The sequence below is a fragment of the Acomys russatus genome, chromosome 17 (assembly GCF_903995435.1).
Source record: "Acomys russatus chromosome 17, mAcoRus1.1, whole genome shotgun sequence".
Lineage (NCBI taxonomy): Eukaryota > Metazoa > Chordata > Mammalia > Rodentia > Muridae > Acomys > Acomys russatus.
This window is the reverse complement of record NC_067153.1, coordinates 28928303-29000391: the sequence shown is the minus strand read 5'-3', so window position 1 is coordinate 29000391 and position 72089 is coordinate 28928303. Positions and strand designations below refer to the sequence as shown.

Below are 72089 nucleotides of genomic sequence, written 5' to 3'. Positions count from 1 at the left end.
CCCCCTCGGGGTGGGGGGGTATCTATCAACCCTTAAATCATATTACATTGCTTTTTGCTATACAAATGATTATATGTCAATTATACAAACCTGATATATTTGTAAGTAGCTATATACCTCTGAAACATGTACCAGAAACCCAACACCTGTGACTTACTTTTTTTCCCTTTTTGTAAGTAATTTACTGTAAAAATTTAAGTGTGATTCAGTGAATCTACCAGGTGTTTTGTCTTTACCAGTTTCTTATAGTTCTGTCAGGTAAATGTCGTGGCTCCCACTTTGTCTGGGTTCACATATGTGTCTAATCAAACATGTTCAGACAAAGAGAAATGTAGTAAGCTAGGACTAGAACAGTATATCTCAGAACTCAAATGCCTTTATGACGTAAATTCCTTCCCTACTCTCTATCCCTGAATAGACTTTGCTTTCTGGCACAGCTAACTCCATCAGCTGACCTTGGGCATACCCAGATTTAAGGATGTCTTTGGCTGGGAAGATGGATAAGCAGGCCATACTAGCCTGATGTCCAATCCCTATAATTCATGTAGAAGGCAATATGCAATGATACATGTCCATGATCTCAGCTCTCTTACGGCAAGATAGGAGGAGGCAGAGATTTAGCCAGCTAGCCTGCAGTAAACAGTACAGCCACAAAGACGGTAAGAGAGACCATGTCTGAACAAGATGGAAGGTGAGAATTCAAAATCAAAGTTGTCGTCTGAGGTCCAAACAAGCTGTGATACATGCATGTGCAAATACACACACTAAATTAAAAAGAAAATGGTAAGGACTGGAGAGACAGCTTATTGATTAAGTTGTTCTTGCAGAGGCCCTGTAGTTTGGTTCCTAGCACCCACATGGCAGCTCACCCCATCCAGAGAATCCAACCTCCTTAATCTGGCCTCTGAGGGCACAGGCACACAAATATACACGTGTTACATGTACACATGGGGGCATGTAGCCAAACACTCACACATAGTAAGTAAAACAATAAATTTGAAAAAGAAAAATAAAGAATACCCTAGCATAGCAGTTTTGTGGGAGCAATGGACCCATGAGATTTCCTCTCACAGACTCATTCTGGATTATGAATGGATGTGAAGACTGGTAGGTTCCTCTGTGTTCCCAGTGTGCAGGCAGAAACACGCTTTTAACCCACTGCAGCTGCGTAGCCTAAACCTAGGGAATTATGGCTCATCGAAAGATGTAAAGTCCTGTTTCCAAAATGATGAAATAGTCTGTAAACAAGCAAACCACTGGTGTCCACCTTAAGATAACCCTGAAGCTGATAGCACATCACACCATTTACAGGTGCAGTTACAGGGAAGATATTGTAGTGAACTTTACCAGAATGAAATGTGTGTGGTAAGAGAAAGGTGAGGGCAGACAGAGCAAAGAGTGGGGAGGCTGGAGAAACGGAAGGCACCGTCTTTGTGGGACTTCCCAGTATCTGCTAGAATTGGCGTTGCTGGCAGAAGTTAAGGCACCACCTACCCTGTGATATATATGAGCCTATTCTGACATAGTTAGTCAGCTACATGCCTGAGAAATCAAAAATAAAATGGATCATCCAGGCAAATATTAGCAAGGAATACCTTATCTGGCAAGAAATCTGATCTATTCTTGATTTTCCCTGTTCTGTGCTTAGTTCTTTGTTCCCGCTACCGGCCGTGCTGACCAAAACTGACCACAGAATAGGGCTGCCAGATTCAGCAAATACAAATATAAGAATGTTGAGTTAAAGGTGAACTTCAATTATGCAGAAATTACCTTCAAAGAATCAATGTTTGGAGTATGTTTGCACCAAATAGCTGTGTTTTATCTAAACTCCAGATTGACTCTGATTTGAGTTCTTCCACAGTTTACCTGGTTATACAACTCCCTCACACATAGCACAAAGTGCCCCACAGCAAACTCACAGAGCCAGCAGCCATAGCTACCCATCCCCTCCCATACATTTCTACAGTAGCTAAGCCTTGCCTAGTTGCCTCCCCCCAGGCAGGGTTGCATAACAGCTTTTTATAATCTTTTTCATAGCTCTGCTTCTGCATGTTCCTCCCATGGCTGTATTAATTTGAATGCCTAAGAGCATTTTCTTAAACAAGAACTGGTTCTGTTGTAGTTTGTTTGTTCTCTTAATTTTTACTTTTTCCCCTCCCTCCTTCATCCATTTACAGTGGTTATGTTCAAACCTATTATATCCTCTCATATCTCCCTCCTACCCCCACTTTTATCGTTTACTCTGTAATAGCCATGAAGTTCCTCCTTTCTTGATTAAATACTAATACTCATTAATTAAGGTTTTTATAGACATTGTTGGTTCTATCCCAAACTCTATGGCACTGTACAGTAAACATATTTGCCTTCAGTCACATACATGATAGAACTTGGGAATTCTAACATAATAGCTGACTTAACTGTCACAATCTATTGCCAAGCAATTACCCCTTCTCTCTCTGTCTCTCTCTGTCTCTCTCTCTCTCTGTCTCTCTCTCTCTGTCTCTCTCTCTCTCTCTCTCTCTCTTCATATATGTGTGTTTGTATGTGCGCATGCACGTGCATGTGTGCATACATATATATGCGTACAGCATTTATAGATGCATGTACATTTATTTATATCTTTATATATAATATATGCTTTGCATTTCATAAATAAAATTATCATATATAGCTGATTAGTTAAATTGATGTAAATGCTCATTCAATATATAAAATTTAGTATCATGATTTCACCAAAACTCTTTTTTTTTTTCCAACACTTTTCACTGGTAGATATAAAAATAACAATTGTGTGGAATTGAGAATATAAAAACACTCTCATCTCAATCCCATGTAACTGGTATTTTGATCTCCACTAGTGATAACAGTCGACAAACCAGTTCGTAATCAAATACCAAAACTCAACTGTCACGTGGACATGAAGAATAGGTAGAAGTGCATCTGGATAATATTGGCTCCATTGTGAAAGACAGAGAAGGAGAGGAAGCCCATTGATGTCCAAGTGGGGATGCACTTAAAGAGAAGGTTAGTGAATACTCAGCATGGGAGGAGCCTTGAGACGCTGTAAGTCTGTGAAACAGATGCAATGTTAGGGAAAATGATGGATAATTCCACTTAATGAGTACATAGCAGACTAGTTACTGTAATGGAATATGCTTAATTAAAAAGAAGTCTGCTTTCTAACAATTATGCACACTGTAAAGCAGATTGTAACACCCCAAAGATAGTTAAAAACAATGAACGTAAAGGTTGCAGAGAAGTTGGAAGAAGATCAACATATTTGCTTATTATTATCATTCAAAGTTAGCATCCTAACAATATTACCCAGTTTGTGTGAGATCATTCTTAGCCAAGTTTATACTTACTTCTCCATTACACATAGCCAGAGTTCTTCAAAACAATAATAACCCACCCAGGTTAACCCTTCTCCATTCTAGAACTTTCTTCTTACTCTCTCTGTCACATAGGTCTTCTGATATCTTTTCTTCCTGCCACCTCAATCCACTTCCAAAATAACAATTTTTGATAACATAAAACCTGATGTTGACCTACGCTTGTGAGATATGAATATTAACGACCCTCCCCTCAAGCACCATGTGCTTCAAGAAAGATTGGGTTAAAAGAGAACAGTGTGATGCTCTGGATAAATAATTCGGTCACTGAATGTGCTGGATGTTCTTCCAATGGAGATGCCTCATAACCATTTATGACTCCAGTTCCAGGGAGCACAATACCCTCTTGACTCCTCCAGCACCAGGCATGTTCCAGGCATGCACCAGGAACACGCACATTAATGCAGCAAAACATTCATATACATATAATTTTTAAAAAGTAGTATGACGCATGCTATGTATTTTTATCCTTTTACCATACTTTTCAGTAAATCATCCTTCTCCTTTCCAAACAGTATTTTAAGCAAGTTCTTTTTTATAACCTGTAAGCTAGACAATAAAATATTACTCAGCACCCGAACTAAAGATTATTAAACTATGAAAAGATGTAAAGAAAAAAAACTTAAACGTACATTATTTGTAGAAGGAAGCCAATCTGGAAGGCTTCTGTATTATGTGATATTCTAGAAAAGGCAAAATTTTAGCAATAGAATAAGATCAGTAGTTGGCCAAGCACTTGGAGGAAAGAAGGATGCCCAGGTAGCACATAGACCATTTTCAAGGCAGCAAATCTCCTCAGTGTGATGCTACAGTGGAGAGCATTAATCCTCACACAATTTGCCCAAATCTGCCGGATGTACAGCTGGGATGCTGAGTTCTGAAGCTAACCACAAGCTGAGGGTGATAATGAAGTGTGGAAGCCGGAGGGTATGTGAGAAATCTTCCGTACCTTCCATTCGGTTCTGCTGTGAACCTAAAATGGCTCTAATGGAGGCACAATGTTACATCGTCAGAAGCTTCTCGAATCTGCTATGATCTGCCTAGAGGCTACACTTACAAATGTAATATAAATAGAAGGGAATTGGCTTAATAGGCCATATCTATCACAGTATAGTTTTCTAAGAAGATAGAATCTGGTTATGCCTAAGTCTTTAGAACACTGGTAGTAAAAGTCCCTATGGAAACATTTCTTTCTCTCTTTTGGTGTGACAAAGTGCTCAGTAAAAGGATGGCCATTTGAAGTGACTTTCCTTCAGTAAAACTCCCAGCAACAATCATTCTCCCTTGTATAAATGTTTTTATATTAACATTAATCTGTTTCTTTATTTCATGTATACTACAACAATTGTCTACTGGATAAAATCAGGTAAGTGCCAAGATATAAAACTAATGTTATATTTTTCAGGTATGACTTTTATAATTATGGTGTTTAGCACACAGCAGATGCTCACTGCGTGTACGGAACCTTCTTGCACACATCTACCAGACACTTTGTAAAATAATGCTGCCTCTACCCTTCTAATTAGCTTCTGTTCATCTTTGGGTCTAATTCATTTACTGATTAAAGGTTTCCCCAGCATCCCACATTGGATGAAGATACCCAGCTAAACATCTGCATACTGTCCACGTGAAGAACATCTGCCGTTGTCTTCTTGGCAGCTCAGCACACAGACCAAGTGTTTATCTGGCCAACTTTTCAAAGTTGAAGCTACACAGAGCCATGAAGCCATTTCTCATTATGTAGGACTAAAACAGAGACCCGTGTGCCTCATTGTCCTTTCAGCCGGACTACAGGTGCATAAAGCAGCTTTAGCAGATCAGGTAAATTGGCTTCTGGCTTTGAGTAAGAACTCATCACTCATAAGTATAGTTGGGGGAGGATATATTTTCCAGGAGGTGGCAGGATTTCCACCAACATCCAATTTTATGGAGACATGGCTGGCGATGGGGCTGTGCAGTGGTGGCATCAAGACTCCAGTTATGACAAGAGTGGAAGTCGCAGACTCTGGTCATTAGTGGAGTAGAAAGTAGTGTCCTGGGTGGGTGTGGTGGGTTCACACTCACAACTTCAGCTCTAAGCAGGCTGAGGCAGGAGGAAGAGATTGAGTTTGAGGCCAGCCTGGTCTATACAGTGAGTTCTAGGCCAACTTAGGCTGCAAAGGCTTTGAGTAATAAAAAAAAAAAAGAAACAAAAGAGAAGGAAATGTCATCAGCGATAGAATACTCCTGTAGTTGAATTTTCTTATGACTTTGTGACTTTGGCTATGTAGTTATCTGTTATTTTGTCTACCATTTTCTGAGTTTGGTTTTCTACCCTGCATGATAAGTCTGTGATTTTCTATAAGTCTCAGTAAAATTTATTTCTTTTTAAATATATTCTACATTCAAGTTCTGTTGCATGTGGTTTAGAACCCTGACTAATATGCTTCATGATGCTTAACGTAACTTAAAATAAATATTTGTATCACTGATGTCTGGTCCCCTGCTAAACTAGAAGGTTGATAAACAGGAAAGGCTTCCAAAATGAAAAAAAAAAAAAAAATGACAGTTTGCTGCCTGAACAGTGACCCAAAAATCTCTATAACATTGGAGCATCATCTTCAGCCTTCTGGCCCAATATATGTGACAGACATATTTGTGAAGCAGGAACTATTGAGGACTTGCTTGCCCAGTCTTGGCAGAGTCTGGCCATCAACTCTGCCTGCATCCAAGCTTGTCCATTTTAGGCAGAATTTGTATATAGCAGATAATTTGCCCAGTGACTTGTTTGCTGCACACAAAGCCATCTCTGCAAGAAGTTTCTTCAGTGCTCATCATCTTCTTTGAGGTAGGCTGGGTATTGTCAGGAGTTAATCTGTCTTATCAAAGAATCCTTAAAATAATAAAAAAAATTTAATGCCATATTCTGTAGGTCTCTGATGTTTTTGAAGACCATATCTAACTATTTTTTACGATATCTATCTGTAGAATCATACCTATCTATTAAACCTAGAATGTATATTCCTGTGACAAAATTATAGTAGTGGTTGACATGATCATGAGTTGATCAACTAACAATTGACTTGTTGACAATCCTAAACAGCCTGTAATAGCACTATCAGAGTATTGGAAGTAAGCCATGTATTAATTAAGTTGTATGTGTACAATACCTCATATTAGTTAGAAATATAATGTGTTAAGAACAATATTAAATTATAATTCTATTTCAATGTATCAAAATTAAACTTATTTTGCATCAATATACAAAATTGTATATCAATGAATTAAAATTAACCTTATTTGTGAGTAACAATTAAGGCCTTAAGTTGAGGAGTAGATTCAATAATCTACTTTTTATCCTACCATCCCTATATATTTCTATATTCCCCTTTCTTTCTTTTGAACCCCGATCTCCATACCTATCAATGACAATATACATCTATTGCCCAAGAAAGCAACCAAAGCCTACCCAGCCCCTCTTAAGGGAAATAGGGCATCTTTCTCTTTAGGTTTCTTTAGGCTGATTTGAGCAAATAATACCTATGTGGGGGCCCCAAATAAAATGGGGAAAAATGGTTAAATAAGCTAGGAATTGTATTTGTGGTCCAGTCTCTAAATGTTGAGAAATTCCAGGCTCAATATAAGCCTTGTGTGGGACAGTCTGAAATGTTGGACCAATTGGGATCAGGAGCTTTCTTTGAAGCTGTCCTTTTCTGATGAGGAACAGCAACCGAAGCATTTGGGGCTGGAACATGAAGGATGCAAGATGTCAGCATCTCAGCATGCTGGAGGAATGAATCCTGTCAGGTCTGATCTGGCATCAGTGTCCAGTTCTTTTGTTCTGAAGATATATAATTTCTGACAAGCATTATACAGTCCTGAAACTATGAATGTATTAGGTGTGCAGGGTGCACAGAACAATTAAGGGTGGTTCTCTGCTCTTTGTATGAGCAGAAGAAAGACATTTGTAAATCTTCATTTATGCCACACAAAGAATGGCATCTGATAATAAATTGTGGGGATTCTATAACCAACAGAATAGACATTCGTGTCTCAGCCAGTCTCAGGGCTATTCCCATGTAGTGGGATTAGCAACATAAGTTAAGTGCTCGTTCTGCAGGTTGAACTCATGTAAACATAGATGGACTTAAGTTAACAGTCTCTCTTTTATCCAGGTCTGTTTTATTTTGATCTCTTCCAAAGAGGAAATATAACATCACTATTAACAATGAACATACAATTAGTATAATATTGAAATCAAAACAAGATTGTATAGTTCTAAATGTCCTTTTCTAGGCTCTATTGCACCTGATGAATAGTCCAGGTTGCTACCTGTTTCCTGAGAGAATGCTTCTTATTTTAGAGACAAGTCGGTTGCCCTGAGCAAAGGAAAAGGCATTAAGCTTTAAATAAACATTATATAAACTCCCATTTTATTTTAGGGTTTATGTATACTATAGGCATCTTGTATCTGACTTTTCACATGTGATGAGGGTGTTTTTGTCTCACCCGATGGGAGGCATGCAGCTTGCATGTCTGTCTCCCCACCCAAACTTGGTCCTTACATTGACCAACAGAACATATCTCTTAGGCCAATTTACCCTTTGGCACCATATCTCCTTTGGATTCCACTTTCAAGGAGATTGGCTGGCCTTTTTTAGAGCAGTTACATCATTTTTCTTTACCTAAACCTAAAACTGATATGTATCCATCCTTTAGGTCAGTAAGGACATATAATCCATTATGAAGAAAAAGGAACATACTTAGTAAGTTTAAGGAAAAATTTGTCAGTTTAAATCCTAGGCTGCCTCTACAAGTAACTTATCTTATCAGTAAGGGGTCACACCCTGTGGAGACCAGGTTGATCTGCACTCAAGAGTTCTGCCTATCTTTGTCTCCATTGTGTTGGGATTAAAGGCATGTGCCACCACTGCGCTGCTCAACTATTTCATCTCAACTCCAGTCAAAATCTTTAGAAATCTCAAGCAAAAATGAAGCAAGGGAACAAGAAAATTCTAAGCCTTGGGCCACTTGAGCCAATTTAGGCTTCAGTTGGTGAAACCCTGTCCACCATTCCTTGCAATTTAGTTATTGCTATCTCGTTTTGGTGGACCCTTTCCGGAAAGTGCTGACAAACACCTTGCAGCTAAGGAGCTTTGAATTCCAGCTACTATCAACTCTATGGAGAAGAATTTGGTTCCTTTTTCCCTTTTTTTTTTGTCAGTAACTTAGTCTTACATCTCTAGGCTCTGTGCCTTTCTCCCTGAACTGTTTTTGAGAGGCTGTAAAGAAGTGTGAGTATGACTAAGCCCATTGTAAACAAACTCATAACCATCAGAACAAAGCCAAAAAAGATCCAGAAGCCTTCTGCCATGGCACCTTGGAAAGGGACCAGAGCAGTTTTTTTTTTTTATGTTTTATTTATTTTTTTTATTAATTTATTCTTGTTACATCTCAATGGTTATCCCATCCCTTGTATCCTCCCATTCTTCCCTCCCTCCCATTTTCCCCTTATTCCCCTCGCCTATGACTGTTCCTGAGGGGGATTACCTCCCCCTGTATATGCTCATAGGGTATCAAGTCTCTTCTTGGTAACCTGCTGTTCTTCCTCTGAGTGCCACCAGGCCTCCCCCTCCAGGGGACATGGTCAAATGTGAGGCACCAGAGTACAAGAGAACAAAGCGACAGCCTACAGACAGAGCAGTTTTTATTTTATTATTTTTCTAGACAGTTAACTCCATTCCCTGGCCTAGTTTAGAAAACCACCATCTCTCCAACCTGCCAAGTGTCTGTCGCCATTTTTTCTCTGTGAGCACTGAGCCTGCAGGCAGCTGGGAGCAGTGCCTGTGAAATGCTCTGGCCCATGGACACTCTCTGGGAGCTATCCAGCAACTCCCCCCCACAACCTTGCCACACTATGTCAAAATATGATTTTTAAGGGTATGGATACCTGAATTTAGTTGGGTACCAACTTGTTGTGGTTAAATTGTCAGTATTGCCTAATAATTGTCCCACTTGTTGTTGTTAATTTACCAGTATGACCTAATAATTTTTATTATCAGGCCTATAATAATTTTTACAGCAGTATAAGCCCCTAGAAATCAATGAAGACACAGACACACCTGTCATATTTTAAAATAACCTTAGTTGACCTGGGGCAGGGCAGATATTAATCCTCTATACTATTTCCCATAGTGGGGCAAGTATGGGATCCCTGCCCCAATCCCATGCCATCCAATTCTAATAATTTCTATCAAGCTACCTCCCATTCATAATCCCAAATACTTGCTAATGTTCTTCATCTGGGCCAAATCTCCATCCATACCAGCCATGTGCTTCTCTTCCCTCTAATGCATAGTGGCCTCCTTCTCCTCCCTTCTCCTCCTGTCTCTCTCCTTCCCAAAATTCTCTCCCTCTCCCCATGCCCGGGAATCTTAGCCACACCTATCTCATTTGCCCTGCCCAGGTGTGAAGGCCTTTTATTAATTAGCATCAAAATATATCTGACAACATATCATAAATAGTAATAGAAAGGAAGCAATTTGTAAACCTAAATTCTTGTTTTACTTGACTTTGTAATGCACTGTATTACTTTTCATTAAATATTCTTAGAAAGCAAACAAACAAGCAAAAATGAGTTACATTAAGCCTGATGGCACAGGCCTATAATCTCATCTACTAGAGAGGGTATGCCAGGAGGACTTCAAATTCAAATATGGACAACACAGCAAGTTCAAGGCCAATCTTGATAGTTAATGAAATCCTGTCTCAAAACAAGAAGAAAAAGAAGTCCTTGCCATCATCTCTGGTAATTACCTCAACTGTAGAATGCTTCCTAGCATAAGCATAGCCTTATGTTTAATACTCAAACACTACCAATCAATAATTAAATATGCAAAAGAAACAAATAGCATGCAAAACACTGACACACAAAGGGCAATAATAATCGTGATTTACCATCAGAAAAGAAAGTATATAATGAAATCCTATGTCATTCTGCATAAAAACGTATACATGCATAAAACATATATACGTATGTGTGTGAGTTTGTATGTTCATAAATATTTGGATGTACATATATACATATGTGTATAAACTAGCGGGTGGCTTCGTCTAAGACAGACTGTGGAAATTGTTGGCAAGATGAAAAGTTCAAATGAAGGCATTGTGGTTGTCAAGCAGAAAGCTAAAGAACAGATCAAATTTGCATATGCAAAAGCTGAAGGAGGGATTACACAAGGGAGAGAACAAATGGGGAAACTAACACAGAAGTTGGAGTGTGGAGGGGGAATGAGACAGAGCAGTGTCTGTATGCAGGCATCAGAAGCTCGTGGGTGGGGGGAGAATGTGGCATTATGGCTGCTTTTGATGAAGCCGGTGTGAGAGAAATATTTCAAATTTACCAGAGAAGATGACAAATGGTGATATTTGCAACTTTTGGTGTATGTAATTCAAAGGAGAGGCAACTGGGCTTTGTTCTAAGTAATGAAAAGGAATGAATAGTATATATATATTCAAAGAAGAAGGGTTGGGGTGACTTGAAAACTGCTTAGAAATAGAAGTTTAATAGAAAAGGTGGTTTGGTTTTGTTTAAATGAAATTTAAAACCAGAAGTATAGTAAAAGCAAGAGCAGTGGAAGAAACCAAAGGAGAGGTGAAGAATTAGAATGGCGTCCGTTGTAGATCATGCTGTGCTTCCAGTGTAAGGTCATTTCAAAGTACATAGGCCTGAAATTTGAGAGAGAGAGAGATTGGAGTTTGAGTTGTAATGAGGAAATGAGGGAACTGCTGTCATCACACTCTAACACTTTTCCATTGCTGTGAAGAGATGCCATGACCACAGCAACTCGTATAAAGGAAAACAATTCGTTGAGGCTGGCTTACAGTTTACAGAGGTTTAGTCCATTATCATCATGACAGGAAACATGGCAGCGTGAAGGCAGACATGGTGAAGGAGAAGGAGCTGAGAGATCTACACCTTGAGCCACAGGCAGCAAAAGGAGACTGGATGTCACACTGAGTGTAGCTTTAGCACATATGAGCCTGCCCTAACAGTGACACACTTCGTTCAAAAAGGCTACACCTTCTAATAGCACCATTCCTTATGGGCCAAGCATTTAAACACATGAGTCTATGGGGGCCATTCCTGTTCAAACCACCACATACTTCCAGTTCAGTCCCTTTCTACATCACTTCCATGTACCTTCTGCAGCAGTACCCTAGGCAAGTGCCCGGAAGAGAGGCAACAGATTCATGTGCAGAGGACCTGGAGAGCTGGCAGCTCACCTTTTGCAGTGACTGCCAGGTACAGAAGTGTTAATTTGGGAGTTTGTCATTTGCGCCCTAATTCAAGTCAAGCCATCTTTCCTCAATAAACCAAGAAAAAAAAAGAGTCAAATTGATAGTGAAATGTAGAAAAGGGAGATTTATCCAGTTTGATTACATTAGAAAGAGGGGGAAAGATCCAGTGAATGTTCCCAAGTTCTTTATTGGGGTCCTGAAGTGAAATTAAAGTTTTAAATGGAGAGCCAAGGTGGGGTTTGGACAACCATTGACCCATCTTTGTCTGAACTTCAGACTCATCTATGTAGTTGGAACCCTGTGAAATGTCTCCCTGAGCTACAAGCTCCCCCTCTGACTGGTACCCTTTCTGTCTCCCAGCATGCAATTCATGTGTGAAATTCTAATTTGGGGTGGGGGTTATTGTTTCAGTAGTTGGATAGTGAGATCAAAAGACTCAAGGGTCTCTTTAGAATATCTTCAGATTTCTACTCAACCTTTTCAGCAGCATCAGCCTGACTTTGGCCAATGTCACACAACCCTTTCCTGGCCTCCTCTTTTCCTTGTCTGCTTTTTATTTATTTCTATTCCAGGCTTCCCCGATGACAGTAATGCATCAATTATTTGCACAAAAATAGACTTCCAGAGAGTCAGGCGTGTTTTTTGGATGGTAGCTATAGGTTTTCCACACTGTTGTTGATCTTTTTTATTTACCAATTATTGAGGGGCAGTGATGGAAGGCTCACCCCCGTTGTGGATTTCTATATATCTTTCCACATTTGTAGATACTATTTCTACATCTCACATTTTGTAAATTATTTTAAAACAAAGAAGAATTTGTAAATGTTAAGCCCTCTTGATAAATTGACACTTTTTTATCATTATTCGCTGACCCATTTGATTCTTAATAGCTCTCATGGCATTCAAAAATATTTAGTCCAATAAAGGCAGCCCCTGAGCTTGTGAAAATTACTCTTCCTATGATATACCACTTTATACTCTCAAGTTCAGACACCTGCCTGCATCTACCTACTGAGTGCTTAAATTAAAAGCATATACCACCACAGCCTAACTTTTAATGTGTTGTTATCTTTTTATTTAAAGTTAGATTTCTGTAAACAATGAGTTTGATTGTTGGCCTCCTTTTTGACTTTCCATGGTTTCTTTGGGGCTAATTGTGAATCTTCTTTTGTGAATACTGTATGGCTCTTTTGTTTGCTTATCACCTATAACTTCTTTCTTCTTGTTATCTCTTCACAGTTCACAAAGGACCTCTCTAAATTTCCATAGTCTAACTTCATGCACTAGCCACACAGTCTAAATGAAGCAGAGGGACTTTAGGGCACTATTGGTGGGATGTCCATCTCAAGACCTTTGTGATGTTGTAGAGATACAGTATATTTCTTACATCTATTATAAATCTTATAAATTGTTATGCTTTCATTTAAATGACTATAATATAGGATACTTTTTAAATTTAAGGTATCCTAAGGGAATGGTTCAGATATTTTTATAAACTGATATGGGAAAATATTTCCCATATTAGCATAAAAACCAGAGCTTAGCACACAAACCTTGTGTAGTGGCATATACCTTTAGTCCCAGCACGCAGAAGTCAGAGGTAGGCAGAGCTCTGTGAGTGTGAAATGACACTGGTCTTCATTGTGAGCTTTAGACCAGACAGGGTTTCTCTGTGTAGCCCTGGCTATCTTAGAACTCGCTCTTTAGACCAGGCTGGCCTTGAACTCAGAGATCTGCTTTCTTCTGCCTCCTGAATGCTGGGATTAAAAGCATGCACCACCACTGCCTGGTACTTTTGATATTTTTTTTTTTAAAGATTTGTGCCAGATATGTTGGTTCATATTTCTAATCCTTGTACTTGGGAAACTGAGGCAGGAAGACCACATCATGAGTTTAAAGCTAGTCAAAGCTAGAAGACCCTATCTCAAAACAGAAAGAACAATTAATAAAAGACTTGTGACGTTGAACTAGAGAAGACATTTATCCAGCTTGGACTTTGCCCTAGTACTGAGGCAAAACACTGAGTACTGTACCCAATACTCCATTCGTTGGGTGTTTCCCCTCTGTGGATGATGGAAAATGAATTATTCTTGGCCCCAAGTGAACTTCCACTGCTTTGAGGTGTTACTACCCTGGATTTGGGAAGATATCTCACCCTCATGTGAAGCAATTGGCCCTGGAAACTCTAACATGTATTAATCTGTACCCTGTTGGAGATTTCAGAGACCCTTTTGGTGACTCTTCACTTTGGGCTGGTATACAGTTTTTTCTTTTTAGAACCCCATGAACTCTGGCCCTATTAATTTCCTACAGTTCAAGCTTCCATCACCTAACCTCTAGAAAACTGCAAGCCTCTACCAAGGAGGTCTCCCTCCTGTGCTTTTCAGTCTCAAAAAAACCATAAAGCTATCAGCATTACTTTCCTATCCAATCACAGATCTGCATTGTGTGATATGCAAAGCCTAAAAACAAACAAACAAACAAAACCAGACATGATTTTACATATTTTCCTCTTGGACTCTAGTTGTTCCCTGTTATTCAGTATAACAAGTATTGGTCCTCCTGTTTAGAATAGAAATCAGACATTGCTGGTAATACGGGAAATTTGAAGATGTTTATACAGGAGGAAAGATTGAATAGAAAGTAGAAACTGGAAAGCCAAACAAGAGAAAGGGAAGGTGAAGGATTAATCCCCAGGAGAAAATCTAAAGAGAGATGTAAAAGCTGAGGTGGACTTCAAATTCTCATAGGAAAAGAAGCAGGAGGTAAGAAAGCAGTGAGAGTGAAACAGAGAGATTTAAATGCAGAGTTCACTAGGTTGGCTGACTATACTTGAACTTCTGTTATGCAATGGGACTAAAGGTTAACAACTTCCTGTAATTAGGCAGGGAGGGTGAGGAGAAAGAATGGAGAAAGTGTGATTATTCCACTTCTCCCCAAGACAAACCTCTTTTCAAACCCCCTCATTCCCGAGATTTAAACACTCTTAGCAGAAGTCAGTAGCTCACAGGTTGGCTAATGAGCTTGCAATCAACCCCACTTTAAACTTCCAATGGTCTGATCCCCAGCTCACTTTGATACCTGACACCATTCCCTGGTGCTCCCGCTGAACTTTTGAAATTAATATCCTGCTACACAACCCTAGCTAAGAGATAGGAGACAGGTGAATACCACGTCAATTCAGCTCTACGAGAATGTACTGGCTCTAAGAGAAGTAAGCCCATCAAGTTATGGGAAACACACATGAAGGAACAGGTCCTATGAAACCTTGGACAGGGGAAAGGTGCCAGAAAGTGTTGCCCCTTGACCCAAAGGAATCTTCTAGGGAAGAGTGTTTAGGGTTTGCAAGGAGTAGGAAAGAAATGATGTTCTATTAGAGGGAGGAATGTGTGGGGAGGCTGAGGACAGGGCTGTTACTGGAATGTTAAGTGGGTCAATAGAGCTGGGGGTGGAGGAAGGATGTCATCAGAAGCCCTGTCACAGAAATGCTTGCATACCATGGTACTCAGAATTGACCCAAAGAAAAGCGTGAGATTCTGCGTGGTCATTGGTAGAGGATTTACTTTAGTCAGTTTTGTGTTTAGAAATCATTTTAATGTTAGACTATAGTACACAAGTGAGGAAGTTAAGACAGACAGGGTGTTCGCTGTGAGAAGGAATCCTGCCCCATAAGACAGTGAGCACAAGAAGTGAATGTATCCTAAGGAGTAAAACGCAGATCTTGCAGCTGACTAAAGCTGTAGCAATAGAAAAGGCAATAAACAGAAACGCCCATGTGTTTGTCCTGGATAATTGGATTGACCACAGTGTTTTCAATGAAACAAATCACTACTGGTTAGATGTTCTAAAAACTCATTGTAAAGTAAGGAAAGTTAGATACAGTTGACTAGTCTAGGTTTGCCTTCATCCACACAACATCTTGTTTACTTGTTCCAAGCACAAAAGCCGGAATGGGAAAGAAGCCAGGATCCATGAAATAATAACCATATGGAGAATGGGAATCCAGGCTAGCTCCCACGAGTGGTGCTGAAGCCAACAGTCATCGCTCTGATGCCCTCTTTGTAACCCTGGGAAACGGGATAACACTAGAGAGGGAAGATGGAGCACAAGCTGAAAAACAAGCAACAGTGGAGGCGAAAGAAAAAGACAAGGTAGGCAGCATTGTGTGAGACTAAGGCAAGTGCTGTTTAACTCCTTCTTAAAGGCATTGGGTGGGTAAAAAAGCCCAAAATGCCAGAATGGGCCAAAAGGGGGATAAAGACAGGATGAACTGCTGGAAACCAAGGAATTGGCTATGAAGGGGAAATAAATGAGTGGGAGAGTCCAGCAGAAGGGATGGCACTCACCAATTTCCCAGTGGTAAAGTGACTGCAGATGTGGTTGATCTTTACAAAGATAACAGAGAGCTATGAAGCAGGACTGGGGGAAATGCAAGCAGTGTGAACACTAGGTTACAAAGGGCAACTCTGTAACTCAGGCAGCAGAGGATGCTTTGAGGCCAGCCTGGGCAATTGAAGTAAGACTTGGCCACAAAATATTAAAAGTGACCTGGTGGTTTTTAACTCAGTGGAGATGAACTTTGCCTAGCACAGGCAACATCCCAGATCCAATATCTATTACATACAGAAAATAACTTAAAAACAAAACAAAAAAAAAGAACAGTTCAACATGCAAAGTAAGGCATGCTGGGTGTCACAGAAATGGTTAAGGGGGACGCCATTAAGAACTCTGGGGTCAATTTTGTAGAGAAAGAAGTAAGCATGGAGGGAAAGGATGCTTAGAGGTATTGCCGCCATGAGAAGGAAACTGGTGTCATCAAGACAAAAACAAAAACAAAACAAAACTGCTATAGATAGTGATCCTGAGAAGGGAGCTCGATCCAAAAACCATTCATTTCCAAGCAGACACGCTGCAGTACAGGAGATATATGAAGCAGGCTCTTTCATTCTCCTGACCTTACTGAAAACCGAAGTAGGCGTGGGCAGGGAAAAGCGGTATAGCAAAGTAGGTGCTGGAAAGATGTAGTCACAAGCTTTCTCTTTGGTAATGTATTTGAGGCTGTAAGCCATTAATGGGTCTGGAAACTCCAAGGTCCTTTCAAGTCCACTCAGCACAAAACTTTGGATACGTTGTATGTCGTCACTGGGCGTCTCCACCACACATTGTCTGACGTGGCCTCACCTTTGAGCACTGTTTAACTGCTTCCCAAGGAGAAGATAAAGCATAAAGATTTCTTGCCAATCAGGGCCTGGGCACAGGAAAGTTCATTGATTTTTTAAAAAATGCAGAAAACTTGAACTTTCCTATTAGATAAACAACACACCCGAGGTGCCGCCAGAAACTGGTGACAAACAGGGGTGGGGGTGAGAGAGGTACATACAAAGGTTTCGTCCACACCCTCCTTTTGTGGCTTTGACACTGGTGCTGCCACCACACCTATGAACTTCACTCATTAAAACAATAAAGGATAAAATCTGCTGACGATCCCATGCAGGAAGCAACTCATGCTTAAGAGCTAAACTTGATACACCAGAACAAGACTCAATTGGGGGAACGTCTGATATTGGCGTGTGTGTGTGTGTGTGTGTGTGTGTGTGTGTGTGTGTGTGTGCATGCAGCATGTATGCAGACGCGTACCTATGTGTATTTGTGTGTGTGTGTTTTGTACATATGTATAATAGACACACATCTGTGTATGTATAGATTCAGTTGTTGTTCATTTTTATTGCTGGACAGGGGCCTAAGTATCCCTAGCCTAGGCTGACTTCAAACTCAGGGCAATCCTCTGACCTCGGCCTGTGAAGTGCTGTGATTCCACGCATGTGCCCTATGCTGGGGTTAACTTTTTTTTTTTTTAACCTTGATCTACATGTGTGGTGATTTGTGTAACTTATCTTCAGATGATCTTTGAGGCTTGCCCCTTCCTTTATTCCACTTACAGAACGATGACGCTGAAACCAAGAATAAAATGAATGGGGATGCAGGGGACTCCTATATAGTAGCATCATGTTTTGTTTTGTTTTTAAATATCTCTTTAAGTGTTTAAAAGCAGTGGCAAAGGGTACATTTCTGAGGACGAAATAGAACGGGTGTGTGTGGAAACGGGATGCAGGTAACATCGCATGTATGCTATAGATCTCAAAACTTAAAGAAGAAGAAAAGCTGCTGTCATATAAGCTACGGTTTAAAGAGTGCTTCCAGTGCACCGAACTCATCTGTCTTTGACCGACATCCTTATACAGGTTTCATACAGAGCAGGACCAACTCAAAGCAGCCCTCAGGGGACCCACTGCCATCGACTTCCACTTGCCACAGGACCCTGGTGTTGTGTTCAAAATCCTACTAGAATCCTCTTTAAAACAGGCACCGCATTTTCCAGGTGTGCCTGTCAACTTGGGAGTTTTCCTTCTGAGTCACAGTCTCAGTCTTCCTACCCAGCTGGGGAAAGTGGGGGAGGACCAGCCTTGAGAGTTTGGAGGGATGGGCAGGTGGGAACCGGTGCACATGGCAGGGGCAGCAGGCGATCTGAAGAGCCTGGGTGGGCTGCGGAGCTGATGCTGAGACTGGGGCACAGTGCACCTGTGCCGGTGACCCTTAAGGGCGCCAGGGCGGAGGCGCGCTCACCTGCGCCCACGTGACTGGGCGGGACTCTGTCCACCGAGGCCCGTAACCACACCCTCGCCGCGCGTAGCACGCCCGGACCCCGCGGACCCGATCGGCGGCTGCGGCGGCGGCCAAGCCCGGGAGGCGGAGGCGGGACGCGGGAAGCAGTGGCGGCGGTGCGCGGAGACGTAGCAGCGGCAGCATGTCGGCCGGTGGAGCGGCAGTCCCGCCGCCCCCGAACCCCGCCGTGTCCTTCCCGGCGCCCCGGGTCACCCTGCCCGCTGGCCCGGACATCCTGCGGACCTACTCTGGAGCTTTCGTCTGCCTGGAGATTGTAAGTGGGGCAGCGTAGGCGACAATCGAGCCTCGGGAGCAAGGACAGGCAGCATCCTTGCCCCCCAGCCCGGGCTGGTCCCTCTGCGCCCTCCCTCAGCCTTCTACCTCTAGAAGTGGTCTTTTCCTGCACTGGGTCTCCGGGTCCTCTCCACGCCTTACCGGGGCCTTTTGCCTGGCACCTGTTACGCGGACACCTGCTCGCTGGCCTGGAATGGAAATATGCCCTAGAGAGCGAACCTGGCAAGGAGCCCATGATCCAAGGGGACTTAGGGAGGAGCCTTCTCCTGTTTGCGCTTGGAGGAGACTTGGGGACTCGGAGCTTTGGACAGAGGCTGGCTTGGCTAGAGGATCCAGCGCCCTGGGCCTCCCCTGTTACCAACCTGCCATTTTGTTGGGTGGTGCAAAGGTGTATTGATGACTAGGTGGCCAGGAAGCTGCTAGGATGTGGAAAGTCTGGGCGGGAGTCGCCAGGGAAAGGAGGAGGAGGCTTGGGTATGATTTTCACCAGACTCACCCTTGGCATTGTCAGTGCCCTTTGGATTGGGGAAGAACGGGGCGGGGCGGCGGGGTGGCGGGGAGGAGGGTGGGGGGGGGAGGAAGGTGAGGTTGTAGGTGCAGCTGGCAGTGAGTAATCGAGAGAGTGTGAGAACGGTGGGGCAAAGTGGAAATGGGGCTGTCAGTTCCAACTCCTGCCTTTTCACCTTGTCCTTTTTTCAGCTTACCTGAGAATTCCAAACCTCCTCAGAACACTGCTTAGCCCAAAGTCAAGTTGATGTCACAGGCCTGCCTAGCGACCTTGTTGAACTAGACACTTGCACTTATGAAAGGAATGCTCTGGAGTTGGGAGCTTTTGAAGGTCCTTGTGGACAAGGGGTAAATGTGCAAATAGAAATTGGGCAACTGGGGTTGCATCACGCCCGGAGAATGTCAAATAGAAAGAAATGTCAGCAAGGCAGCGTCTTTGCTGCAGGCTCGTTTTGTTTGCTCTGCTTAGGGTTTTCATGTCAACCTTCATCCTGCGAGTTTGCATAACCTGGATCTGGGTCGCTCGGGTTTCCCTTTTGTGCTTCGGCGCTGAAACCCTTGTGACCATTGCTTTTCTTCCCCATTCTGCTTAGGTAGCCAAGCCACCTTAGCTTTACCTCAGATTTGAATCTGAAAGAAGAGATCCAAGTGAGTGGCGGGCTGTGGCAGCTGTGATCAGATGGTGTATGTGAGACAAAAAGACCCTGGTGTGGGTTCATGCCCAGTTCAGCAGCATAGGAGTGACTGAAATGGTCGCAGGCAGCCCTGTGAGAAGAACAGGGAGGAGATGGTGTTGGGCCAGCCTTTTATCTGTGGTGGAACATAGCGTTTAAAACAGGAAGCATTGCGGAGGAAGAGTTCCCAGGTTCTCGGCTCCTTTCCTGGCCATGTTCCTCAAGTTCTACAAGCTTGCTTTCTCTTTCATGAGTTCTTCCCACGTCTTCGCTTACTTCCTGCGTATCGTGAAGTCTAGGGGAGATCCATATACATATACTCACTGCCTAACCTTTAATAGAAGTGAGCCCCAACCTCAGCAGTGGTATGCATTTGATCTCAAATTTGATATATTGGTTTCTAGTATTTCTTCACATATATGTGAAGACATATATATGTAATATATAAACATTTCATATATATATTTCTGTATTTCATATATACATAAAATTTCATATATACATACATATGAAAATGTATGCATGGAAATCTTACCCACGAGATACCAAAACAAATGGTACTCAGGACCCACCTGTGGATGTGCCACACTTCATGGACCACTGTTTAGTTCTGAAGGTAAACAAACCAAAGAGGTGACTTACTGAGCTCCTCCCGGCGTCATATCTCTTTTTTGTATCTACTACACTAGTTAGTTCCCAACTCTTGCTGTACTTAATAACTTGTCAGCTTTTAAAAGTGCTATTGCCACCAGCCCAGACTAATTAAATCAAAATCTCTAGGGGAGCACCCCGAGTCAGCTAATTTTTCTAAAGGTTCCCCGGGGAATTCTAATACACAGTAGAGCTACAACGCACTGTTAGAGCCTTTGAACTGGTCTGTGTACGAAAGAGAATTAAAGAGAGTCTTGTCACAACTGTATTTCTGCTGCTTCGAACAGACAGGATGAGTAGTACATCGTGGAAGTGTGGGGAGATGTGGGGAGGTAGCCCACGCATTCAAAATTTAAAGGATGGCTTACTTCTTCTTACTTCTTAAACTTGCAGTCCTCTGGCAACTTACCTAACCCTGGCATGTGCTTAGGCTCTCATAAGGACAAGAGTGTCTCTTTCCAAACCATTTGAATTTCCACTGGTGTGTGTGTGTGTGTGTGTGTGTGTGTGTGTGTGTGTGTGTGTGTGTGTGTGTGTACACATGCATGTTCAGATTATGTGAGTGTATGTGTGTGAGGGCTCATGCTTGCATGTTCAGGTACATGTGGAAGCCACTGGACAACCTTGGGTGTCCTTCCTTGGGAACTGTCCACCATTTCCTTTTTACATGTTGCTCATGTATGGAAGTAAGAGGACAATTTCCATGAGTGGGTTCTCCACTTCCACCATGTGGGTTCCAGAGGTCAAACTCAAACTCGCAGGTCTGAGGTCAGGCCCTTTTCTCTGCTGAGCCATCTCACCAGAGTGTCAACTCTTTTGGGAGGAGTAATGGGTATCAGGGTGAGCCAAATCTCTCATTGGCCTGTAACTTGTCAAATAGAATAGGCTGGTTGGTGAGGAGTCACCTTGTCTAGAGATCACACATCAACATACCCAGATTTGGTGGTGGTGGTCGTGGTGGTGGTGGTTTTTTGAGACAGGGTCTCTCTGTGTTAGCCTGGGCTGTCCTGGACTCACTTTGTAGACCAGGCTGGCCTCAAACCCACGTAGATCCCCCTGCTTCTGCCTCCCAAGTGCTGGGATTAAAAACATGAGCCACCAGGCCCAGGATACCCAGATTTTCTTAAGTGAGCCCTGGGGGTTGAAGGCAGGCACTTCAGGGTTAAAGTGTAAGCTCTTTAGTGAGTGAGCTACCTTTCCACCCATACATTTTTGGTTTTTATGTCCAAACATCCTCCCGAGTTTAAGATGAGAGTATCTTTTGCCCTTTCCCTGAATCTCCTGGTACCTCTTCCCATGGGGAGGATCAAAATGTACCAATGAAACCAGTGACCTCTGGGAAATGAAAAGCCACACTAAGTCAAAGCAACAGTTCCTTTTTGGCCCCCAGCTTTCTGGAATGCTTAGTGAGACTGGATCACAACATTAAAAAAAAAAAGAAGGCAGCAGGAAACCTTTGTGGTCTTCTGCCTAGAATGCCCACCCTGAGTGATGCACAGACAAGAGCTAAGGAACTCCTTTATCCCTAACTTTCATGGTTGCCCTAGGATTCTTTATTCCTTTTGATTCCTATGTCACAGGCTCCCATGGCTGCCCTTCGGAGATTGCTCTCCCTGTAAGTTAAATGTGAGCATTCCCTAGGCACAGCCTCAAATGCTAAGTGATCTCCACACGAAGACCCAATTATTTTAGCTTCTGCTAATGTTTCTGGAAACCTCTAAATGCCTTTTAAATCTTGACCTCCCATTGAAATCCATTTATCTCCAAGATTTCTTCTTTCTGTGTCATGTAGCTCTCTGAAGCTATGCAAACGGGGCTCAGCAAAGATGGTTTCGTCTATCAGAAGGAGATGCAGCTAAGGAGACTGTGATCTTAGGATTCAGTGCTCATACTAATTTTGCTCAAGGCATTTCATCCCAGTCTCTGGTACTGTACTGCAGTCATGACTCTCTGTAAGTAGTGCCTGCCCACCACAACCGAATAGGGTGATACATGGGGACAGCTCCAGCTTTGCATTCATGATGTGGATTTTTGGCATAGGTATGTTCTACCACTGGCTTCCTGACTTGCTAGCCCTTTGGTTTTGGCCTAAGCTGTTCGTACTAGGTGTGTCCTCACCATGTATCTGTATGGGTTCAATGCAAAATTAGTATTGCAAAGCCAAGACTTTTAGCTCCAAAAATTGTCAGTGTGTAAAGGACTTGATGCAAAAGTGTGAGGACCTGTGTTCAAACCCCAGACCTCTTGAAATGCTGGCCTCTGTGGCAGCTTGTGTTTTCAGTCACTGCTCCTAGGAAAGATGGGAGGTAAACGGAGGCCCTGAAATGTCAAGGGCCAGGGAGCCTCACCTAGGCATCAGGGAACAGCAAAACAGGCCCTGTCTCTAACAATGGGGACAGTGATGTCTGATACTCAAGGTTGTCCACACTATCCCAGCACCATGCGATACCCACACCTGTTCTCATGAACAAAAGGCTACCATTTTCGAATCTTCTCAGTGTTTCTAGAGTGAACATGTATTGAATATCTACTATGTACAAAACTGTTTGGATGCCTCCTCACCTGAAAGCCCTTATAAGCTAGTTAAGAGGACATATATATATTGTCACCTCTATTTGGGAAAGAGCTGTCATGAAAGGAGAAATTCAACCGAAGCATTTTCTGCCTTGGCCTAGGTGTAATAGCAGAGTATCTTTACTTTTGGAATGTACAAGATAGGGTCCTGCTCTCAATGAAATTATTTTATAATATGTGTAAAAAATATCAAACATAACGCTGTTAATTGTGGGAAACAATAACATTGATTTATTCAGTGAATCTCACAGCTTCAGTGTTTAAGAAAACACCTTCAAACAATGTGTTTACATTTCTCCTTATGAAAAGAATTCTAGAACACATTTTCTACATGCTTCTAACTGTAGAGTTTTAGCACTTAGTTATTTTCCTTTATTTAACATAATACTATATTATAGAATGTATCATTTGTTGGGCCTTCTCTTTACACCCTGGGAATCTGATAACTAGTATAGTCCTTGCCCTTAAAAGCAATTGTGTCGACTGGACATGCTGTTGCATGCCTTTAATTTCCACATTGAGGAAGCAGAGGCAAGTAGATCTCTGTGAGTTGGAGACTGGTTTGGTTTATATAGTGATTTCTGGGGCCAGCCAAAGGCTATTTGTCAGGGGGAAAAAAAAGGTGTAACAGGATATAAAAGTCAAAAAGCATTTACAATTTTGTGAAATGCTGAGATAGGCTTATGAAAATACTATAAAGAAGAGATCATTTGGCTGCTGGAGAGCTAGAGCATGGAGCTGTAACAGGGCAGTAACCTTTGAGGTCAGCCTGAAATAATAAGACAAAATTGCAGGTAGAAAGAAGGGCAAGTATGAACTTCAGATACTTTTAAAAAGTCCAACTCTACCATGAACTGTCTAGAAATTGTTAGTATTTTGGCATGATGGACGAGAAGACGGGAAAACGAGAAGGAAGATGCTGCTAGCAAAATTGAAGCTGTGGTTCGCTGACAAATGCTGGGCCGGGCTTTGAAACTGTTCTCCACAGAGAACTGCTGAGGGCGGGGCTAAATGTGGTCAGACTTGTGTCTTAGAAGTCTTTAACGAAATTCGACTGTTAAACACAAAGATTCGAGTTAAAAGGACAGGAGCTTGACTTGGGGTAGGTGGGGTGGGTGGTATTACTATGATTATAGTTCAAATAAGAACTAATAAGACCCCGAAATAAACCAAAAGAAGGGTGGGGGGAAAAAAAGGAAAAAAAAAAACACAAAACACCAAAACCCTGAGGCTTAGTGGGTCGACTAATACATGAACTTGGATGTTCTCTCAAGTGATACTGAAGGAGACTGAAATATAAGATGTTTCCAAGATGAGCACAAGAGGGTCTGATGGGAGGGGGAGGGGCAGAGGCAAGTGCAGTCATGCAGAGGACTCTGGATTGTATCTCCAGTTACTTTCAACCAACGCCTTGGAGTATAGTCTTACTAACATGTAAATATGCTGGTATACAGAGCTCTCTTTCCTTGGCCAGAAAATAGATTTTTATTGCAAAGAGACACTATTTGAAGTAGGTTAGGAGGCCTAGGAAACAATGTGTTTGCCTCTTTAGATGGTTTTTTTTATCCTGTACATAAGAATCCCACCACCTTGTGCCTATGAGGTAACAGTCAGAAATCAGAGGAAAAGAACCTTTAGCTTTCGTAAGGGAAAGTCAGCCAATGCCTCTGCCAGAGTTCATTGCTCAGCGTTCATGTTCCCTGACTCATAGACCTATAGGAAATGTGACCTGAAATTCTGAAGACTTTGAACCAACTTGCTAAAAGGATTGACCTTGAGCTGCCAATGGAAAGGTCAAGGGGAAGGCATTTGGTTTATGCTGCTGTATAAACATGTGCCTTGTAGTAAGAGCCATAGACCTGACATATCTGCTGGGATGTGATGGAATTATAAAGACCGGTGATGAAGAACTGGTACCATGCTATTGCACTCGGTATGGCACATATGCAGAAGTCAGCTATGCTATGGGCTCATAACACAAATAGTATGATCAGATATTCTAGAAGAACTGGCAAGTGGAGAAAAGCAGTCTGGGAGCAGACATGCTCTTTAAGGTGGCAAATGCTAACATTTTCCCCAGTTAGACAGTTTGACCTGAATTCCTCATTGGCCCGTTTATAGAGAAGGGCTGAGTCTTCTCACAGGAGCCATGCCTGGCACTCTTAACTCTTGTATAAGGACTTTCAGAATGAAGGTGGTAAAAAAAAAAAAAAAAAAAAGGAGCTAATGGCCTATGCCATTCTTGCCAGGACATTGGCATGCAGGCATTTTTAATCTACACAGTCGTGAGTTACATACATACATGAAAAGATTTCAGAAAGCAAGGGAAGTGACAAATACAAATGTAAGGAGGCCAGAACTCATTTCTCTTCTACATTATTTGCTTTCTATTTCAGGGTTTTCATTAGCTATTTAGAAAACTGACATAGGCATTTGAGTCAGATGAGGTGAAGGTATAATTTCGTAGTGCTGACAAATGTAATTCACATGCAAACCAGAAAGCAAAGCTTATTTTGTAATTAACAGATTGTGTTCATAGACCAAATCTACATATGTCTTCTCTGCCATTGCTTCCCAGATTTCATTCTTTCCCTGCTCAGACAAAACAGATTTTTCTGACTTGAACCTCCACATCAGTGTGATCTGTAACCTGTAACCTGTACCAAAGTTAATCCAGGAGCAATCTAAATAGATATCAGCATGGTTAGTGAGCAGGAGGGCAGGTGCCTGGGGGCTATCCTGGTCAAAAGTTAACAGTGGCAGCTGCAGTACTAATAGAGTATCTGGGCAAATGTGAACCAAAGAAGATTAAAAATTCGTGTTGGTGAGGATGTGTATCTGTAAGACATAACTGCTTTGTCATCGTCCTCTTCCCCAGAATCCAAAGATCTTGTATAAGGTGGTGCTTGTTGCCAATAATTACTGAAAAATTAATTGAGGATGTGCTTGTACTTGGTAGTCTTCTTACCTGTTTTTGACATCCACCATGTACCAGGAAACGGTCTAGACTTCAGATAGCCATGTGTCCTTTCAATCTGAAGATACACATCTCACGCTTTTTTTTTTTTTTTTTTTTTTTTTTTTGAGAGCCTTTCATTGCTCCTGGATTGGTTTCTGTTCCGTTGGAGCAGGACACAACTGAACACTTTATGTAGAAAGTAACTCCTGAGTTCTCCGTGTTCAGAAACATTTAAGGAAATGTCACCAATTCTGACTTCACAGCCCAGTGAGTGAAAGGCATGTGAGGCTACGATTTCAATCTAGATGTGGTAAATGGTCATAAGGATACATGCATCAGTAACCACAGAAACACTGAGGATGGCTTCCAGCCAGAGACTTTTTTTTCTGGAAGATATGGTCCCACAGGTCAGCTATACATCAATTTGTTGTATGCTAGGCAGAAGCATGGACATGTGTGACTAGTTCTTTGTGTGTAGGAAGGAAATGGGCTGAGATGCAAAGAAAAGGGGTTGGAAAGGGAACATTTTCAGAATGAACAAAGTTTGAGGTGGGGGAGTGCCCAGATTTTCTACTGTGGCTACCACTGGGCACAACTGCACTGTAAATAAATTAACTTTTTATGGCCTGTCCTGTAAAAGTGTATGCCAGCCAACTATTGTATCCCTTGACATAAGTGTGTTTCCAACTTTTTAAAAAAAAAATTCTGAATATAAATTGTATGTAACATGGAGTTAATTATAAATTCTTTCTTTATGTAGGTGATAAAGTCTAGGTATATTAAACATTTTTATAATGTTGAGTAGGAACCTAGTAAATAGACACCCATTAAAACAGAAGCACTCAGCAAGTAGGTGCAGAGTTCAGAAAGTTTGGAAGAAATTTCCTTATGTTACCATTTGGCCAGTTTTACATGACTTGAAACAGTCATTTGGAAAGTTGACAGAAGCCTAACTCTAGAATTAACACTAAGGTTTAAGGAGGCAAATGGTATGCTGATAAAACCATAATCTCGAGAACCCAGTGCCAAGTCTAAAGCCCACATCTAACATTTGTTAACTGTGCGACTTTGACAAAGTTACTGAGATCTCTGCCCCTCAACTAGTTTCCCTCTCAGGTTCTGTAAGGATTAAGCTTAAAAAATAAAATTCTTAGAACAGACTTAGCCAAAAAACACAGTATACCTTTGCTAATATTTTTGTGATTGTATTGCCATCAACTTCATGCTCCAACTAATTCTGTAAGCCACCCTAAGAGAGTTATTTCCCACCCCAAAGCTTACAAGTTGTTCAGCTTCCCTGTTCCAGAGAGAGGCGGCATGGTAAGTTGTGTAGACAGAAATACAACACAGAATATTCTAAATAATGAGGCATGTTTCTCTAGGGGTATTAGGTCTAGAAATATGTCTGGTAAGACTGGCGTCCTGTCAAATAGACAGTAGCCTGTTTAGTTAAGAAAATAATAGTAAAGTATACAAAGATGGAGATGTCAAGTAGGTTGGCAAGTTATTAGTTAAATGTCAGAGCATGTCAGGAAATTGGTGTCTTTGGAAAAGGGAAGATATGTATTTGCGAAAAGGACTCCTTTGGGAAAACAGCAGAGCCATCCAAATAGGAGATGGGTTGAAAAGTCTGTAATTCACCCAGCCAGAACCACACACTTCTTGTTCCTGCCAGGACCCTGTTTTCTTGTGGGCTGTTTATTTTTACCAGCCAACAGCTTCTAGGGAAGACATGCTTCAACTCCAATTGAGAGGGCCCAATGGAGTGTGATTTGTAGGTAAATATCCACCCCCTCATTTTTCTCATGGGAGGAGGGCTCGAGTCAAGTCTAGGAGGAGGGCTTCTGATCTACAGGGGCCAAATGTAATTGGCAAACATTCCAAACCATAAAAATATCGATTGTTTTAGAAATGAGTAGTCTATCGGTTTCATTTCCTACAGCTGTGATGATAAAATATCTGACCAATGCAACTTAAAGGAGGGAGAACTTACGTTGGCTTTCAGTTTGAGGAGGCATAGTTCATCATGAGGGAGTGGGTGGGTAGGCATGGTAGATTTCTGTACAACTGGGACTCCTCAGGTCTCTTCTAACCAGGAAGTAGAAAGAGAGCTCAAACTAGAAAGGTGATTAGTATGACCCTCAAAGCATGACCTGTAGTGACCCACTTCCTTCAACTATGCCCTGCCTCCAAAAGATTCCATAATGACCCAAGACAGCCTACAGAAGAACATTGAACTTTCAAAGCCTAAGAGTGAAAAAATTAATAACTTCATCTCAGAACATAATTGAGCGCATGTGTGCCAGGTACCCAGAAAGTTGGTCCAAGAAGATGAGGACAGCCAACCACTAGGAAGCCAATGAATGTTTCTAGCAGGTTTTCTCCTTTGTGTTACCTGGCTATAGAGGAACATTTTTGTGAGAGTTTGAGGCTTGGTTGGATCTATGAACCCTGATTTAGTTCCTTACAGAAATATGAAGTGAAAGCACATTTTATACATAATTATCATGCTTTTTAGAACACACGGGAGCAGCGCCAGGTAGAAGTAGACATGAGGTCAGAATGTGGACTCAGGTCCAAGATGGTGAACAAAAGCATAGTCAATACCTTTCTCTGCAGTTTTCACACTTGCTGTTGCCAGGACACTTTCTCAGCTCTTTCCCCTCAGATTTTAACCATTTCAGTGCTCTTCTGTCCATCCCTAAAAGCAGGACTCCCTCCCCTAAACAGGGACACTGATGATTATCACTTATTTGGGAAATGTCCCAAGCTTATCAAAGCCCAGAACTGAAATCCAGTGCTTCAAGCACAGCCGGCAACATGTGAGGCTCACTTGTTAATGTTGAGGTCAGGTTGAGAAGCTTAGAAGGAAAGGTAGCATTCGTTGAAAGGAAATCATGATGAAGGGAAGAGATACTTGTGTCAAAGCTACAGTGACCCCTACAGCAGCAGGCTAGTGTGTGTTGCGGGGGCTGGCAGGGAGGTGAACCCAGGGCCTTGCAGATACCAATCAATGATACTGTTGATGTAGGGGAAATGGCTGTCTAATGAAAGCATAATTGTGCCCTCCACTCGTGTACTTAAATGAGAGCTTAATTGCACTCATCCACTGTCATTCAAAGCTAGCCTGTGAGCAGAACAAACTCATAGATGCCCAGGGCTGCTACGTGGGCAGGATTAATTGAGAAAGAAGGAACTAGCACTCAGTTCCTCTTCTACCTCCCGTTGCCATGCCGCCCACACTCCATAAATGAGGCCAATCAGATCACTTCTTCTGTAAGTACTGCATTTCCTTTTCAAGGCTTGATGTGTAGGAAAGGCTATAATTTAGAGTTTGACGGAGCAGTTAGTGCATATTCGTTCTTGTGCACATCAATATCCCAGCCCAAGTCTGACTTCAAATCTGCCTTGCTGCCCACCTTTCAGGATCCCTCCCGTTACATCTCCGTTCCCCTCTCCCATCCCCAGAACTCACTGTGCTCAGTTCTTTTTATAGCACTAGCCACAGTCTGTTCCCTCAATGAGATTTAATGGTGTGTATTTCTTCCGTAGTTAGAATGTTGAGAGCTGGAACCCCACCTGTTTGCTCTTTCACTTGAGTGCTCTTGTTCAGTGTCTGGCAGTAGGCTTGGGGCCCATGTACTTGAGTTCAGGTTTATTAAATACTACTTGTATTCCAGAGGATTCTAGAGATGTGAATTTACCACACTGCACGAATCATGCTTGTCTGTTGCATTTGCCTGTGCTAATAAAATGATAACCAGCTCTTTTTTATTCCTCAGTACCTTTGCCCAGAGCTTCTCAGAAAGTGGTGCTTGGATTGATTGAAATTTAATAATTATTTACAACTTATAAACTGTATTTAAAGTGGCATAAATTATTTTTAGGTAGAGAATAAGGGAAATCTACCAGAAAGAGGACTCTGGGAAGCAAGGAAAGACTGATGCACGGGAGCCATTCTGACTGCCTTCAAACATGCATCAAGGGCTATAAGCAGAGACATCATCTCTTCCAGGAACAAGCTTATATTAATACTCATTACTTAAATTTATTGTATAAAATATTGGGAATTGTTGATTTTTTTATTTGAAAATAATGAGTTGAGATATATGACCACAACAATAAGTTTATTAAGTGGATGCTTGAACTATCATCACTCAAGCAGTAATTTATTATGTGTGTGGAATGTCTCTTCAGAGTATATCTTCAAAATATGTGACTGAGCCCTGGCTGTCCTGAAACTCACTTTTGTCCACCAAGCTGGCCTTGAACTCAGAGATCCACCTGCCTCTGCCTCTGTTGGTATTAAGGGTTTAATGTCACCACACCTGGCTTGAGCGCTTTGTCTTAAAACTTGAATTTATTTTATTTTTTTGTGATTTTTTTTTTGAGACAGGATTTCTCTGTGTAGCCTGGGCTGTCCTGGACTCGCTTTGTAGACCAGGCTGGCTCGAACTCACAGTGATCCACCTGCCTCTGCCTCCCGAGTGCTGGGATTAAAGGCATACGCCACCACCATGCCTGGCTTGCTCAAGGCATCTTTGAGGCAAGGATATGAGCAAACTTTTTGTGTTGCCAAATCTAGTCCAGTCTCTGACTGGTAGTTAGAAAAGACTCACTGTGGAACTCACAACTGACATTGGGTTAGAGCTTTAACAAGTAGTGGACTGCCATGGTCTGACAGTGAAGACAGAGAAAAGGTTGAGGCAGTCATTTCCCTTGTATGTCCAGTGGGTGACAAAACCATCTTGGGAGGGTATCAAAGGAGATGGGAGCTGAGAATAGGTAGAACTTGGGGCAGAATGTGTTGTTGTTGTTGTTGTTGTTGTTGTTGTTGTTGTTGTTGTTTTTAATTAGATAATGGTCCGAGATTAGGTAAGTTAGTGACTCAGGCACACTGCAGTGGCAGTGCCAGCCACTCAGACATGAAAGAGCTTTGTTTTTGAGCTGTGGATTTTTTTTCTCTTTCTGTAATAAACACAACAACAACAACAACAACAACAAAAATGTGAAGGGCTTGGTGGCATAAGAAAGGATTAAAAAGGGGGCTAGAAAGATGACTTAGCAGTTAAGAGGACTGGCTACTCTTCCAGAGATCCGGGATTCAATTCCCAGTACCTGCATGGCAGCTCACAACTGTCTGTAACTCAAGTTCCAGGAGATCTGATATCCTCACACAGACACATGAAGGCAAAAAACATCAATTCACGTAAAAATAAATATAAATAAATATTTTTCAAAAAGAAAATTATATAAAGAACTGGTAAGATCACAAGAAGCCTACCGTGTCCTGCAAAGGGCATGCCAATGTTCTTGCTTTAATGGCAAGATGGAGAAGACTGAGTGTCTTTGCCCCTCTTCCTTCTGTGTTTTCTGATACCATCCTAGTTCCTTGAACCAGAAATCTGGGGACTTCTCTTACCTGCTTTTCCTGTCACATCCTATGTCTGTTCAAGCACTATCATCATCTACTTATAAGTTTCAATCTAATCCCTTCATGATAACGTATGTGTGCTGTTACCCCATGGGACCCGCAGCCCTGTGTTCTTTGCCTGTGCTAGGTGCTGTCCTAGCTTCTGTCTGATCACCACCAGATTCATCTCCTGCCTAGGCTCCTTCTACATCATCCTCAGTCCCGTCCTGGAACTTATGGCATCATGTATACATTTCCTAACTGCTCAGATCTGCGTCTGGAGCGTTTCCTTCATTGGAAGTATAGCTCCCAGTTTTCTGCCAGCTCTGGCATTGGTTTGGCAGTATTTTCGTCACTTGCTTAGCTGTCCGTTTCCTAGAATAAACTGAGTTCTGTGATGTCAGAGGCCAGTGCAGCTTGGTCTTGTTCCCAGCAACTAGCGCAGTGTCTGGATGCTATTGGTAGCTATCGATTATTTCATGAACCTAAGAACAAATTTGATTTCCAGAATATGGTAGATAGTATATGCTTCTGGCTCGCACCTCTTACTCTCTTGAATGACAGTTGCAGCTATGACTGTGTAGGTGTGAACTGATGTCAAAAGTACAAGTGGGCTATGATAAAGACAGACCAATGAGCACTGCTCATGGGAATTTAGAGGTTACAGCTGTTCTCCTCTCAGAAACTCTCTAACAAGCAATTGAAGAGGAAGGAGAGAAAATGAAGACCAAGCAGCATGTGCAATGTTGATGGAATGAAAGCCCATCAACGGGGTGGTGGTTAGAGAGGGAGTCAGATCAGTTGATAGCTTATGGTAATGCCTGGAGAACATGGCAAGGTGTGTGTGGATGGCTGGGGAATTTTGCTGGTAAATGGATGGAGAACACTGCAGGTGTGTATGGATGGCTGGGAAACATTGCAGGTATGTGTAGACACCTGGGGCACACTGAAGTGGTGTGTGGGGGTGGCTGGGACACACTGCAGGTGTGTGTGTGGATGGCTGGAGAACACTGCAGGTGTGTGTGGATGGCTGGGAAACATTGCAGGTGTGTGGGAATTACTGCAGGTGTGTGTAGATAACAGGCGAACACCTGGGTGAGGAAGAGACTCCAACATGAAAATCCAAGTACAGAGTTGACTCAAGTTCTGGGTTAGTACTGGTCTTGCACCTAAGGGGAGTACACATCTTGTATAATGATATGGAAATAATGATAAATGTCTGAGTAAGGGGCCTCAGGCAAGACACAGAGGAGCAAAATTGATGCTTTTAACTCCGTGGCACGAAAGAGTGCTCAGAGGCAAAGCTACTACTCTCCGTTTTGTTTTCTTTCAGGTACTCGGGGGCCTGGTCTGGATTTTGGTGGCTTCCTCCAATGTTCCACTACCTCTGCTACAAGGATGGGTCATGTTTGTGTCTGTCACAGCTTTCTTCTTTTCCCTTCTCTTCCTGGGCTTGTTTCTCTCGGGTATGGTGACTCAGATTAATGCCAACTGGAACTTCCTGGTAAGAAAGCTTAATTGTCAGTCTATTACAAGAAAATATAAGAAGCTTACAAATGTCTCATTCTGTTCAGAAAGGCATAAGTCCCTGCTCTGTCTGTTGTTGTAAATTAGAGAGAATAGGTCATCAGGAGGAGGCCACTGTAGTGCCTGCCTATCTGTGGTTTAGGTATACAATGGAACCTAAGTTTGTAAAAATTCTCATATTGATAGAAGTAAAAAACAACACTGTTATTTTTATGATTTATTAAAAAACTTAAATATCATGCAACAAATGAATTGCATTATAACTGAACAGTAGGACAGATGCCTTTGGGAACTGGCTCACATATGTCTTGAAATATGCCATTCATTACTTCTTCAGATATTTAAATGGGTTTAGTCATACCTTAATAAGAGGGGCGCTGATTGCATGACATACCCTCACACCTAGCATACTAGCATCTATAAATTCTCAAGTCATATATATATATGTTTTTTCACATATTTAGGCATATATTTAATTAAGTATGTATGTCTAATTTGCATATTAGCTACATGCATTGTGCTTTAAGCTTTAAGTCATCTGCAGGTTGCTTGGAATACATAATACATTGTAAATGCTATGTGCATAAATTCTTTAAAAAAACATTTACTCATTTTATTCGAAGTGTGAATGTTTTACCTGCATGTATGTCTGTGTTCTGTGTTCATTCCTGGTGTTTGTAGAGGCCAGAAGATGATTGAAAGCCATGATGTGGATGCTGGGAATCAAACCCAGGTCTTCTGCCAGAACTCAAGCATTCTTAACCAGTGAGCTATCCCTCCAGCCCCTGAATGTAGTTTTTATACTGGATTGTTTGGAGAGTGAAGACAAGAGAAAAATTTCTGTACATACTTCAGGTTGTGATTGGTGGAATTCACACCCAGGGAATGCACAGACACGGAAGGGGGTACATTGTCCAAGCTTTTCAGAAGACAAGTAGTTCCAAATTGTTTTCCCAATGTTTCAAAAAGAGAATATTTTATAATCAGGTCTTCCCTAAAATGAATTAAAACAGTGAGTCTTGAAAGATAAACTGACAACACAATGTGAAACTCAATGTTTATAATAAGCCACCATTCACCACAGCTGACTGACTTTGTATTTTCCCGTGTGTAGTATGGCACCTCTCCTTCATACCAGGAGTCCTTCATTCTCTGGGATGAGCTCTGTGGAAAAGAGAGGGGATGATCCAATCCCTGTTGGGCAGGGCTTTAGTGATGCTCGTGGAGAACTCACTTCAGTTTCTGAATCACACTTGGGAGTTTTGAAACCTTATGCCAGACCGTCACTCGATCTTTATATGACGCTTTTGAATATAATAGCATTTCCCCCCCTGAAGCTGTGGGGGAAAATGTTAAAGGAAAATGTTTCACTCACAAAACATAAGGTGAACTATAATTCCAAGTGTTTTCAGCAGTGACATCCAGCAAATAGGGTTGCCCTTTAAGACAGCATAGAGGCCAGTGGTGGCATGGGTCAGAATAAAACTAAGACGCTGTGCTGTGTAATGGTTGCAGCCCTCAATAGGTTTTTGTATGAAGCCTGGTTTGTATTTGACGAAAAAGTTAACCTCTTTGAATTTGAATTTCCTCCTCGGTAAGACGGTAGCAAGAGCAACTTAGCGTTCGCAGTGCTTAGCTTTGTGTCTGGGTTATAATCACCCATCAACAATAATTCCAATTCCTTAAAAACACCGAGGGTTGTAATTTAGGACATCAAGTGTTCTACTTCTACCTGGTTGCTGAGATAGTATCTTTCTACGTTTTCCCTAATTTTAATGTTTGGTCCTCTCCTCGTGCATGCTTCGCTTTCCCATAAGAAGGTCTGTGAAGGAATAAGCTGGTCTCCAAAGTTACTCAGGGAAAGCAGATCCTTCGGCTATCACATACAAAGATGGTACAAGGAGACTTTGTTCCACTCTGCCCCTACTGGTACTTCAGGATTCTTAATCATCACTGCCCATCTTGCTGGCTCTTCCCAAATGCTGTATCATACACCACCAGACTCCTCCCCTGGGACTCCTGGATCTCCTGGTTGCCTAGCAACTGAGTGTTCAATCTGGAAATGTCTCCAGGACCCTGCAGCATCCAGTATTCCTTCTAATTGGTTGATACATGTACCTTTTAAATTCTTCAACACATTTTTTAATGCCATTCCTGGTCCTTTTAGACAGATAACCATACTGCATCCCTCCCCCTGTGTGTATTGAATCATGTTTTCAGTGCTAAAGCATTCTTAGTAGTTTATTTGTTTTCTCAACTTTGCCTTTCCCACCCATTTGTAGCATTATGTGTGATAGTCAAACAATAAACCGTAAGTGTTCTCGGTGTCTTAATTGCAGCACTGTATCAAAGTGTCTGTTTGAAGGCTGGGCCTGATGGTGCAAATACATAATTCATCACTCCACAACATGACACAGGAAGGTCTTAAGTCCAAGGCCACCTTGGGATAGCAATGTTGACACCCCATCTCCAAAAAGAAAAAAAAAAAAAAGAAAGAAAGAAAGGAAGAAAGAAAGGAAAGAGGGAGGGAGAAGGAAAGAAAGAGAAAGGAAAGAAAACCTCTAATACTTTGCCCCATAGTTCACCTGGGAAGATTATACTTTGTTGCTATTTTGTTTGTTCATTTGTCAGTTAAGGAAAAAGAAATAAGTGCAGGCTGAGTACCGGTTTAAAACCCAAAGTGTCGGAAATGTGTAGACATTTAAAATTCTTGAATATTTGCGCAAACTTTACTACTCAAAAATTATCTGTGTTGGGAACATTTCAGACGTCATATTTTCAAGTCAATGTTGCCCACCAGAGGATAGCCGTACACAGCATGTGATACTATGGCTGCTGTGGCCCAGGGCTTATCTCATGGTGGGCGTACTTCTCAAGAGCCAGCTCCTGCCTCCTTAGAGTTAATGCTGTCTTGGTTTAGATAAAGATGTCCTGTCCTTGTGTCTGGCAGCTTTTTTCACTTGGATCTGTGCTCTGGTCACATACCTAGCTTTGCCTGGGCTTGTAGTGCTTGCTCTGTACTCCCAGGCCAGGACTGCTTATGAGTCATGCTCACCGTGGAGCCATCACCAGACTGGCGCAAGTTCTAAGTGCTACATCCCGTAATTGTTAGACATCAACTGCTAAAAGAGAAATTATTTTCCCCTGTGAATAATTTAATGCGGTGGCTGTATTTCCACTGAGAAAAATGGTGCATTTTAGAAATAGTTTACTCTCTACAAGTATTTATTGTAGAATACTAATGGTGATTCTTTTCATTGTCATACTCATTGTTGGTGCATGTGGTGCGCATATGTGTGGGTGCATGTGTGTGCAGACATATGTGTAGGTATATGTGCCTCTGCCTGTGAAGACAAAGTTGATGTCAGGAATGATTCCCAACAACTCTTTTGCATTATTCTGTAAGGCAGGGTCTCATTCAAACCAGAGATCCATGATTGAAGGGCAGGTCTTGGTACCCAGCTTGCTCTAGGGAATTGCCAGCCTCTACTTTCTGGAGCTGGGATTATGGGTGGGCTCCAACATCCACCTGGCATTTAGGTAACATCTTGGGAATCCAAATTCTAGTTCCCTTGCTTACCTGGCAAGCTCCTTAACTACAAAGCCATTTCCTCAGAATGTTTCCTGTTATTATTATTATTATTATTAATTATTATTATTATTATTATTATTATTATTATTATTATTATTATTATTATTATTATTAATTGGAAGTAAATTCACATATATAGTGCAAGATCTGTTTGGTATTTTTTCACAAGCTTTCTGTTTGGGGTATAGTTGGTATAATAAAAGCATTAAAAATCAAACAATTTCTCCATTTTAATTTGAAGAAAAGCAAGACCTTTTTGTTTCTGGGCAGTGCAGATTGACCCTCAGGCATTTTACATGCTAAGGAAGCTCTCCAACTCTGAGCTACACCTCTCGACCTTTTCCACTTTTTATCTTGAGGCAGGTTCTTACTTGCCCAGGTTGCCATTGAACTTGCTTTTGCCTCAACCTCCTAAGTGGTTAGAAGCACGGGTCTGTGCCACCTTCCCTGACAGAAAGCCAATTTTGATTTTGAAATAGCTGAGGGGGGGGAGTTCTCCCCAGTCCTGTATATGAGAAAAACATCACTTTGGTATAACTTTAAAAAAAGATAGTCCATGTTTATAATCCTCCTGTTTTAGGAGAAATATGCTAAGGAAGGAGAACTTGAAGAAGAGATATTTAAATCTTACACATTTAAGCAAGTCTCTCATTGTTCTACAGGAGTCTAGTGGGCATACATTTAATCAGATTGCTGCTATCAATATCACATAATAATGTAAATATCCTGAGACATATTATATGACACTTTGACCTAGACAATTCTTTTTTCCTTTGAGACAGCCTTGCTACCCATATGTAGACCAGACTGTAGCCCAAACTGGTGATCCTCCCTGTTCAGACTCCTGGATGCTGGGGTTATGATGAATGTGACCAGAAATAAAACTCAAGTTTTAGTGTCTATCTTCTACTTTACCTACGGTGTAACCAGAATTCCCCATGGGAGTCGCACAGATTTTTCTGTTTTCCATTCCTTCTTTCTTTTTTTCTTTCCTTCTTCTGCTCCCAACCTGCACTCCCACTTCTCTCTTTCTCTCTCTTACTATTTAGTGAATGTTCACTCCTGAGCAAAAAGGGCAGAGCATTTGCTCAAGATTAGAATTTGAGAAATGATTCTGTGGGTTGAAAAAAAGAAATTCCAAGCAATGTTGGAGGTTGAGGTTGGCTGATAAGAGTGTGAAAAGGCAAAGCTCTGAGGTAAGTGAGTGCTGGCACGAGTTGCTAGGAGAAAGAGCGTGTGAAGAAGACTAAGACAAGGCCTGGCCTATCTAAGTGAAGAATTGTCAAAGATGGTGGTTTAAAAGGTAGTCCCCAACCAAGGCCTCAGTGTCACCTGGACTCCTGTCAGAAGAGCATGGTTTCAGCCCACCCTCTCAAGACTGCTGATTCCAAAAATGGGCGTGGTGGCTCAATCATCTATGCTCGAGTAAGTGCTCTAGATGGCCCTGCTGCATTCCAGTATTTGAGCACCCCCAGACTAGGTCAAGTGTTCCAAGCCACGAGTGAAACTTGCAGAAGATGCTTTTTTGTGTGACTCTCATGTATAACAGGAATTGGAGTAAGACAGCCAGGGTGGAAATATGTCAGTGTGTAGCTCTCTAGTGATAAGGGTGCACAGATCTGAGAGAGGCTTTTCAGGGTATGTCTGCAGTAGACAGGGCAGCAAAAGAATCACTATATAGTTATTAACTTATGTAAAACTACACAATGAAGTGAAAACATTAAAAAAAAAATCTCAAGTATTATCAAAGCCACTAAGTCACTGTTTCTAAGAAGGATTTAGAAAAGGGGATGTTTGTACCCTTAGTGAGGCTCCGTCCAGCCACTGGTGGAAAGACATGCAAAAGAGCCTCAGCCAAATATTGGACTGAGCTTGGGGAATGCTGGAGGAGAAGGGAGGGAAGAACTGGAGGATAGAGAGGGATCAAGAACACAAGAAAACCTACAGAATCAACAAACCTGGACTTGGGGCCTCACTGAGACTGAACCAACAATTAGGGCAGCCTGCACGGGTTTAACAATGGCCCTCTGCATATGTGTTATGGTTGTGTAGCTTGATATTTTTGTTGGACTCCTAAGAGAAGGAGAAAGGGCTGTTCCTGACACTTGTTTGCTTTTGAGACTCTTCTCCTCCTACTGAGTTGCCTTGCGCAGCCTTGATATGAGAGGAAGTGCCTATTGTTATTGCAACTTGATATGCCATGTTTGATTGATATCCCTGGGACAACTGCCCTTTTCTGGGGGGAAAACAGGAGTGGATGGGAAGGATGTGAGTCAGAGGGAGGGGCTTGGAGGAGAGAAGGAAGGGGAAGGCTATGGTCAGGATATAATATATGAGAGAATAAATTAATAAAAATATGTCAGAAAAAAGAAGAGGAGATTTGGGTTCATGGTTGCTCTTTGATTTGTTTTGGGTTGGTTTGCTCTGTGTGTGTGTGTGTGTGTGTGTGTGTATGTGTGTGTGTGTGTGTGTGTGTCTTTTATTGAGAAGAAAGAAGAAATACCCATATTAGATAATGCAGAAGGGAGTAAAAAAATTAGGAAAGCTTCACTTGTGATGCAATGTCGGTCAAGACCATGTGAAACTCCACAGCACAACCTGCCTATGAGTGCTATGAGTCCTGGAGAACCATCAAAGAAGAACGTGTTTTCAGTTCAGACACTTAAGCCTGTCTCAAGTCTATTGAAACCCAAGAAACAAAGTACCCTAAGAACCAAAATGCAATCAGAGAAGCTGATGGTGTGAGGTTAAGATAAGCAGTTACACATGCATGTCACCATTCCAGGCTTTTTAACATGAGTGCCAGGTTAGAATTTGGGTCCTCCTGTTTGTATGTCAAGTATTTTACTTTGTGAACTGCCATCGTAGCCCCTAACTTGGCTTTATCTCAAAAAGAGAAAACATTTCTGAGAATGCAGAAATAAGAGCCTTTAGTAAATTAAATGAATGACTAATAGTCAATCTCAATATACTTTCTCAGTTTTTACAGCTATTAATAATTAATAACCCAATCAGATAAATTGAACTCATGAATGTACTGACATTCCAATTTGGATAGTGACCTTTGTCTGTGAACATTAGTTGAGTAACTGCATGACCACATGTATCTGAGCATTAGCTGTGGGTTAGATGTGTGGTCAGTATGTACATGGGTCAATGTGCAAAGACAGGTGTTTCACAGAAATTATTTTTCACTATACCGTGTGTATCTCAACCTGGTTAAACTTTACCTAGCAGAGCATTCAAGGCATAATAAAAACAATTCTATGGACAACATTGTTGAGTGGACATTTACAAAAGCAATACAACATTCCCTTTTGTAATCATTTTAGTAATACTGTTAGAGAGGGGGAAAGTAGACTTTGAAGAGAACTTTCAAACACTATTTGTGGGAATGCAAATTAGCATCACTACTATGGAATACAATATAAGATAATCTCCAAAATTTAACAATAGAACTACCATGTGACCCATGAATTTCACTTCATGTGTGTGTGTGTGTGTGTGTGTGTGTGTGTGTGTGTGTGTGTGTGTCACAAAGTCAGTATGTCAGGAAGTTGTTTGTACCCACATGTTCTTTGCAGGATTATTTATAGTAGTCTTCATATAGAACCAGCTTAAGTCTTCATTAGTCAGTAATAGGTAAATAAAATATAGTACATATAAGCAAAGCTATTTGGCTTTTTAGGAATGAAGAGAAATTTGGTATTTACAATGAGATGGGTGAGCATGGAGGATCTGCAAGATGAATACTCCAGGAACCAAGTGATACATGCCATAATTTCACTAATAGGTGCAAGGGGTTAAAAAAAGACAAACAAAAAACTGAACTCAAAGAAGTGTAGAGTAACGTGGCAGTTATGAAGACTGTTGGGGAGAGGGGGTTGGGAAGGCATCTGCCCAAAGAACGTTCAGTATCTCAGCAAGAAATGGCACCCTTAAAGGCTCTGTAGCATAGATCTAGCTAGTAACAGTGTGGACTGGAAAATTGCTGAGTGGGTTTTGAGAGTTCTCACCATTTAAAAGGTGAGTGTGTGAGATAACACATTTCTTAATGTACTCACATTTTAAAACACACGCACACAATAAATATATAATTTCTATTTGTCAGTTAAAATCATTAATTAATTTAGATATTTTAATGAAAGAAATGCAACTTTGGAAGCAGATAAGCATAGTATTGATTCTCCCTCCCAAAAGTTAACCTTTGTATGAAAAGAAAGATGAAGTTTGCTTTGTCCAGGAGAGAATAAATGATAACTGTAAGAATAAGACGTCATGCAGATGCAGTGGCCGGATGTGGTGGCTGTCTGCGTGAAATGGCATCAGTGGCCGGATGTGGTGGCTGTCTGCATGAAATGGCATCAGTGGCCGGATGTGGTGGCTGTCTGCATGAAATGGCATCAGTGGCCGGATGTGGTGGCTGTCTGCATGAAATGGCATCAGTGGCCGGATGTGGTGGCTGTCTGCATGAAATGGCATCAGTGGCCGGATGTGGTGGCTGTCTGCATGAAATGGCATCAGTGGCCGGATGTGGTGGCTGTCTGCATGAAATGGCATGTGGATGATATCTTCTAAGTAACACTGGGTTATGATAAGTTGTGCTTCACATTAATTCCAGTACTACATTAAATAACAAATAATTTTTGCAGGAGTATATATTCCTTGTTTTTAATGAAATACAAGGTTGTATGCCATTGAATTCTATCACTAAGTCTGTACCTTGCAGAATATAGGATCGTATTTACAATTATAATAACAGATACTCAAAATAATATATACTTTTATGAAATTAATAGAAGAATATAGGTTAAATATAATTTACTTGAGTGTTAAAGATGGCATTTACCTTAGTTTAAGATTAAATTTAAATGAAAGACCTAAATTGATTATATTTTATTAGAAAATTCAGTATATATGAGGGTTTACTATTGTGCTAAATAAAATAGATTAGATGATATTTGTTCTTAGTTCTTTGGGAGTTCAGAGTTTCACATACATCTTTTAATCATATTTTCTCAAGGCACACAGCTCTGTATCTCCATTTTAAAAATATGCTTCTAGCTGGGCATGGTGGTGCACGTCTTTAATCCCAGTCCTCAAAGAGGCAGAGGCAGGTGGATTGCTGTGAGTTTGAGGCCAGCCTGGTCTACAAAGTAGGTCCAGGACTGCCAAAGATACACAGAAAAGCCTTGTCCCAAATTAAAAAAAAAAAAAAATGCTTGAAGACCAATTTGTTCTTCCAAATGTTTTGAGACATGTGGTCTTCCACTGAAACTTGCTCAACATATTCCTCCCTCTCCTAGCAGCTAACAAAAGTCAATGGTGGACTTATTTAGATTCTAATGCCCTGCTTTTGCTAAAGCAATCAAAATAAACAGTGGATATATGTAAGATAATTCGATGAAATGTTCTGAGCTTTCCTATGTAAAACTTCATGTGAAATAAAGAACAAGGAAACATCTTACAGCGTTCACGTTTAAAATGCCTTTTCTCGACTCTTTCAGGATTTTGCCTACCATTTTGTAGTGTTTGTCTTCTACTTTGGAGCCTTTTTATTGGAAGCGGCAGCCACCTCCCTGCATGACCTGCAATGCAATACAACCCTGACCGTGCAGCCCCTGCTGAACAATAACCAGTACAACATCAACGTGGCAGCCACAGTAAGTGCTCCCTTAGGAAATCACTGTCCTTCATGGTCAAGCATCCAAGAGACTCCTCAGACAGCAGTGGTCTTTTTTTTTTTCTTTTATAAGATTTATTTATTATGTATACAATGTCCTGCCTGCATATGTGCCTGCCTGCCAGGAGAGGGCACCAGATCTCCTTATAGATGGTTATGAGCCACTATGTGGCTGCAGGGTGTTGAACTTGGACCTTTGGAAGAGCAGCCAGTGCTCTTAACCGCTGAGCCATCTCTCCAATCCCCTGCAGTGGTCTTTTAATAGTAGTCTTTAGAATTACATATGTAATAGCAATATTTTCATCTATTCGTGGTCCTACGAGCAAAATACTGTCACCACCTCCATTGTGTGTGACTCGGTGCTGACATCATCAGAGAAGGCAATAAGTCTATGGTACTTGATTTTGTAAGAGAACTTCACTGTAGTGTTTTCTCTTTGTAAATGTCACACCTGGTAATGGAGACCTTTTCCTAGCTTTGCTCTTTCCACTTTGTATCCATTTTTTCATTGGATTTATTGGATGCATATTTACCATGGCCCTGCCAAGTATCTGTGCGTGGGAAGGCAAATTCACCAGCCATTATAACAGATGCGATACAGGATAAATCCTCTTTCCTTCATACATTGAGGTGAACCTGTCATTTTGTAGTCAATAATGCAAAGAAATACTGTTTTTGTTTTGTTTTGTTTTCATGGATAATTTTTAAAGCTATCCCAAATTGAAACTACTCTCTGAAATGAAATATCTCAATTGATATTTAATTGTTCCTGGAGTGTGTTAGTGAACTTAGTGTCTTTTCCTCTTTAGCCCTTGCCCCCTAAAGGGTGTAACTTTTAGAATTCTCTAGACTGTTCTTTCATAGATGTGCATCTTCTGGGAACCTGGCTTTCTCCTTCTGCTGGAGGGAAGCCACATGTGGACCAATGATTCTGCTCTTTCATAGCATTTCATTTTACCCACCCACTCCAGTACAGTCAGAAGTCTAATTCTTGAATTTTCAGTGGCTAAAATTGATCAGCTATTCATGTGGCACATTGGGCTAAAGCCTGCACTTTTCATTTGCGTTCAGTAGAGCTGAGAAGGAGGGAAATTCCTTCTCACTAATAATAGATTCCCAAAGTGCTGATTCTCACACAGAGGACACTGTCTGAGTTAGAAATACATTACAGAAACAAGCAGCACGGGGCGGGGGGGGGGGGAAAAAGTTAATTAAACTGTGACAAATTCCCTTTCAGTTTCCTGGTTAAGAATCCCTTGGGAGGAGGAGTGGATGGTGGGGGAGGAAAGGATGCAGGGCAAACTGTGATCAGGATATAAAATTACTTAGTTAATTAATTTTTAAAAATACAAAAAAAAAATTCTCTACTCTAGTCAGACGGTGGTGACACATGCCTTTAATCCCAGCACTTGGGAGGCCAGCCTGATCTACCAAGTGAGTTCCAGGAAGGCCAAGACCAAAACCCTGTCTTGAACCCACCCCCTACCCCCCAAAAAAGAGGAGAAGTGGAATCTCTACCAAAGATAGTAATTTCTTATCCTTTTGAGCTGTCTTGTACTCTTCTTTGGCTCACAAACCTCTAGATGTCATGCGAGGACAGTGTGGTCTCCTTGCTAATCTGAGCTAAACGTGGTTATGAAAGCACAGTTGGTGTTAACGGAGGCCACGACGACCCCAACGGAAAAGCTCCAAGCAGATCTTGGGCTTTGACGACTGTCTCCCACATGAGAAGGAGCCAAACTTCTGACTCATCCCTGTGGGTTTTGTCTACTGAGTTCTAGAAATCACAAAAAGGATTTGACGTGTCCTGAGGGGGTAATAGTTACTGTCTTCTCAGCTTTGAAACTACTAGATGATTAGATAACTGAGACTGAACTTTTTAATACACTGCCTGGGGTCTCATAAATACTTAACAAGTGAGCCTGAGATGTGAGCAAAGGTTGACTGTGAGGCTGGCTGTAGGCTTCAAAATTAAGAGCTACAGTGTACAAAGGGAGGACCAGAGCTGTGAAGAGATAAAACGAAGTCACGAAAACATAGACCGCTATGACATATTGTCCTGTACCGAAGCATCTTCAGGGTGAGTGTCTGGTCAGTGGTCTTTTTAGGATGTGTTCCCTAGATGTCCATGTTGTCAGTCTGATGGCAGGTTTTTTTCTTTCCTGTTCTTAGGTTTTTGCCTTTATGACAACGGCCTGTTATGGTTGCAGTTTGGGTCTGGCTTTGCGAAGATGGCGACCGTAACACTCCTGGGAAACTGACAGTTGTGTGCAAGTTTCATGTGTCAGCTTCATGTGTGTCATCACTTGGGTACTATTTGTCCGGATACAACATTCCAATCATCATTTGCTTAGTGCAGAGAGAACCTCAGTGAAAACTGTGCTTTACTATGTGGGTGGGACTTCCGTTTTATTTTGATATTAGAGAAGGATCCTTTCAATTTTCATCTCTCTTTTCTTTTTAATTATGTTTCCCTTGTATATTCTTAAAATATACAGACACTGTTCACGAAACAATAGTATTCGTTTTGGTTATTAAGTCACCCAAACCTTAATAATAGTAAATAGTCAAAACAATACGTATCAAGCAGACTTCTCATTTAATTCTATATTTAATATAAAACAGAAAATGATACACTGTTTCTTTTTACAAAAGGGCCAGGTAGCACATTTATAGGCTTAATAGGCCCTATAGCTTCTGTGGCAATTGTTCTATCCTGTGGTAACATAAAAGCAGCTACAGGTGACATATATGTATATGAGTGTGTCTGTGTCCTAATAAAGCTTTATTTACAAAAAAGGGAGCAAAACTGAATGTGGTCACAGACCACAGTTTTATAAACTACTGCCATAAAAACCTTAGGTGTTCTTCACTTTATTGAACTAATCGAGAAGACTTATTGACTTCATTAGAAAAGCCACATAACAGATTTTGTTTCATTATGCATCAATCCATTGCCTTTGGTTAATAGTCAAATACTTACCCTTAGAAGGTCATAAAGTTTTTCAAGCTAACCCCAGCAGAGCCTTGGATGTAGAGAAAACTAAGGTATGAAATAAACTCCAAACTAATGATCTCCTAACAGCTCGGCAAGACTCTCACGTGAAAGTGCTTAAGCCCCAATCGCCAGAGGCAGTTAATTGCAACTGGAAAGCGTATCTCCCTACTGATGTCTTTCTTTGGCTTATTTATGCCATAGACTGCGGTTGTTTACCATGCGCATGAATATATAAATATTTATGTATGTAAAGCTTTTCCAAATAGCACTCTGAAGAGTTGAGTTTTTACTTCTGATTGTTTCTGCACTAGTTTCTGAATTAAATTTGAGTAGAATATTAACTATAACATACTGCTATAGATTCTTACATGCTTTGATAATAGCCCAGATAACTATGTTGTTTTCACATTGGTGTCAGACAAGCAAAGCCTGTTTAAAACAACAGCTAACACAAAAATCGGGTCTGGCTGAATAGTACAGGAAACTATCCTGGGCCCCCTGTAGACATCATGGACTTGGCGCGACATCCCACAGATGGCTTGAATCGAGGACAAATTAGGACTAGGCCACACTTCCCACCACATTCTCATACAAGCTATTTGCCTGTTGCTCTAACAGGGCTGCCTTTGGAAATGGGAGCTTGGGAATTGCGCTCCAGCTGACCTAAGAGTGCCATGCACAGTCGGGGTGTTAGATTGCATGAAACATATAGAAACATATGAATGAGTAATATAACCAATGGCCAGTGATCAGTGTTGTCTGTCTAACACTCCCCTGAGGAAGAACCTTCTGGGGCCTCAGTTTATAATACAGCTAAAGAAGAGATGTACTTCTATATGGAGTTTGAAAAAAAAAAATCAGTCTTACAACCTCACACTCATGTCTCACTTCTATAATGCCCTACTTCCTTCATTATCCCAGCTCCAGACCACACACCAAAAACCTGTATTATGAAATATGTATATAAAATGAAGTCACAAATGTGCCATAAAGATACATTGTACATTGTACTTGGAATCACTAAAATGTAGTGCACTAGAATTTATTTGAGATTTTTTTTTTCCCCAGGGTATAACAGGCCATCCTTGGTGCGGTATTAACTTAAATGAATTTATTCAGATGTATTGGTGGGTACTTTTGTAAATGAACTGCTTCTGGGTTAACAAGAACCAAATGCAAAGCTCACTAACTGTGAATACTTATGTCTGTAGATTAATTGCAGTCTGGATCTGTGAGCTGAGTAACAAAGCACTTGAACAAAAATGATGGCGTCTAAGAATCTCTTTTCATATCGTAGCTATAAAAAGGAGAAAGTGTTGGTTGGTTTTAAAATCTGATAAATTTATTTTATAAGTGTTATGACTCTAATAAAGTATTCATTTGATAAACCTTTTGGGTCTTATTTTTTACTGCCCTTCACTTTAACATTCAGTTAACTGTTTAATAGGAACCAGATTGATGTTCCAGGCCATGAATGAGAGCCCTGTTTCAGGTAGTTCCGTGTAAAAGGGGGTATCTCAGGAAACGTCGGTAACTCTTTTTCTGGGGGCGACATGAGGAGAGAAAACCTGGGGAAGTGCTGTAAGAGGAAAATTGAAGTGAGCTGTGCACTTCACTTTATCGGGAGCATCTGGCCCATGTGTCACGCATGCCAGGTGTTCAAAGCATTTTTAAAAAGTAGTATCTCATGAGCATGCCAAATACTTGGCAGATTTTAACACAAGATTATATATAGCCTAAGTCTAACAGATAGATATGACTATCGATATATGTGGTGAATTAGTTGAATAAGGTCTTCAGAAGCCTCAGATACACATAGAATATGGCATTTAAAGTTGTTCTCACAATCCTAAATTTCTTCGACAACAAGACAAGTTAACTCCTGACAACACCCAGCCGACCTCAAAGAAGATGATAAGCATCAAAGAGCCTCCTTATGGACAGAGCTTCAAAGGTGGCAAACAAGCCATTGGGCAAAATGTCCTCGTTCCTGCCACAAACAGAATCTGCCTAAAAATGGGCAACTTAGATGCAGGCAGAGTCAACGGCCACACTCTGCCAAGTCAGGGTAAGCAAGTCCTCAGTAGTTCCTGCCCTGCGAACAAGTCTGGCAGAAATATTAGGCCAGAAAGCTGAAGATGAGGCTCTAATGTTATAAAGTGTATTGGGTGACTGGTCAGGAAGTAAACTGTCTTAAGTCAATTTGTGCATTTTGGAAGCTGTTAACCCACATTGCTGCTTCACTCAGGAATTTAAGTTTTATTCCTTCTCAAGTCTCTGAGGAGTATTGAAGACAAGATAGTATAGTTTTGCAACCAAGCTTAGATGATTAGGGGTTAAGATGGTCTTAGATTAAGTTAAAGAAGTTAAGCTATTAGAGTTGAGATAGGATAGATATTGAATCTCATTCGGAAATTTACACCCAACAAGACAGGAAAGACACTTACTTCAAACAGGTCGAATGCAGATGGCCAATCCACTATGAATGTAACATGTATAGAACTCAGTATTCTCATGATTGTCACATGGTTCTCCCTGCTGTATGTAGTTTGCCTTATACATGTGTAATAAAATAAAAGTATTTTTTTAAAAAATAGCATCTCAACTAATCCTCATCCAAAAGACCAGAAGGCCTGGGTACCATTACTTTATTTTAAAGATTAGAGGATTAAAGCAGTTGGGAGGACAGTCAGGTCCTCCACTCACCATGAGAAATCTGGGCTTCAGAGCCTTGCAGGCTGTCTCTTGATTTCTAGGTATGCCTCCATTCTCCCAGATTGTGAGTTCCTCTCTCCCCCACAGAAGCATTTAGCAGAACATTTAGCCACATAATCATATCTTACTGAGACTCTTTTTGTCATAAGCAAAATCCGTGATTCTCGCTTAAGTGATGTAGGCCAACCTGGGGTGCGGGGGGTGGGGGGTGGGGCTGTATCTCGGGTGGTTTTGATAAGGAGAGCCACAGACTGTGGTAGCATATGTCTGTAATCCCAGTACCCCAGCAATGGGGGCAGAAGGATCAAACGTTTAAGGTCATCCCTGGCTACAGAATGAATTCAAGGCGAGCCTGGAATACGTTAGATCTTATCTCAAAAGGAAAAAAAAAAAAAAAAAAAAAAGGAATTCAGGGCAAGGCTGCACAGAGAGGGTAGTATTGGGCAGCTATAGACTGCACACACCCACGGGTTTGGCTGTCTTGTTCTCTAATATGTTTGTCTTGGAAGGGGCTAGAATAAAGGGGCCGGGAGACACTTCAGTGGACTTCATTGCCTCAGGCTGAGCCAGCAATTTTCCAACTTGTCCTGATTGCATAGTGATCCCTAAGGCTGATTTCAACAGACCTTTCGAGTGTGTGATGTCCAACACAGAAGTTATAAAAGCGGACAGGTGTTCCATGCTTGTTTGATGGGTGATGTGGATAAGGAAAAGAAGTGAAATGTGTAACGTGGGTACCGGTGGTCAGAGGCCCGACCTTTTATCGTGAGTACTGTGCTTTTGCTTTGGTTTTTCAAAAGATATTATAGTTACTCCATTTTTGTTTTGTTTTGTTTTAAGACAGGGTTTCTCTGTGTAGCTTTGGCTATTCTGGACTTGCTTTGTTGACCGGGCTGGCCATGAAGTCACAGAGATCTGCCTGCCTCTGCCTCCCTGAGTGTTGGGATTACAGTTATGTATCACTACACCTGGCTACTCCATTGTTTTTTAGAATGACAAAATTATTTAAACCCCCCGTAGTAGGTCTTATCCATGTCTGCTTATTCTTATGTAAGCAAATAGAGTCTAAATGAATAAACATGACTCAATGTTCTTTGCTAATGCAATATGTTTTACTTTTTGTTGTGTATCTTTACCTCTTTCTTTCTTTCTTTCTTTCTTTTTTTTTTTTTTTTTTTTTTTTTTTTTTTTTTTTGAGTCAGGGTCTTTCTGTGTAGCCTTCGCTGTCCTGGACTCACTTTATAGACCAGGCTGGTCTTGAACTCACAGTGGACCACCTGCCTCTGCCTCCCAAGTGCTGAGATTAATGGCGTGAGCCACCACACCCAGCTGAAAATTTAGAAATTTTTTACATAGTGTGGACATAGTTTTCTGCTTATATTCACCAGGAAAGACATTTAAGAAGTAGAAATATTTCTCTTAACTCAGCAGGACAAAGGCAACCAGGATAGAGTTAGAACAAGATGGTTTTGGGGGTAATGCCTATGAGAAATTAGCATAAGTAGGAATGCTTCCTGCCCCACATGCAGGCATGGCTCTTGTGAGGGCAGAAGGAGAAGTGAGAATAGGTAGGGAGAGCCTCAGCCTGTGCTCTCCTGGAACTCTCTATTGAGCTAGCCATGAGCTCCAGCGTCAAGTCTGCCCACAGGAAATTCCCAGATACCTAACCCTGTGAAGCCCTATCCCGTCATCATGGCCTCTGTCATTGGAGAGATTACTCAAAAGGTGCTCAACCTTAGCTCATTGGCTCAAGAACATAACTAAGATCCCATAGGCACCTGTAGCTAGAAGCCGTCAGCCTGAAGCAGCTTCTGTGTATGTATGGGTCTGGAAATCGGAAGAGCACACCTCCTAACTTCTGCTTTTCGTCCCTCATGCCTAATAAACCTTGCTCTTCCTACATGTCCTTGAAGCCATTCCTAGGTGAATCTCTTAGCAGGAGGAAGAGACTTGGGAAGACATTAGTGCATAAAGTGATCCACCACACTGCGGGTGGTGGGGGAGCCTCTTCCTCTCAGTGCTCAATTCTGAATTCTACAAGCGGTCACTCACCTCTCTTTTTGTGCAGTATCTGGTGTGTGCCTATAACCTTTCTTCATGAAGAATCATCCTCTGACAATGTTTGCAAAACTGTGCATCACAGTACCAAACAGGTGCCCACCCGAGTGGATGATCTGAATCTGTTCATGCCCCCATTTGCATCCACTATGTCAAAACAGCTATCCTCTTTACCAATATGTATTGACTACCCACAAACAGAGAGCGGTGGCTTCTTATGCCCTCACTCATAAGGGTCAAGAATGCATCACCATCAGCTGAAGCTGATAAATGAATCATTATTCTGTTCCCTGGGAAAAATGAACCCAAAATTTCAAGGATAGGAAGGACCAAGTCCTTGGTAAGTCATTGGCAGTATGAGTAAATGGCACGCCCTGTATTTCTACCTGTGTTCCCCCCCCCCCCCGCCCATGTATTCCTCATTCCGAAGACAGTGCATCACGGAAACCTCAGATTCATTGAGTATATGAAACCCAGAAATAGCACTCAAAGTTTCCAGTTTGTACTGGTGTCTAGTGCTTCCAGTGGGCCAACCAACACTCAAGCAGCTGCTCCTGGAAGGTTTATTATGTGATGTTATGATGACAAAATTCATGGGGATGTCACCTTGGTTGGGTGCTGAGCTGAGTCCGATGTCCCTGCAAGTGATACATTTTAGACGCTAGCTGTGTTGCAAATATACATATTCTCACTTTAGGGACATTTTTCTCCCACAAACGAAGCACAACTTAAAACTCAGGGGAATAAATCCTTGTGACCTTGCAAATGACTTAGATCCTCCTGGGTGGCGTTTAGAAGACAATAAATGCAACAAAAAAGAAATGGATAAAGTAGACTTTAAGATAAGACAAGCAAACAACAAAGCAGCAGCCACAAGAACAAAACAGCTGTATATCAAAAGGCACTGTAAGGATGTGTGATGATAATTACAGACCGGGAAGAATCATCCTTCTTAAGGGTATACTATACAGAATATATAAAGCGTTTTTATAACTCAAAAAAAAAGCAATCCAATTTAAAATTTGCCAAAGGACTTGTAGGAAACTACTCCAAAGCAGAGCCAAGAATGGCCAGCCAGCAAGCACGTGACTAGATGTCAGCATGGATAGCCATCAGGGAAATGCAAATCAAACCAAAGCAGAAAGGAGCTCTCACCTGGCAGCAGTGGAATGGACAGCTACATTTTAAAAGGAAAATAACTAAGTTGGAACCTTCTGCATTACAGGTGAGTTTATAAAGTGCTTACTATAGAGTAAGGGTTTGGAAGTTATTCAACACACTTGGAAGGTAAACAGAATTATGTGTTCATGATTCAGTGGGTCCTCGTCATTCAAGTGCCCCACCCCGTGCCTCAGGGCTTCACCAGGGCATTGAGTTCAGGGTTACATATTTGCTTGGGCATCACATTCCATTAGAGATGACAGTAAACTTGTCAGAACTTGTACACGCTTCTTATCTGTGTTTCTTTTTCACTGCAAGGCTGACACATTTGGTTTTCTCTGCTAACCCTCAGTTTCTCCTTCTTCTCTGGGATGTCAGTTAAACTGATCACCAGCTTTTGTTTGTCAATTTTAGTGTTTCCTTCTCTCTGTACCTTCCAAGGTCTGGATCATTACACTTATAGAAGTTCTACCTCCCACATCTCTAGTCTCTCTTACAATGGTTATATTTATTCAGAAGATATTTGTGCTTTTAAATTTTTATCTCATCTCATTAATAATACTCTTTAAAATTAGGTGTGCTCACCATTAACCAAAGAAGCACTATTTTATCTCAAGTATCATGTAAATCTACTGAGTTTTCAGTAACTATAACTTTCATTTTGTCTGAAGGGATTTGAATGGATTTACCTTCCCAATACAGAAAATGAAATCAGATGGCTAACTAAAACAAAGTACATGGATATTGTTTCAGGGGGAAGGGGATGTGCTTTAAATTGGCATGGGTAGCTCTTCTCAAGTTAGGTCTTCAATCAATCCTGTTTGCTTATAGCGTATGTTCATTTGATGTCTTGATCAGTGTTTTGCTTAGAGTTTCTATTGCTGTGAAGAGACACCATGACCACAGCAGCCCTTATAAAAGAAGCCATTGAACTGTGGCTGGCTTACAGTTCAGAGGTTTAGTCTACTGTCGTCATGACAGCAGCAAGCATGGTAGCTCATAGGCAGACATGGTGCAGGAGAGGCAGCTACAAGTTCTTTATATGGACCCACAGGCAGCAGGAAGACAGAGTGACACTGGCCTAGATTGAACATTTAAAACCTCAAAGCCCACCCCCAGTGACATACTTCCTCCAACAAGGCCACACCTCCTAATAACATCATTCCCTATGAGCCTATGGGGGACCATTTTCATTCAAACCACCACAATAGTGAGCACTGAATACTACGATATCTAGAAGTTTTTTTCCTGCTACTGGCTCCTTTACTTGTGAGTCCATTGTACATTTCAAGTAAATAGGAAATTAAACTGCTACAGTAGTTCAACTCCTATTATTGGGGGATGCAAATTAGCTGCTGGAGTACTGAGTATGGTTCTTTTTCATAAATTGCAGAATTTAGACATTTATTTGGAACTATATTTTTCTCATCTGTGTTCAGTGGAAAAAAATCAAAAGATTTAAGAAATCTCCCATGCATTCAACAAATATTTATTGAACTCTTATATGGATCCCATGTGTTCTGAATGTGATGAAAACAATATGCCTGTTCTCACAGTGTTTCCATTTAATGGCAAGGAGGCACTAAATACTTGCAAAACACAGTTGTCCTTCTGCAGATTGAGGCTCTATACCTGTATGCTCAAGGGACCGCACATAGAAAATATTAAAGACATCAATTAAATCTGACTTAAACTTTTTCATGCTGTTATTCTTTACACCATATGGCAGAACAAGCATTCAACATAACACTTAATGCATAAGTAATGCTGAGATGATGATCTACAATGTGTGGGAAGATGTGCATAAGTTATATGCAAATACTACCAATTTGGATTCAAGACTTAAGCATATGAAGATTTGTTTCCACAGAGTGTCCTGGGGCCATTTCCCACGAATACTATGAGATGACTGTTGTCTATTATGAGGTAAATGTTCATGAGTGCTAAAGAAAGAAAATCAAAATAAGTAGAATATAGGAGCGCCAGGGACAGGAATTTACAATTTTCACTAACCTCCAATTGGAAGGAAAGCCTAACATAAAATAAATAAGAAGAATCCTACAGTTGATAGAGAAGGCCGTTCCCTGGTCTGGAGTAAAGGTCACTTAGACATGAAGGACTGTTGAGAAGCCATCTGGTACAACCAAGCTTCACCAAGAAAAGGGTCTTGTATCTAGAGAGTTGGGAGTGGACGGACTGGTTAAAGTAAGGTTAAAGGCATCGAATGCATGGACTCTGCCTGTGGCAGCACGGAAGCTAGTGAGGAATGGCTTGGTCTGATTTCTGACTTAGTAAGATAATAACGGGCAAGGGATATATTCTGTGACTCTGAAATAGAGTGACTACCTGGTACGCAAAAGGCCTTGGGTTCAATCCCTATTCCCCCATACGTGTGTGTGTGTGTGTGTGTGTGTGTGTGTGTGTGTGTGTGAGAGAGAGAGAGAGAGAGAACAGACAGAGTCACACACACACAGAGACACATCTGGGAGCTGGATATGATGCATGCATTACTCCACCACGGCAGCAGTGGAAGAAGAGCAAAGGTAAAAAAAAAAAAAAAGTAAAGCCAACGAAATGCACCGAGGGATCAGTGGATTGATTGCAGAGTGCGAGCTAAAGAGGGGAAACAGGGTTAAGATCGAAGGGAAGTACTTACTGCTTTGTGAGAGGTGATAGTCTGGATGGGAAACAGGAGTAGGTTCTGGGCGTTGTAACAGTTTGCTAGGGCTACAGCAACAGACTGCTACAAATGAGTCCTTAAAACAGCAAGAACACAGTTCTGTCTGGTGCAGGTTAGAAAGCGAGGATCAGAGGAGCCCGGCTCCCCCCTGAGACCCACAGTATCTTCCCTTGCATCTGTATAGCTTCTCGAGAGAGTCAGCATTCTTGGATGGCAGCTTAGTCTCTACTCTCCCAGTAAATTATAATTAGGAGTGGTTATTCAAAAAAAAAAAAAAAAGAGTTCTGTTTTGCTCGTTGTCTTGACAACCTTTGGAGTTCTGGCATTCTTTAAGGCAATGCCCAAAGGGTGGGGTTTTGAGACAGGGTTTCTCTGTGGAGCCTTGGCTGTCCTGAACTCACTTTGTATACCAGGCTGGTCTCGAACTCTCAGCAATCCGCCTGCCTCTGCCTCTTTTTAATCCCTCAGAACAACTTCCAATGGTCAATGTATGTCAGGCACCGTCCAAGATGGAGTGAATAGGATGGTGAAGGAAACTCCATGAAGCAGCTCTCCATGAAGAGAGAGAAGCACAAAAGTAAACATGCACTAGCACAGTACTAGTTAATTTTAGAGAGGAGCTGGTAAAGGTAACTAACCCAATCTGAAGGGGAAGTGGATCAGAATGCTTCATGTAGAAGTGATAGATAGGAGATCTGAAAATTTAGTCAAGAAAAGGGGAGCACTGATGGTCTTCTCACGTAGCTCCTGGCCCCTCCAGGTCCTTCTATCCTTGCTGAACACTTCCACAAGGTGTCCTCGGCTTCCTTGGCATCTATTCTGATCAGCTGCTGCGTGGAGCCTCTCAGAACAGCTATGCTAGCCTCCTGTCTTCAAGCATAGTGAGTGTTGTTAATAGTGTTAGGCGTTGGCTTTCTCGCTTGGTGTAGGTCTTACATTGGGCCAGGCATTAGTTGGATATGCCCTCCATCTCTGCTCTATTGTTAGCTCTAAACATCTTGTAGGCAAGGTAAATTTGGGGTGAAAGTATTTGAGGGTGGGTTGGTATTCCTGTCCCTCCACTAGGAGTCCTGTCTGTTTAGAGGGTGACTTCTTTAGTCTCCATGACCTCTTCCATACTAGGGGTCTCAGCTAGAGTAACCTCCCTACCCTCCCAGGAGCCTACCCTATTGCAGGTCTCCAGTTTTTCTCAAAGATGCCCCTATCCATGGTCCCTAACCTGGGCCCAGGCATTCTTGCGGAGACTGAAGCACCAACCAAGGACCATGCATGGACTTGACCTAGGCCCCCTACACAGATGTACCCTATGGATGGCTTGATCTTCATGTGGGTCCCCTAGTAAGGGGAGTAGGGGCTGTCTCTGACAGGGACTCTGTCACCTGATTTTCAATAACTTCTCCCTTGTGGGGCTGCCTTGCCAGGCCACCAAGAAAGAGGATGCATGCAGTCATGATGTGACTTGATATTGTGGGGTGGAGTGGGAGGTCCTCTTTTCTGAGGGGCAGGGGAAGAGGGAGAGAGAGTGGGACCTGGAGGAGAGGAAGGAGGGGGGCTATGATTAGGATGTAAAGGGAATAAATAAAATAATTAGTTTTAAAAAGAAAAGGGGACCAGTTATGGCATCACAGTACCCTCTTGTAAAGGCTCAAAAGAAGAGACTATGTTCAAAAAGGCAACGGTTTCTGTTCAGCTGGTACCTGGGGAAGAGCGTGGCGCATGGAGGACTCCTGCTATATTTGTTAGCAGAGGCTAACCATCCAGTCAGGCTGAGGAATTGGGCTTTGTCCTAGGGACCTTTAGCTCACTCCCACGGTTCCCTGAGTGACACCCATGGTGCTCTGTGAACTGACAATTTTATGGCTTCCAGCAGTCCCTTTTCTAAAATGAGAAAACCAAAGTCCCTCTTACTTTTCAAATTTTGCTCATCTAACATGTGACATAATCAAGTGCACGGTGTCCTGCAGTCAGAACCATTGGGTTGACGCTAGCCAAAAGGAACCAAATATAGAATGGCTTCTGAAGTGAGCAAAGCTGGTGGGGTATTAATTATTGCCAGACTACTTTGAATTCATGGTGGTTTTTTTTCCCTTCAGTTTGAATAATGAAGCTTTCTTTTCCACGTCCATCATAGAGATTTTTATTATGCCTTCCTCAAAATTTCCCATTAACCTATAAAATTCAAATCAGTTCTGACATTTTGAGCTGTCTTATACAGACTTGATCTGAAGGCACTTAATAGAGAATTGACTTCAGAGAGTCGAACAGCACTTACTGGAGGTAGAGAAGGTAGAGGAAAGATTGGGAGAAGTTAGCCAGGGGGCACAGGACTAAGGTTCTGATATTCTCATGCACAGTGTGACACTGAAGTTAACAATAATAAATTATATATTTCAAAATAGGTAAATATGGGCTGTTTTATACATAGGTTAATTCCCCTGCTACAATTATCAGGCCTTATGTATATATACTATGCCCTAAAAATGGATGTATTTACATTTTTAAAAAGCCTAAAAACTAATTTAACCTGTTTTACAAAACAAATTTGTATTTGAGTATTGTGTGAGTCTTGGAAAGAAATAGGCAGACAAGAATATATTTTAAAATCATTGCATTTCTACCGTCTGTTGTACATGTTGGTTGTAAGAAGTGATTCTGTGTTTCCTCCACTGAAGACAACTTTGAACATGTGAGCAATCCCCCTCTTTTCGTTGCAGAACCACATTAGCAGTTGGTATTTACTGAGCATACAGATATGTGGTAAACACAAATGTAGGAAATTTGCATACGTCAAATTTAATCTTCACAATTATTTTCTCATGGTCATCATTGAACCAATGTGGACATGAGTCTCTTAGAAGCCAGGAGACACATGTGAAGTTTCTTGATTAGTAATTGATGTAAAAGCACCTAGACCACTATAGGTGGTGCCAGCCCTGGGCAAGTGGTCCTGAGTTACATAAGAAAGCAGACAGAGAAAGCCATGAGGAGCAAGCCAGTAAGCAGCACTCCTCCATGGCTTCTGCATCAGCTCCTACCTCCTGGTTCCTGCCTTGAGTTTCTGCCCTGACTTTCTTTGATGATTTACCATGATGTGGGCCTGTAAGATAAAATAAACTCTTTGCTCCCCAAGTTGTTTTTGATGATGCATATCATTTTATCACAACAATAGAAGCCCTAATTAAGAGAGTAATGCATCTAGAATATGCCCAAGCCAATGTCATGAAGTGTTGTGCCAGAGCCCACAAGACGTGGTATCCATAGCCTTCGAAAGGTAACCCTTCTGAACCAGGGGCAAGTGGCTGAGCAGACAGACTTCTTAATCTCCCGCACAAACCATGAATCTGGTGGAGGAATGGCATAGTGTTTTACCATGAAAAGGAGGGTCTTTTCCAGATCTTCATCAACCTCTTTTCTCATACCCAGCCTCATGAGCTTTTCATTCTTTCTTGAAGTACTCTAAAGATCACTGAGCTCCCAAGTGAATAAAATGAATTCTTTAAAACATGACACTGCATTCTAAGCTTCCATTTGGGTTCTGTTTTTACAATTCTTCTTTCTATGCAATATGGTTTTTATTAGCTTGGAAACAGCCTGAGACAAAAAAAAAAATAGTTTAAAATGGCCAAAATATTTAAAAATAATATCACTTGTTTCTAACATGAGTACTTTCAGCTGGACATTAAATTACTAAACACATGGGATCCCAGTAAAGCTGGTGGGCACCCATGTTGCATTTGTGAGCACTCTTGGATGTGTGGAATCTTGGGAGCATTTGAACCCTTCTTCCCACTTGTTTGGATGTTCTTCCAGAACAAGCAGTCCTGGCAACCGGAAGTCCAGGCTGCCTGTGTCCTCACTGATTTTTCTGTTTGCCCTCTGTGATGGAGGCTGACATGGAATCCTGGCACTTGTTGACGTTGCCGACGCATACTGTCCATCCACCAACTCTTTCCACTTTTTTTTTCCCTCCACCTCACACAGTCAGGATGCTTGCTATGATGGACCAGCTCATGCGCCACACCACATCATTGAACTGTTGTAGGAGTTTGGGTGACCACATATTGCCCGTGGCATCATCGCAGGTCCGTATAAACACTCGGCCATCCTGAGAGCAGCTGGCAGTGGTGCTGGTGGGCTGGCCAATGGAGGGGTCCCGGGAAACATCTGGAACCCAGTCGCTGTGGGCGTTTAGCTTCTGCTCCTCTTACACCGGCCATCCTCCTCCTCCTCCACCGTTTGATGAGGTTTTCACAGCCACCTGATGCAAATGTCTTGCTGTAGTTGGGTTTTTGCCCTGATGCTTGGTCTATACAGCTTCCGTGAACAACAGCAGGTGCCCAACTAACAGACAGCGTTACAGCCTATCGTGTGAGTATTATTGATTTCCTTCACTTGCCACTGGCCTTCCCTTGTACAGGTCATGAGGGAGATGGCCCCATTGGAGCTCCCACAGGCCAGGATCAAGCCGTAGTCATGAGGGGCCCGGCACACGGAGTTCACTGAGGAGACATGTCCTGAGGGCTCATGGATCTTCTCCCAACTGCCATTTTCTTCTTTCTAGATAATGACTTTCCGGTCGTAGGAACCGGAATCCAGGCTACTGCCATACATGGGGTGGTCTGCAAAGAGGATCAACCCTCCGTTTTGCACATCAAAGATTTTGTCGGACCTGTCTGTGGATCAGGTTGCTAGGCAGGTGCCATAATAGTCCATCTGTGCATCAGGAATCATGTCCTCATTGAGAGGTGCCCACGGTATTTGTTATTGACATCATAGCTGCGGCAGCAGCGACTCACGGCTTAGGACGTGACAGCTCAGAATGCTTCCTTGTGTTACAATTTTTGAAGGCTGGCCAAAGCTACCTGGAACTTAACCGAGTTCTGGTCACTCACCTTAACTATTCATGGTCAGTTGAGCAGGCCTACTGATGAAACGTTCAGGCCAACGCTAAGCAGGCTTTACATATGCATTGCAAAGCCACAGGTGAGAATTCTTCTTAGGCCTCACAGCTTTTCTCTTTTGATCACTTGATAATTTCTATTCAGGTTGGTCAAAGTACAAGCAAACAGCCAAACAGAAGTTTACCGTCCTTTAAACTATGCTTCCCTCCAGCCAGAAGAGGGCGCTCGGGATACATTTTAGAGATTTCGTAAACAGCTGCTCAGGGGTGGGAAACTTCGGCAATATTTTCCATTCTGAGTCTCTTTCCTCTGGGTAACATGAATATCCAAACTTTAAGGCAGTGTGTAACATGCCGTTCTGAGTGAGAGCCAAACCTTGGCCCCTCTTTCGGCACTACCAGAGCTTAATGCTGAAAAGCAACGGAGAGGGGGAATATAATTAGAACGCCCATTTTCACAGGGCAGTAAGGGTGTGGTGCGGTGGAGGCAGAGGTTTGCAGATTGAAGATACCAATGTTTTGTATGTTCTTGGACACGCCACGAGGAGTTAGTTTTCAACACCTTCCAGTATCGTTCACTGTAATCTCAAGACACAATCTGGGAAGTATACACCAAAGGCTCCCTTTGTAAGACATTCTTCGGCTTCTATTCTTCCCCACTTTGTTTTTAAAAAAAAAAAAAAAAAAACCTTCACAGTGATCTAGTTACTAAGAACGCACTCTGAAAGGCACCGTGCACTCCATGGAAGGCAAAGAAAGGGCACCGCGCTCCAAGGCAAACTTCCCTTTTGTCCTTGTGACCGGGATCAGATAGGCTACAGGTAGTTGTGTCTACTGGCTTCAGAAAAGGAACACGGAGTTTGAGTGTCACCTAGAACGTGTTCCACTCTGGATCACGGATGTAATTTGGGACAAATCTCTTTAGTTTTTAATTGTTTTCTCTGCGGTGTAGATAACGAGGCTGGCTCTGATCTGTCCAGGTTGTAGGAGCCGCAGCGTCTGTGTTTGTTTGACTCATTGAGCAAAGCATCCTGGCTCTAACCGGTGACTCCCTCCAAACGTATCTATATCTAGGCCTTGCGTTGTTCTGCCCATGTTAACATTGCCCAGACAGCTCTGGTTTCCAAGGTGCAAAAGTCAAGCGTCCTTCTCATTCTCCCCTAAAATTGCCCTACACATCAAATTCTCCTTCCTCGTAAATCCCCTTTCTTCTTGTAGAATTCTGTCCTTGTGTATGGCATGGCTGTTACCACGTTTTTGTTTTTGTTTTTGTTTGCTATATTTTGTATTTGCTACTTGTACATGTACACTTGGGTGTTCAGGGAGGCCAGATGTTGATAGCTGGTCTCCCTCAGTAATACACAACCTTGGTTTTTGAGATTTGGTCCCTTACTAAGCCCAGAGCTCATTGTTTGCCTAGACTACCTAGCCAGAAAGACCCTGGGCTTTTATCTTCTCTCTCTCTCTCTCTCTTATTCCAATCACATGCATGTCCCATGTCCCTTAGCTTTTTATATAGGTGCTGGCCATTCAATTTCAGGTCTTCCTGTTACTGAATTAGCCCTATCCCAACACCCCTCTCTGAACCTGCGTGTCAAAGCGGTTGCGATCACTCCCAGATAAGCTGTGAGGATTGGACCCACTAGCATTCCCTGTGGAAGCGGGGAGAGGGCTCACAGAGCAGCTTATAAGGCGTGGGAGGCTCTGGCCCTCCCAAAGGATATATTAGCCCGTGAACAGTTGCCGTAAGCAGGAAACTCTCCCAGGTGGCGTAACCGCCATGTTAGAAACCTGTTTGTTCATAGGGTATCAAGTCTCTTCTTGGCAACCTGATACCCTATGAGCATATACAGGGGGAGGTAATCCCCCTCAGGAACAGTCATAGGGGAGGGGAATAATAAGAAAATGGGGGGGGAGGAATGGGAGGATACAAGGGATGGGATAAACATTGAGATGTAACAAGAATAAATTAATAAAAAAAAAAAGATAAAAAAATAATTAAAAAAAAAAAAAGAAAGAAACGTGTTTGTTACCCATTGTCCTTTAAGTGACCCGAGTTAAACTCATTGGGTCGCAGAGCTATACTTGAGTGGAGCCATTTCTTCAATCTGTCTATGCCTTCGCTATCTAGGGTGAGTAGAGAGTCTTCAATAAAAGTAACTCAGCACTTCCAGGTGCACCTCCCGCCCCCCAACTCAGAATAGCAACTCCAATAATAATATTAAGGGGGAAAACGGTTTTAAAATTAACTTCAACAACAGTTGGAACTGGGTTCTGTCTCTTTTTTTCTTTTTAATTTTAATTTATTATGACTTATTCAGGTTACATCCTCATTGTTATCCCCCTCGCTTGTAGCCTGTATCTTCCTTTTCCCACCCTCCCTCCCTCTTCTGCCCTATTCCCCTCCCCTAGACCCCTGACACAAGGGAACCTCCTCCCCCACCATATGGCCACAGCCTATCAGGTCTCATCCAGATAGCCTGCTTCCCCTTCCTCTGAGTGCCACCAGACCTCCTCACCAAGGGGAAGTGGTCGAATGGGGGCACCGGGAATTCATGTCAGAGGCAGCCCCAGCTCTCCCCACAACTGTGTAAGAAGGACTCTAATCTGCTTCTTAAACAATACTTGGCACCAGCAAGAAGACTCAGGTGGACAGGCACTTGTCATTAAGCCTGACAAACTGAGCTCAAACTCCAGGACTCTTCCAAGTTGTTCTCTGAGCTATATAAGAGGCCTGTGGCATACATATGCACACACACACACACACACACACACACACACACACACACACACACACACACACACACACATACTTGCACACAAAACAAATAAAATCTAGTTTAAATTTTTTTAAAGAAATAAGATTTTCAGTAAGTACCACAAATATACTAAAAGTGTGTCTTCAGTAATATTGCATATTGCTTTGCATATGTGCAGAATATGTGTAGACGTGAAACTTTGGACTTAAGTATAAACTTTATCGCAACAGTCATTAAAGGAGGCAGATACTACTTACAGTGTGCTGAGGTGCTAGCTGAATCTCTGAGCCAGGTTTCTAGACTTCTTAGTTCAGTTGTTTTATACAAGATAGCATCATTTTTTTTATAGCCCCATTACAAAGAATTAACTCTGAGTGCATTTATAAAGAACAGGCAAGTATGTGTGACCCTTGTCCTCAGCAAATGTGCCAGAATGTTCTGTGATACCTTTGGCCACTTTTATTGTGACTCATTACGATGAACACTTGCAAGGAAAGCTGTTTGGGTAAAAGGATATACTATGCGACACACCTCAGCTTCCACGGCGAGATGGATTGTTTGTTGTTTGTTTGTTTGTTTTCTAATTTTTATTTTCTTTTCCTGGGGAAAGATTGTCTCGTGCAGGGGTGTAAAGGGAGGATATAAAGGGACAGGGAGATGAGTGGGTTAGGCTGCATGGTGTGAGAGTCACAGAGAAACAATGAAATGTTATTTTTAATACAATGAATGGAAACTGACCCTGATGACTCCCACCAAGAGGTAAGTAAAGGTTCTAGCACTTCATGCAGTAAAAGGGGAGAGTACAGTAGTCCCACGAGAGCCTGGCAGCTACTAAGACAAGTTCTTCCACCTTGTAGCTAATAGGACCTCAGAGTAGCTGCTTCATAGTTGACAGTCACAGTGAAACCTAACAAAACTAAAGGCCATTAGGGCCTGTCACCATTTGAGTGATAGAACTGGATGCATTCATCGCATAGAACTGAGCTCTGCCTATTTATTCATGGAGCGTTCCAGGGCTCAGCACTTACATGGCTGTTATTAAACTCTCTCTTCTCAACAAATCCTAGAGAATGAATGATGACACTGGCATATTGTGTGGATGCTGACAATACGAGATGCTAATGAAAGTCTCAGAAGCATATAAATTTTATTTTTAACAGCGCAACACAATACTATCAAGGGCAGCTGGGGTGCCGCGGCTATGTGACAGGGGCTTTTCAAGTATTGCTTCATTCGATCATTAAACAGCCCTAAGAGATAGTGGCTGTCCCTATTACAGGAGGACAAACAAGAAAGAAAAATCTCCAGGAGGGTCTAGTGCATGATCCAAAGGCTTTCACAGGAAGGGAGGAAGAAAATAATGTCACAGTGGAATTTGGAAACATTGTGTTGCAGGCACTGGGTGATGAGTTATAAACTTCCTATTTCATTCTTACAGAAGCTTGCAAGACATGAGGTAACCCAAAGGATAATCTTTGTAGAACTGTTCCAGGTGCAAGGTATCAGGTGGTGAAGGAAGGAGAAGAAAAGGGGCCAGCACAAGCTGTGCCACCCTGCCGACTAACGGAGGCGATTGTAGGGGAATGAGCGTAGGGAGAGGGGGTGAGGATTCTTGCGATGGTCGGGTATGTGCTAGCCAGGGAGGGCTTAAGGTTGAAAGGCTCAGAAGATGATTGGAGAAGAATGAAGGGTGCATAGCAGGTACCAACACCATAGGTAATAGAAACCAGACCCTGTAGGTTGACTATTGTGGGAAGCTGAAGCTCCTGGCAACCTGCCAGGCAAGATGACTTGCAATTCTGCTCCTGGCTGGTAAACAAGTCCTTATTTGGGTTGTGGGCCGTGCTTTGCTCTGATGTATGCACCCCGCCTTGTCGGGAACCAATTGGAGCTACCGACGTAAGAGCTGCTGATTGGGTGAGGCAGAGGATATAAGAGGGGCGCTGGGGTGCAGGAAAAAAGAAGCTTGCTGAAAAGGTTCCTGAATAAACTGCCTGGAGAAGAACGTTCGGGTCGTGTCCTTATTTTCTGCTGGTCGGAAGGGTCACGACAGACTATAATTCACAAACATCTATGGGCTCAAGTAACCAAACTTAAACTAGTGATAAGGAGATGGAGAACGTTATCCCTGCCCTGGCATGATAAATGCACAGGATACATACATGTGTTCAAATATCACACCGTAGTCAATAAATGAGCACAATTTCTACATGTTGGTCATCAACTTAAAAGCTGTGCCTGGAAATGGAGACACCTGTTTTGGTCACAGCACACTGTACACATGCATTTGCTTCTTCATATTCTATTCAACAAATGCATGTAATTAAATAATCTTTAAAAAAAAAAAATCTGAAAGCCCAAAGAATTGACGCTTCAAAATGCTAATATAGGAAAGAAAAATAAATCACATTGATTAGGTTTTTTTGTCTTTTTGTTTTTTTGTTTTTTTTGTTTTTTTGAAATTCAACATGTGAGGCAGATTATACTGGGACTTGAAGCTGGACTCTGGGTGGAACGCTGAGAGTTGTATGGAAGAATGGGAGGATGGAAGGAGCCAGAGGGGTCAGGAGCTCCACAGGGAGACCATCGAGGCCAGCAGATCTGGGCACGCGAGTGGGGAGGAGGCTGCACAAACTGATGTACCAACCAAGGACAATGCATGCGGAGACCTTAGTCCCCCAGTTCAGATGTAGCCAGTGGACAGGAGGGAGAGGAAGGACTGGCACTGGACCTCTGACATGCACTCTGGTGCCCACGATTTGATCATTTACCCTTGGCAGGACAGCCTTGTGGGCACACAGAGGAAGGGGGTGCAGGCTATCTTGATAAGACCTGATAGGCTGTGGCCAGACAGAGGTCTAAAGGAAAGGAATGGGACACAAGAGGGAGGGAGGGTGGGAACTGGAAGATAAGAGTGAGGGGATAACAATCAGGATGTATTTTTTGGGGGTGGTTTTTTTTCGTTGTTCTTTTTTGGTTTTTGGTTTTTTGAGACAGGGTTTCTTTGTGTAGCCTTGGGTGTCCTAGACTCGCTTTGTAGACCAGGCTGTCCTCAAACTCAGAGCGATCCACCTGCCTCTGCCTCCCGAGTGCTGGGATTAAAGGTGTGCACCACCATGCCCAGCAACAATCAGGATGTAATGTGAATAAATTATAATAAATGAGATACATATTTTAAAAACTGTACTTTTTGTCATTGATATGAAGCCTTGTATATAGAAATCCAAGCTGAAAGCCCTCACCTCTAAAATTCTGCTGATTGGCAGACGTTACAGGTTCCCCCTTCACCCCCCACAATTCTAGGCTTGTCCTATTTCAGGCTATGTAATGAGCTGAGGCTACATGACCCCTGTGATTAGGAGCTGGCACTACAAAATCCCAGCTAACCTGACTGATAACTGGTCATTTGACTTGTGAAACATCATTTAAACATCAAAACACCATTTCCCAGAATTGATGGTCCAACAAAAATGCATTGAAGTTTCAGTGAAGGCTTAATATGTGGGTGGTCTGTGTGCATGTGTGTAGGCACATGCATGGGCTTATTTGTTCTGTCATCCAAGCCAAGTTTAATGAAGGAAATGACGGAACTCAGCAATGAGAATGTGAACTTCCTGGCCTCTGCACACAAACTTCAAATCTAGTAAAAGAAAGTAAACGCTATAAACCATGATATTGTAGGATCATAACACAGTTCTGTGGGTATGTGGAGGAGACGCTGGCCCCGCATATTGATCTAGAACTTGCTGGGGGCTGGGTTTGTTTTGTTTTTAACTAACTGAGCATGGTCAGAAAAACTTCCTGGAGGAACAGATGTCTAAGCTGACTTCGAATCATAAATGTAAATTAATTAAGTCTTTGCGAGGATAAGCAGTTTCAGAAAATGAGAAAAACGGCTGTAAAAGAAGAAGAAAAGTGAGGCTTGACTTTGGAGAACTATCAATAGCTCCTGTGATTGGACGACACAGTGAGAGCCCAAAGGAGAATTTAGAAGCATGCTAGTCTGAAGCTAGTGTCTTGTCTGTGTGAGAACCATGGCCTCAGTCCTGAGGGGCAGGACATCACACACGGGGCCAGAATACTGACTTGATCACGTCTTGAGAAAGACACTAACAGCAATGGCAAGAATGGAGTGTAGAGAGGTTGTTGAGCAGGAGGAGGGAGTTAGGAAGCTGCTGAGTGACATGGATAGATGAAGAAGTTGCGAATTCAGATTCTGGAGAAGAAAAGAGGGGGTGTTTGGGGAAAGATAAAACTAAGTATCATTGAGAGGCCAGAACTCAAGAGTCTCTCTTGAGTGAGTAGATGGATAGTTGTTCCTAAGAACTTGTGCATACCCATGCATGCTTGTGCGTGTGTCTGTTTGTCTCTCTGTCATCTGTCTGTCTTGGGTCTGTATCTGTGTGCTTTTATGTCTGTGTCTAGGGATGGTGGAGAAGAAAATAGAAGGGTAGAAGGATGGGGGATATAATAAATGTGAGTTTAACTCACTAGTGTAGCTGAAGGTCTTGATCATGTTTGTGTGAGTCAGAGGTGCCAGCTGGGGTCGTGAACATGCAAGTGATGGGAAACACCTAGAAAGAGACTGCATTTTAAATTGTGTCTCCAACAGACCTACATGCTGAAGATTTAGTCCTCACCTGTGGTGCTATTGGGAGTTTGTCAAATATGGGTGAAGTAGAAGAAGTTGGGGAAATGGGGGTTCTTGAGTGGGAGTTTTGGGAACTTAGTCCCCACTTGTTTCCAGCTTGACAAGTACTGTCACCAAGATGTATGCCACAGGTCAACAAACCCCAACCGTTGGCCAAAAAGCTCTCAAATTGCGAACCAAAATACACTTTTTAAGTTGATAGTCTTGGGTATTTTGATAAAAGAAAGAGAAATCTGATAAACTCAGTAGGCAATCTATTAACTCACCAATGAAAACATGTAGACCAAGAGAAGGGAACAGCAACACAGAGCAGGTAGAGGGAAAGTAAGCCAATAAAGACAAAGGAAGACCATAAACAGAGTGTCAGTGCGGTTTGGACAAAGTCAGTAAAGAAAAAGCCAGGGCGAATGGGCAGGCCACCAAATGGTGGGAAACCATTTAAAGCCTGATGTGAGCCATGCAGTTAGAAGCTGGGGCAATGAGATGAAAATGCAGGCTACGTGCCAGAAGGGATTGAGCCTGTTTATTTCCAGCACCATCAAGTCAGACAGAGGGAAAGGGTGGGGTGCTGAATTTCACACACCTTGACATAATAGAGGAAAACAATTATTTATTCACTGGCATTCCAGAGTCTATTCTTCTCTTCTTACCTTACCTGGTTTAGTGGCAATTAGCTGTGGTATGTAAGGCCCACATATTTTTACCCTTCATTGAAAATTCCTAAAAAATTTTCAAACAGTTATTCCAAAACTCCAATATAACCTGCACTAAATGCTATTGGAAACCTTCATCTCTCAAAGAAAGAAGCAACTACACATTTTACCGGAAAACTAATATATGCATATATTTATATTATATATATTACATGAACAAGATGCTCATATGTGATACATGTCTGCTTTTTAGCATCCAAACGAAATTTTCAGTTTCAAAAATGCATTTTTATTTCAAGGATACTACGTTAAAATATGGGCATGTCAAATTAGTGTGTTTTATTTTTTCATAGTGATGTTTTATTTGTATTTATGTCAATGTATCTGTGTGAATGTATGCTACATGTGTGTGTCGGGGGTGGGGTGAGGTTCAGGAAAATGAGAGGGTACTGGATCTTCTAGAAATGAGCAGTTGTGAGATCCCTCTCGTGGCTACTGGGAATCAAACTCAGATTCTCTGGAAGAGCCATGAGTGCTCTTAAGCACAATACCATCTCTCAGGCCCCCAAGTTACTCTATTTCTAACACCTCAGAAAGCACGCTGTATATGTTTTCTTTCTGGATTAAGCACCACTGATGGAAGCCATATATAATATTTATTTTGAGTGTGAGAAGCCTTCTGGCAGAATCCAAGTTGCTGCACCAAAACAACAGTCTATTTGTCCCTCTCTCTATGGCAACTCTCACCACTGCTCTAGTGTGCTCATTCCACAGAGGCCCAAGGAGCCTGGAGGGTGCTCCTCAGCTCACAAAGATGTCCTGTCCTGAAGTTGACCTCATTCCCCTAAGCATCCTGCTTGCTTCCTTCGCTTTATGGCCCAGGGGCTGCTGGCTCCCTTTTCTGCCCTGCACCTGGGCCTGCTTCCGTTTTCTTTTCCATGAAATCCTAGGCCAGGAGAATCTTCCCATTCTCCCTTGGCAAGCTGAGGATCATTACCATTTCAGAGCCAGGGGGAAAAATCTTGGAGGGAACACTGAGTTCAAGCCCTTCCTTTTAGAAATAAGGATACTGAGGTGCAGGGAAGTGAAAGGACTTGGCAGGACCGACTAGGTAATTTATGACAAAACAATGACTTCGATCCAAATTGCTGTCCCACTTTCTCCACTGAGATTCAAAATCAGATGAACGGGTGAGTATGGACATTCATAAAACTATTTACCTATTTATGATTACTCAAGCATGAATGCTCTCATTAATATTTGTTGGATAACTTATACTCTGTATTTATTGTCTTTTCTTGTGAAAACAATGCCTCAAGTGACCTAACTAACGTCCCTTCTCCATCCTCATCCTGCTGAGTGAAGGAAGGTTCACTCAATCCACCAGTTCCCTCTGTAGAACATGGCTGAGGGCAGGACATGCAGAGAAATACGCTTACAGCATGGTGCTTGGTTTAGGAGTGTCACCTGGCCCAGTCTGAGATCTAGAGAGTCACAACTTACAGAGAGACTAGCAAGGGTATGTCCTGGGAGTCCCCCACTGGAGCTTGGCAGTACCTGGCCTCAAGTTGCTTTAATGATATTGCTATCACGTGAAGATACTGACCAATGCTCTTAGCATCTGTGAGTTTGAAACTCTTGTTTCAGCTTCTGTGGCTCTTATATCTGCCTTTCCTCCTCCCTGTGAGCTCTGGAGTCACATAAACCAATGAAGATTTTTTTTTTTCCCTCAAGACCAGTCTTTCAACCCCAAAATTCTTTAACCAATGAAATCACCTTCCATAAAAGGCCTATTCATACCACCTCAGCATGGTTAAAATCATACCTTGACTTTCTTTGCAGGTCTGATGCTCTAAGAATCTCTGAATTTTGACAGCCTTACATTGAGACAAAGAGAGGAAATATAGTGGGCACACTGTGTCACTGTGATGTGCTCCAGTTTACAAACGTGACACCTATTGGTTGTGAGACCAAGGCTGGTTTTCTTTTGTTGTGGATTTGTGTGAAATCTAGTTGGTTAATTTAAGACCTACACAGGCATCATAAATCACTCTGCTGCCAACTGACTTAGGTTTTTCATTTATTTGTGTTTATAAAATCATAATTTCCTGCTCCTAAGATGAAAAAGTTAAAAGGGGCTTTTAAGTTAAATAGGCTTTTTGTTTAAATAAATACGTCCCAAGAGATTTCTTAAACTTCAAACCACTGTAAAAGAATAAGATGGTAATAAGTTAAATGCAGATGAGTCAGAAGCACCAGACTCTCTGCCTTCAACTCCACATAAGTTTATAAACCAAAGAGAGAGCTTTGATTTATTAAAAGACCCCAGGGGAAAACTGACTATCTCGCATGTCCATCTACACACATTTGGGCACTTAGTTGTGTAATTACCTGACTTGCATAAGGAAAGTACCTTCCCAGGACCTCAAAGTGTTGGGAGACTGTGGAGGGAGGTCTGAGCTACCCAAATTGTCTCATGTGCCACTGTCCAGAAGAGGCAAAGTACCAAGGTTACCAAGCAATTTCAGGTTTAGGAGAAAAGGACAAAGGACTTCTGAGTCCTTCAGAAGAGGGGAGCAATGACTTTAAGAGCCAGAGGGGTCAAGGACTCAAGAATCACAGATTCTGAACCAAAACTCATGGAGCCTGCATGGGTCCGATCTCGGTCCTCGACTTATATGTTATGGCTGTACAGCTTTGTCTTCTTGTGGGACTCCTAACAGAGGGAGAAGGGGCTGTCTCTGACTCTTTTGCCTGTATTTGGGACCCTTTTCCTCCTACTGGGAGAGGTGCCTAGTCTTATTGCAACTTTATATGCTGTGTTTGGTTCTTATCCCCAGGAGGCCTGCTCTTTTCTGAAAGGAAACTGGAGGAGGAATGGATCTGGGTGAGAGAGGAGGTACATAGGGAGGAACTGGGAGGAGAAGAGGAAAGCTGTGTTCAAGATGTAATATATGAGAAAAGATACACAGGTGATGATAGATAGATAGATAGATAGATAGATAGATAGATAGATAGATAGATAGATAGAGACTGATAGATCATCATCTATTGAAAAACAAGCCTCAGTTCATTTGTTAAGTTTCCAAATTATCCACCTGCTTGCTTCTGTTTTTGTTTCTTGATTTTTAAAAATTATTTATTGGCTAATTTTTCTTTGGTAATTGCACACAATGTGTTCTGATCATTTCCTTGTGCCTACCCTGGCTTATCTCTCTCCCATTGACAGGAGTCATCCCTTCCACATCCCTACCGTTCACTTTACCACACCCATGATTTAGCTTCGTTTTAGGACCCACTTCACTTGACCAGGACCATCTGTGAGACTGGATCAGAACCATCTACTGATGTCTGGTAGGGTCGTGATTGGGTGCACAGTTGAGACGATGACTCCACTTCTCTCCAAAGCTATCAATAGCAAATAGCTCTCCATTGAGAGGTGGAGCCTCACGAGCTGCTTCGTCATCCTCCCCAGATGGACTCCTGATCTGTCCAGTCTTGGCCAACCCCAGAGCAAGCATCTGCAGCTGCTCTGCATTCATGACAGCAGCTTGTTTGTTCTCCCCCAGAAGATGGCATTTCCTGGTCCTCCCTATTCAGGTTTTTACAATCTATCTACCCCTTCCTCCATATTTCCAGAGCCTTAGTGCACTCATCCGTCACATATCCCCAGCATCACCCACAGCCACAAGTCTCTGCAGTCACCACTATTCACTAGGAAAAGAAGCTTCTCTCATTAAGCCTGAAAGCATGAACCTAAATATTTATCTACTACTTCTCTCACAGGTCTCTTTTGTATTCCCGTTCACTCTATAACCCAATTATTCCTATTTACCATATCCCTTTTGTGTCTTGAGCTTGCCAAGCTCTTCATATGCCAGGGCCTTTGAACAGGTCTTCCCTGTTCTTAGAAAGCTCTTTTGATGACTCTGGAAATTGGCTTATAGGATATCCTCAAAGAGTTCTTCCTTGATACTCCAATATCCTGTAGTCTACACATTATTATTCTTTTTCACAGCAAAGCATCCTGCTAAATACTTCCACACCTCCTATAATAATCATATATGTGTATATCTTAATTATTTACTTTTGTCCATAACCTTTTATTAAAGGACCTAAACTGTTTTTGTGTTCACTGAGTTAGCTCCAGCACGTTGACCAGTGCCTGTTAAAAAAAAATAGTTAGTACTTGAAAGAGTAGAACATCTGCGGACTGTACAGAAGGCTGATGGAATGAATAATACAGTTGCATGAATACGCTGTTATGTTGTCAGAGACTCTATTGTATTCTGTCTATGTCCCTCCCACTGCTTTTAACAACGATTGCCTATTTTAAAATGCTTTATTGCTTTACTTACATACTTACTGTGGGGGGCATGTGTATGCCATAGAGCCTATGTGGAGGTCAGTGGGCAACTTTGTAGAGTTAGTTCTATTATTGCACCATGACTGTGTATTTCTCTAAGATATGATCATGGACACAGTGATGTATAGTCGTGCAATATAATCATGCCATTGCACTTCCAGCACATAGCAAAAATTTATAAAGATTTAATAAACACACTGATAGCAGAGATCAGCGAAATGATAAATAATTAAGACATACTTTCTAAGCATAAGCATCACTAGTACAGTTCCATTTTCACATCCTTCAAGGTAGCCAATTCCAACCCTACTTACATGCTTTAATCGCTAAGTTGGAGTATAAGATATTCGAACAAAATAATTTGTATTATGACCAAGGATGTGGTTGATTTTTATACAAGCTGATTTGATTGTCCTGAATTAACAAGCAAACAAAACTTCACTTCTGCAGAGATTTCTTTAATTCCTTACACTTTGCTCTCACTGAGGGAAATGTTAAGTTTTTTTATTTGAAAGTAAGAAAGGATTTTCTTTTAAATTATTAGGTTGAAATAACTACCGTCTGGCAAAAACAGAACAAGAACAGAGTCCTTGGTACACAGAGCTCTTTTTAAAGAATATATTTTATTAATTTACTCATATTACATCTCAATTGTTATCCCATCCCTTGTATCCTCCAATTCCTCCCTCCCTCCCATTTTCCCCCTACTCCCCTCCCCTATGACTCTGACTGAGGGCGACGTATATGCTCATAGGGTATCAAGTCTCTTCTTGGTAGCCTGCTATCCTTCCTCTGAGTGCCACCAGGCCTCCCTATCCAGGGGACATGGTCAAATATGGGGCACCAGAGTTCGTGTGAAAGTCAGGGCCCACTCTCCACTCAATTGCGGAAAATGTCCTGTCCATTGGGTAGATCTGGGTAGGGGTTCGAAGTTTACTG

At 42.0% G+C, this 72089-nt stretch overlaps 1 protein-coding gene and 1 pseudogene across 1 annotated transcript; one reads left to right on the top strand and one right to left on the bottom strand.

Annotated features, from left to right (window-relative positions):
- Window positions 1-18382: 18382 nt before the first annotated feature.
- Mal2 (mal, T cell differentiation protein 2) lies at window positions 18383-42384 on the top strand. The gene is made up of 3 exons (XM_051159682.1): window positions 18383-18609; window positions 32741-32911; window positions 42034-42384. Exons 1-3 carry the CDS (start codon window positions 18478-18480, stop codon window positions 42367-42369), a joined length of 639 nt encoding a protein of 212 aa, XP_051015639.1. The 5' UTR covers window positions 18383-18477; the 3' UTR covers window positions 42370-42384.
- A 15290-nt stretch (window positions 42385-57674) lies between these two features.
- On the bottom strand, window positions 57675-58595 carry LOC127201853 (protein SEC13 homolog; annotated as a pseudogene).
- Between the last annotated feature and the right edge of the window lie 13494 nt (window positions 58596-72089).

Excerpts from the sequence above, each read along its gene's own strand:
- Mal2 (XM_051159682.1), top strand. The coding sequence starts at position 18,478 with ATGTCGGCCGGTGGAGCGGCAGTCCCGCCGCCCCCGAACCCCGCCGTG. Across the intron at positions 18,610-32,740 it reads CTTTCGTCTGCCTGGAGATT|GTACTCGGGGGCCTGGTCTG; the intron begins GTAAGTGGGGCA and ends GTTTTCTTTCAG. Across the intron at positions 32,912-42,033 it reads ATGCCAACTGGAACTTCCTG|GATTTTGCCTACCATTTTGT; the intron begins GTAAGAAAGCTT and ends CGACTCTTTCAG.